Source organism: Lynx canadensis, chromosome C1 (assembly GCF_007474595.2).
Source record: "Lynx canadensis isolate LIC74 chromosome C1, mLynCan4.pri.v2, whole genome shotgun sequence".
Lineage (NCBI taxonomy): Eukaryota > Metazoa > Chordata > Mammalia > Carnivora > Felidae > Lynx > Lynx canadensis.
Genome location: NC_044310.1, coordinates 55,214,131 through 55,284,920, shown reverse-complemented (window position 1 = coordinate 55,284,920; position 70,790 = coordinate 55,214,131). Strand labels below are relative to the sequence as shown.

General features: G+C 37.8%; 1 protein-coding gene, 1 non-coding gene and 1 pseudogene across 2 annotated transcripts; 1 reads left to right on the top strand and 2 right to left on the bottom strand.

Annotated features, from left to right (window-relative positions):
* Positions 1-10,101: 10,101 nt before the first annotated feature.
* Positions 10,102-67,997, bottom strand: IL23R (interleukin 23 receptor). The gene is given in 16 exon segments (XM_032594321.1): positions 10,102-11,402; positions 11,405-11,545; positions 11,548-11,710; positions 11,712-11,756; positions 11,758-11,838; positions 11,840-11,898; positions 11,901-11,970; positions 15,526-15,616; positions 16,542-16,647; positions 19,309-19,398; positions 32,771-32,927; positions 38,952-39,097; positions 44,149-44,309; positions 57,790-57,913; positions 64,957-65,253; positions 67,838-67,997. Coding segments are annotated over 16 exon segments (1,893 nt in total). The 5' UTR covers positions 67,908-67,997; the 3' UTR covers positions 10,102-11,310.
* On the top strand, positions 35,286-35,635 carry LOC115521351 (annotated as a pseudogene).
* On the bottom strand, positions 47,796-47,898 carry LOC115522600. The gene has a single exon (XR_003971492.1). It is a non-coding gene; the product is annotated as a U6 spliceosomal RNA (small nuclear RNA).
* Positions 67,998-70,790: the final 2,793 nt, after the last annotated feature.

Here is a 70,790-nt window from a genome sequence, read left to right as displayed (position 1 = left end):
GCAGTGAGGATGGCTTGAGATTTAACTCCAGGAACAATTTACTGGAAATAACATTAATTATATCTTTGTGAGGTAGTTTCTATTCAATATCAGGTAAGTTAGCATACAGGATAAAACACCATCATTGCTAATCATTATTGAAAGAAAATGATATAGATTCTAGGAGCAAAATACAAAGCTTTTTTTCTCTTTCTTTTTAATTCTAGAGGATCATAATAGGATTCTCAATCATAAATGATGGGAATACAACTCTAAAAAGCTTAAGCAAAAAAGACTATGATAAACGTTTCTCATATACTGTAGAAGTCATGAAGGTGATTGAACCTTACTAACAATTTAAACCAGGGAATCATGGGGCACCTGGGTGGCTCAGTTGGTTAGGTGTCTGACTCTTGATTTCAGCTCAGGTCCTAATCTCAAGGTTCGTGAGATCAAGCCCTTCTTTGGGCTCTGTGCTGACAGTGTGGAGCCCACTTGGGATTCTCTCTCTGCCTTTCTCTCTCCCTCTCTCGCAAAATAAATAAATAGACATTAAAAAAAAAACAGGGATTCAGATGCATTTAGGTTCTCATTCCATCTCTCCTCTTTGCCCTTTTCTGTTCATTGGTTTATTCTTCTTGTTCTATGTCTGTGGACCATGCTTCTTTTATTCTGGCCACATGGTGGAGAACATGACTGACAACAGCTTCTGAACTTTGCATCTAAAATTCTGTCACTGGAGAGTCTCTGTTTTTCCAAAACTCCTAGGGAGAACCTTTAATGGGTCCAGCTTAGGTCAGGTGTGCACCTCCATCCCAATTGTTATGACCAGAGACAAGTCCTGGAACAGACCTTTGGCCCACTTTGGATGAGGATACTTCACACCCATCAACTGCAGCCAGCTGAGCAGGATGACACTGAAGGAACACGTGGAGGGGTGATCCCAGAAAAGGGGAACTCGGGAGACAATATGATCACCATAGAGGCATACTCCATCCATTCTTTGAAAAAATAACTTGTGATTGCCTATTTCATCCATTATGATTAATTCAGATACAGATGGCAGGATCACCAATAATAATGATTTAAAAGCATTAGTCTCATCCAAAAGTAGAGATAAGTGCTCTAGGATAGTTCCTCAAGATCATCCGGGACATGGCCTTCTTCCATCTTTCTGCTCCACTATCCTCAGCACATGGCTTTCATCTCCAGGAAACCTTATGGTTCTAGATGGTTGCTAGAGCTCTAGCTATCAAGTCTGTTTTCCAGTCAGGAAGGAAAAAGAAGGAGGGTGAGGGGAAAAGATTTATCTATTTGTCTGCCTCTCCTTTTAAAAAACTTCCTGGAAACCCTTCTAACAGCTTCTATTTGTATTTTGTTGAACAGAACTGAGTCACATGGCCACACCTAGTGGCAAAGGAGACTAGAAAATGTGTCTTTTAGTGGGATGCATTGTTGCTTCACCAATAGAGAGGTTCTGTTAGTAAGAATGTGAGAATGGATAATGAATAGACTTTTAGAAGTCTTTGCCACGTGTACTATGACACAGAAACTGGTATATGGGAACAAGATGAATATGATATATAAACAGATAACTATAGCCAGTCCCTAAAGAGGCACAAGATGAGGGGAAGAATCCAGTGCCAGGTAGAGAGATTAGCCTGACAGAGAAAGGTGTACCTCTTTTGTTTTATGGCACTAAGGAGAGGATGGGTGAAAGCACTTTTGTAGATGCGATGTAGTGAGGTGCACGTCTATTGTCTCTGAGAAGAAGAGGTGGAGGGAGAATTGCTGCTATATGGTAACGGACAAAGGCAAAAAGTTTCTTTGCACACGGAGGAACAATTAGGTGGATAGTTTTCAACCCTGGAAGTGCATAAAATACCCCTGATGAACCTTTAAAAAAAAGTATCAGTGTGGCTGGCAGTGGTGATCAGGCTTTGGCAGTTTGGGTTTTTTTTTTAAGTTCTCCAGATGATTCTAATATTTAGGTAAGTGAGAACCACTGGTCCATTTCTAAACAGCTAATTTGGTGCAGGTTGTGAAAGGACCCTGGACTAGGAGTCAGGAGAGTATGAATTGCCCCTGCCCAAATCACCAAGCCAAACCACAGCTTCATTTAGAAGATGAAGGTTTTCTAGACTGAAGCAAAATTAGATGGCATTTGCAACAACAAATAATGAATAAGTACATTCTATGCATTATCTCTACTTGACTATTTCAGGTAGAATTTAGTGATATTTCCTTAAGCCAAAGTTCCTACCAACTAGGAGAATGCCCAGTCTTTCAGAATTTAGCTGTTTTTTTTTATTAGTAAGCTATTTAATTAATGTTTTGTAAGGTGAATACTCCTGTTTGTTCATTTTCTTCAATACATCACACAATGTATCTGGCCTAGATTATCAGCCAGAGAGCTATCTAATTAGTGTAGTGGCGAGAAATATTTCCTCCTGAAGAAATGAAAGATCTTGTTTGCACACTGAGGTGTTGTTAACTCTGCCCCATGCATCTCTTTGAAATAAAAGTTTTGGTCAAAAGTAAAAAAGGTGGTTGAAAAAACTGTCATGTTGAAATGATCTAAAGAATAAAAGAAAACTGCACAGTCGAAAAGAAAAATGCTTATGTTACCTTGTGTTATTGCCTTCTCATCAATGACACAGTGGCAGTTTAGAGAGAAGCAACAATGATGGTGATAATATAGTAGAATTATGGAAGAGCCTCAGAAAACACATAGAGGTCTGAGAGTTCTTGGATGCCTTCACATCGTTTTGATTTCCTTCTCATGTGAAGCAGATGAAATTAATAGATTGGGCTTTTGTTTATTATTCATTCTTTCTTCTAACAAACATTTGTTGAGCACCTACTATGTGGCAGGCACTGTTCTAAACATTACAGATTTATGGGGAAAGGGGAGCTTCGGTGGATCAGTTCGTTGAGTGTTCCACTCTTGATTTCAGCTCAAGTCATGATCCCAGAGTCATGGGATTGAGCCCCACATCAGGCTCCATGGTAAGCATGGAGGCTGCTTAAGATTTTCTATCTTTCTGTCTGTCTCTCTCTCTCTACCCACCCACCCCCCCCCGCCCTTCTCCCCTGCTCAAACTCACGCTCTCTCTCTAAAACAAACAAACAAACAAACAAACAACACACCACAAGATTTATGGGGAAAGAAAACAGATGAAATTCTTGCCCTCCTGGATCTTACATTGTAGGAAGTGACAGTGAAGAGATTAATGTATGAAATATGTGGCATACTTGATTTTAGATGGTGGTGAGTGCTATAATGAAGGAAAAGTAGATGAGGAGAGTACGAATTATGAGGGAGGAGAGAGGGGTTGCCATTTTAGATGGAGTGACCAGGGAAGGCTTAAAGGTAGTGTGTCAGTAAGCAATGCAGTAGCCTTGGGGAAAAGCATTCCAGGAAGAAGGAATAGCAACAGCAAAGGCCCTGAAGTACTTACTAGATGGTCAGTGGGACAGAGATAAACCAGATAGGGCCTCATAGGTCACCATAGTGACTTAGACTCCTGTTGTTTGTGGGATGGGAAGCTGTTGGCAGGTTTTGAACAGACGAGTGTTGTTTTAGCAGGAACATCTAGTTACATAAAGTTGTGCTTTCGAAGATGGGCCTTAGGAGACTTTTATAATAACCCAGGCAAGGGATAATGGTGGTTTGAACTAGGGTGATCAAGTTGAGTTGGTAAGAAGTGATTTAATTTCTGGATACATTTTGAAGGTAGGGTGAATAGGATTTCCTGATTAAGTGCACATGAAGTGTGAGAACAAAAACAAAGTCAAGAATAACACCTAGACTTGTGAGCATTGGAAAAATGGCAATGCTATTTACTGAGATGGGGATGTCTGTGAGAACAGAAGACTTGGGAGGTCATCTCTTATGGGAATTACAGGCCATGAGGATGTGCAAATGGATGTATCAGGTAGACATTTGAATGAGTCTGGAGTTTCATGTTTTCATGGAGTTTCATGGAGTCCGTGTTTTCATGACCTGTAGATAGTAATTAAAGCTGCAAGAATTGATGAGATAACGAAAGGAGAAACTAAGGCCTGAGCTGTCCAACATTTATGTGACAGAGACATTAGGGGATACCAGGAGAGGAGGCTGACAGTGAATGGTCAGAGAAAGAGGTCGTGGGCTTGTGGTGTTCTTGGAGGAAAGGAAGTGTTGCAGGAAGCAGAGAGGGTCAACTCATCAAGTCTTTTTTAGCAAGGTACACCAAGGTCAGTATCTCTGTCCTAGAAAATAGGAGGGGCGACAACACCTAAAACTCCAGTGATTGCCCAAGGTCACACAGTTGGCACGTGATAGACTTGAAATTCAAAAACCCTGATTGTTTGACCTTAACCTGAGTTCTTTTTTTTTTTTTTAGTTTTTTTTTTTTTAACGTTTATTTATTTTTGAGATAGAGAGAGACAGAGCATGAATGGGGGAGGGTCAGAGAGAAGGAGACACAGAATCCGAAACAGGCTCCAGGCTCTGAGCTGTCAGCACAGAGCCCGACGCGGGGCTCGAACTCACGGACAGCGAGATCATGACCTGAGCCGAAGTCGGCCGCCCAACCGACTGAGCCACCCAGGCGCCCCAACCCGAGTTCTTAAAGGGAAGATAAGAGAGTTCAGTCCACCTATTTGCAACAGCAGTTATATTTGTTGTTCTCTGTGCTTTTTTTGCAATTTTTTTTTGCTAAATGAGGATTTCCACTACTTAGTAAAACAAAACAAAACAAAACAAAACAAAAACCAGCATGGAAAAAAAAAAACCCGCAAGAGTTTAAAGAGGGCTTTAAAAAATGAACATTTCATTGAAGTGATGAAGATAGGTTGAATCTATTATATATTGTGTTTCCAAAGCACTTCTTGGTTTGTCTTTTTTTTTTTTTTTTTTTGGATTACAATTGCTTCTGTGCATTGCTGTGGGCTTTAGCAAGCTCCCTCCTGTCCCTCACAGGGTTTTGCATAGGCTGCCTCTATTCAATCAAATGCAATCTCCAAAGTAGCACATTGAATGGAATGTGCAATGAATAATAAAATAGGAAAAATGAACCTGCAAATACATGGCAGCTGGCAGCTTCTTAAAATCCTAATCTCCTCATTTAATGAAATACAAGTGATTTTCAGTTTCGCAACCAAGACAAAATAAACCTTCTTCATTGAATACCAAAGTAAAATGAGTGCCGAACTTCATTTAAGAAGACGTTTAGGATAAATATCACATCATTCAGTATCCAGTGAATATCGAATTTTGCATGTTTACTAGGAAGTCCTGAACATTGAAACAAAAGCAGAAGCAGGATAGGAATTCAGGGTCGGTGCTGCTCGCTAGGTGGACAAGACTGGTCCTGCACTACCTAGCAATGCACACTTTGCAGCTTCTCTAGTGCTGTTTCCTTACCACCTTGTTACTCCACACACCTACCGACATTCCCCGCTCTTTCTCCTCTAGTGTATCTCAAATTCCCATTCTTGCTGCGTCCATTTAGGTGTCTGTATATCTATCCCTCCCCACAAATTCTCATGTGTGTGTAAAGATCTACACAAAAAGATTTATTGCATGAATGGGTTTAATGGTAAAACAAAACAAAACAAAAAACTGGAAACAATATAAATCTCCATTAGCAGAATAGGAAAATATATTAAAACACACTTATTCTATGGAATACTATTCAACTGCTGAAAAGAATAAGATAAAGCTATATATAACACCCCATGAACATTTCCAACATATATTACTGAGTGAAAATAGCAAGTCACAGAGCAATACCATATGTTAACCATTTAGGTTAAAAAAAATGGGAAAGAAAAACATTAACTTATTGAGTTACTACTTTAGATGAAGGGGTTGGGTCATGGGAAGCAGGGGTGTGAAGAGATACTGTCACTTTTCATTCCATTTACATTGGTATTAGATTTTTTAACGTGTTTTTTCATGAGTTACTGTGTAGCTTAAACATTAACTTTAAAAATGTCACTGTTGTATTCTTTCTCTCTCACTTGTAATAATGTTCTCAAGCAGGATATGAACAGAAAGAAAACAGTCAGGTTCATTGACTTCCGTATCTCACACTTGGGCTCCAGTGTTTGACTATGATTTCCTTCCTGTCCTCTGACAGAGTCACTAATTTTAGGTATGCCTTTATGGTTAGAAACAGCATTTTATTTTGCTTGAATTTTTAACCAATGATCACAGGAAAGAACTATGTTTCTAATATTTGTGTAGTATAGTTTTTTTTTTCTTTTCATGAAGCTAGGCTAGAATCCTTTTATCACCCCAAACAAAAATAGACCACTTAAGAATAAGTTCTTAATTTGTTGCTAAATGCTACTTATGAGAATTTGATAATAAGTTGTTTTCCTGCACATAAGCATAAGGGAAATGTGTCTTTATAAAATTGATGGAAATTCTGGATATAATGTAGAGAATTTATCCTAAATTAAGTTGAAAAGTGAAATTAGCAAATGCCTAAGGAGTTTTAACATGAAACATTAATTGGGATTTAGTGGTGCTAATTTTAGCAGTGGGAAAGAGACATAATAGCATTCTACCAAACCTTTGTTGGAGTTTCTTGTAATATTGCCTTATCTGTAGCTTCTAAGAACGTGGTACACAATCAGAATCCAATTATTTTATATTGGTTTCATGCTTTTACCCAAGAGAAATTCATAAATTGTTTTTAATCACTTCTTTTATTTTAAATCAATAGTGTCTACCAAGTGGATAACATTACGCATTAAAACATCACCTCCTGTCGTTGGTATAATTACTTTGTAAAGAGGTAAACACAACACAATGTGACAATCTTGGGTTTATAAAATCTCATTATGTCACAACACAATATTTTATTCTTAGTGATCACAAAAAAAGCATACACTTGAACAAAACCCAAACATTTATGATGAAGTAATTGGAAAGAACCAAGTTAATATTACATATGGTACTGCCTCTATTAGAATCTCTGAGAGAGAGCTCCTTTTTACTGCAGCTGTTGAGGAAGTAGGGAGGTTTGAGGGAGTTCTGGTTCCCTTCACCAGGGTTGGCAGTCATGTGGCCGGAATTGGAGGATTTGGCACAACCCCAAGATACAAGCTTCTCAAGGAGGGCCAGGACCCGGTCACCAGGTCTGGAAGAGACAATGTCACCTCAGATTTTCATCCCACATGCATAGGCTGCTGCAGAGGAGATTCGGGGGCAGGGGGTGCAGGAATGATCTTCATCTTCTGTTTTAGCAGATTTGCTTTCACCTATTTTATATTTTGGGCTTCTGCAACAGATTTCATCTGGAGAAAGGGGATCAGTTGCTAAAGTGTATTTTTGAAAACCTCTGCTCTATGCCAAAGTCATGTGCTGCCTCTGTGTCAAAGGGAGGATGGCTTGAAATATAAGAAAAGAAAAAAAGGTGGGAAAACCCTCTGATGGAACCAGGAGGGCAAACAGCAACCCACACTATATGAGAACCACATGCTAAAACTCATAAGCCTTTTTATATCATCAATTTTATATCTAACTCTGGTAAAGACAAATTCCTAATTCAAAAAAAATGATAAAACACACATACACACATAAACCAAGAAAACACCCCCAAACTGTACTTCATCTGTAACCCCCCCTTTATTGTTTCTGTATAAGAAAAGGGAGGTAGGTAGGACACCTGGGTGGTTCAATCAGTTAAGTGTCCAGTTTCACCTCAAGTCATGCTCTTACAGCTCGTGGATTTGAGCCCCGAGTTGGGCTCTGTGCTGACAGCTCGGAGCCTGGAGCCTGCTTTAGATTCAGTGTCTCCCTCTCTCTCTCTGCCTCTCCCCTGGTCATTCTCTGTCTCTGTGTCTCTCTGTCTCTGTCTCTGTCTCTCTCTCTCTCAAATATAAATAAATATCAAAAGAAATAGAAAAGAAAAGGGAGGTAGGGTGTGAGGAGGATACGAGAACAGGGGAAATTGGATGTCCCTTAATCAGCTTTAGTATTGTCTGGAACTGGTGTTCCATCTTGCTTCAGCATCACTGAGGATTAATCTGCTTTATTTTGTATTTCTCTCCCCTTCTTCCCTTCCAATGGTATCTTGAGGGACTTTTTCTGCCTCTTTCTCTCTTCTTCCTCCTCCTTAACCCATACTAATAAGCATGGCATCTCCATTTAGGAAGCAACAACTTAACATTGTAGACTCAGAGAAAGAAAGTTGATAATAAGCCCAAGGGCTAGATGGAAAGATAAAAAGGTACACTTGCCCCCAAAAATCTACAGAAGATTCTGGCTAAGAAAGGGGAGGTGGTGGGGCTTTGGGTTAGGGGCAACTTGTACAAGAGACCAAAACTCCAGCCCTACTGTCATCCTCTTCCCCAAAAATGTAAGATCCTCAAAGGGCATATATTGTCTGCTTTTTTTCCCCCTAGAATATAAGTCCCAAGGATGCAGGGACTTGGCTTGTTTTGTTAACGTCTGTATTGGTCAAAGTGCCCTGCACGTTGTAGGGGCATTTGATACTTTAGTAAATGCTTGTTGAATAAAAGCACCATTGGAAGAAAAACCCTTGCTCACTTACCAAGGTTGCATTATGATAAAACCATTAAAATTTTCCTTGAGTTGGGGCAGTGGCAGGCACATTGCCTCCATCATAGGTATAGCCTCAGTTTTAGTCTATTGGGACCAACATGACTAAAGGCAAAGATGGAACTAGAAGTATCTTCTCTGTGCTGATAGTGATGTGGGGTGTGGAAAAGACACCCTGGAAAGAGAAAACAGCCTCCTTCACACTCCAGGGACAAGAAGTTCTAAAGGAGACACTCACTGAAATGGAAGCATACACAGATCAAATAATGCTGCAATCCTTTCAGCTTGACAAAAGCTTTTTTGATGTGTGACCAATTACGATTATACTGAAATACACTATGAAAATACTCATCACATGTTAACAGATGTCTTTATCATATTGATAAACATCAGGGATTTGTCTCCGTCTTTTGTTATCTCTATCCCAAATACTACCTGCCTTTTTTCTTCATTATACTCTCCCTTCAAAGAAGAATAAAGGAAAGGCATATGGTCAGTTACAAGTCAAGAAATTTAATATTAGCATTTCATTAGTGGTTTAAAACATGCTCCTTTCAGAATATGTAAAGTACAAACAAATATATACATATTTTAGGATAAACAGAAATAAATTCATAGCAAGGGATAGGTTTTTTACAGTGTGAATAGTAATGTTCCATTTTGGAGCAAAATGGCTTTAATAAATGATACTAAATAAAATAAGAAAGATTGTCAATGCAAAAAAAGAAGTGAATTGTGACAAATTGCTTATATACTGGATATTAAATAGTTTTCATAGATAGAATGGCCATATGATTTATCATCCAAATGGGATGCTTCTAAGAGTGAAAGGGTACACTGGTCATAATTAGCACTGGGGCAACAGAACATGAATCAGAATAAACCAGGTATGTGGTCATCTTCCTCATGGGGTCGCATAACCACAATAAAACTGCTTTTAGGTTGTTTGTTTTTTTATTTTGAAAAGAAAAAAAGCTAAAAGAAAATGAATAGGTTGTCCATGTGCTAAACACACAGTAGGTCCTTTTTTGATTAACTGTTCAAATTTGTTGTAATAAACTAATCTGAATAATAAAATATTACTGTTGAAACTGATTAGAAAAGAGAAATTCAGTGGGTAATCTACCCTATTTTCAAAGTATTCTGCTCATTAGAAAATTTTTTCCCTGGAACATAAAAATTAATCAGAATAGAGAAGTCTGCTGAGTACCATCTCTCAGCTGAAAACACACATCTCATATTTTAAGATCACCTATCTTTCAGTATTGACCTGGTTGTCAGATAAAGGTCATCTCTAGTCCCATACCTTATTGAGTGTAGCCATCAGAAAGCACTGTATTGAGAGGATTCTGAGGTCCCTTAGGGCTTAGCAGAAAGGTGTGTGGTGCTCAGTTAGGATGTCTGCAGGAGATACGGATATGGGACGATGGCATGTTTGGCAAATATTGCCATCCCAGATTTGGTCAAATATCTGTTTTAACAATATTTTTCTGACATATATCTAATTATGTGGGGAACAAAGGCAAAAGAAAATAGTTAAATTTTCTTATAACACAGCCCATTGACAAGTCCTTGAGATAGGCAGAGTGACCTTCCTCTAGGAACTCAACAGCCTAGATGTTAATATTTTGCTAAGGGCAAAAGGCAATCTTAGCTTAACGTTATCCTGACTTCCAGGATCCTATGAGTTTACTTCAAACATACAGAAATTCCTTTAGAAACTTCCTTTATCTCCCCCCCCCCCCCAGATATACATTAGCAGTCATCCTCCAGGCATATGGCCCACTAATATACATCTGAAGGGTCTCATGACCGAGATTTTACTAGACAGTAATAAATGACATTTTCCCAACAAGAGCTAGCTCCCTCAAGGTCTGGAAACCTTGCTTCCAAAATTCCTTAGAGACTTACCCTATCCCTAACCCCCTCCCAACTTGAAGGTATACAATCAGTCACCCGTCACAACTGCAGTGCAGCTCTTTCTGCCCACGGGTCCTGTCCCTGTGCTTTAATAAAACCACCTTTTTGCACCAAAGATGTCTCAGAATTCTTTCTTGACCGTTTGCTCTGAATCCCCAAATTTCAACATCATCTAATGCATAGTTGATCAGAAAAGAAATAATTACACCTTGCTGATAGTACATCTGCTACTTCAGTTGTATCAGAGTGTAATTAATATACCAACTACACCACAGGACAATAATGCATCACTCTTAACTTGAATGAAGACAGCAGTTTCATGATGTCCTCACTTCATTGTTTTATAACCTGATTAGTCCAAAATCAAAATAAGGAAAGATCAAATCCCTACTACCTGAATGGAAAGTAGTAGAAACAATACAACAAACATGCTAATTAATTTCTTCTCTGTTTCTATTCTTGTTTCTGTCTTGTTGGGGACTATGTTTTATATCTACTCAAGAAAATTTTAAGCCATAAAATGAAAAATTAAACTTTCTTCTCCCTTGCAAACAAACATTAACATCTCAATGTTTAAGAAGTATTTTCACATTTATTCACTGCCACATATCTTCTATTATTTAACCTTCTGTAATGGAGAGATCCGTTCTGTGCCGTGCAATGAGGAAAATAAAAAGGATTTAGTTGATACTTGTTGAGGTGTACCTATATTGGTGCTTCTTTGTGAGTATGAAGGGTATGTTCCATCTTTGGGATCTTAATTCTCATTTTTGAAAAATAGGGCAGAATTAAATTTATGTTGAGGAGATCCAACTTTAGATTGCAAGACAGCTTTCCCATATTAGCTTTGACTATGCAGCTCTACTTTTCCAGAGTGAAATGGTATTGAAGTGGTTTTCCAAAATATTTTGTGGAAAATAAGAATTGATGGATGGCAACTCTCATTCATGATCCCCAAACAGGAGATGAATTCATCAGGCAACAGAGTCTGTTCTGGAATAGTTTCATTGGGTGAAACATTTTCCAAAGCATGGTAGTTTCTCCCTCTACTAGAGTTTTGCATGTCCAGAGGACTGCATTCTCCTGATTCAGAATGAGGCTTAAGTCTTCAAGAAATAGTGTGGTTGCTTAGCGAATTCATACTTGAGACAGGAAAGCAAAATTAGGATATTTTTTAAACATGGCATTTTTCCCCAGGTCTACAGAATCAGCTGGTGGTTTGAGAGTTGAGGAAGCTGTTTCATCATTTTTTGCTGAGATGGTTTGCCCCAGTGAGAAAAGTTGAAATCTGGGGTTTTATACCCAGGGCTGAGGCCAGGAATATATACAACTGTAGTGTTGGTGAGTAGTGACTTTTGCAGGCCGTCTCTGGTCTCCAGGATTCTGTATCTTTTCCATCTTATAGTCTGTTGGTTTGTGTTCTTCTGGGAGAAAGATTCTATCTCTGTAACCACTGGATCAACATATAGGACCTGTTCGCTGGAATTATTATCTGTAAATTCACTTTTTTCCTAGGAAGAAAGATTTTTTTGTTTAATTTTACAAAAGACATTTAAAGGGGCTAACTGGGTAATTAAATAAGAACTGGAATTCTCCTTTCCCTTGGCTTTGCTTTTCCCTTCCCCCTTCTGATATTGTTTCTCTCCCATACAATTTCTCCTTTGTTATCCTCCTCAATTCCAGATCTTTATTAAATTCTCCCATGAGGAGACTGAAGGAAAGGAATATAGAGATAATTGCTGTTTTAAGCACATGTCTTGGATTAAAATTTTTAAAGAGATATGTGTCTTGCATATTATTTCAGTGCCTTTTAAAGTTTGGAAGTTTAATGTGTTTGGAATATTTCTTAATATCATGGAGCCTTACTACAAGAAAATACTCATGCTTAAATAAAAGAAAGGAAGGTAGAAGAATCCTGTTTTGTTTCTGATTTTTGAATAAAGTAGTAATAAATATTTGTGCTGGGGTTATAAAGGGGTATAATTGTATAAAGCTATACAATTCAGACATGAACAGGTGGATTAGTGAAGAAGGTTTTTATTGATATAAAAGCCTGATGACTCTTCTGGGTAAGAAAATGACTTGAGGCCTTGCAGCTGATGGCTGACTTCCCAGGCAAATAACTCCCATACAAAAAATATAGCCAGTTATAAAATTATAAAAATTATAGCCAGTTGCTATGGACTGAAATGTTTGTGTCCCTCCAAAATTCATATGTTGAAGCCCTAATCTCCAGTGTGATGATATTAAGAGGTGAGACCTTTGGCAGGTAATTAGGTCATGAGGGTGGAACTCTCGTGAATATAATTAGTGCCCTTATAAGAAGATACATGAGACTGTGATCTCTCCTTTTGCCATGAGAGGATACAGCAAGATGCTGGCCATCTGTAAGGGAGCTCTCACCAGGAACTCAACCTACTAGTATCCTAATCTTGGACTTAACCAGCCTCCAGGACTGCAAGAAATAAATGTCTGTTGTTTAAGCCACCCAGTCTATGTTATTCTGTTATAGTAGTCCTGAGGCTGACCAAAATACCACCTTTTAGTCTTTCGGGCAGAAAACAAAACTTCATCTGAGGTTTGCTTCTATACCAGGAGCCCAGAATGGGCAGGAAGTTGGCATAAAGGAAGACCTTGAACAAAGCAGCATGAAGTGTCATTCAAATTTTCTTCAGGCTCAACCTCCTTAGGGAGCTTACCAGGTTTGGGTTGGAAAGGGCAAATATGTAGTCAAAAGTCAGATGAAGTCAAAGAAACTAGACATGCTATAAGAAATGAAGAATACAAGGTAGCTGTGTTCCAAAGAAGGAGGCATTTTCTGCACTTCAGGCTAGCAACTGAGTGAAATGGGTGGGAGTCAGACCACAGTGAAGGACACAGAGGAGCAACAGTGTGGAAGACCATTCCAGAGTGAGGACGATAAAGGAAGAAGAGGATCTGACCACAACAAGGTCAAGGACAGTTCTCTGAGTCACAGAAAATCCCTAATTCCCTAGGGTAATAATTAGTGGGGGAACAAGATAGAACTACCAGGTGGAAAGAATATTAAGATTATAGTATTTATTGTCTGTAGTTTGGTGGATATATGCTTGTCCTTCAGTGACTTGTACTATGTACTTCATTATATGTGTGGGTTTAGTTGTTCTAAATCACCCCTTCACTATTAGTAGGTAACACTATAGCCTTCAAACTCAGCCACATGCAAACCCTTTCTCTCCTTCAAGTATACAGACACAGGAATCTCTCCTTCAGCCCAAAGTGAACCTTTTCACCTCATCCCTTTAGAACATCCCCTCCCCTCTTCTTTATAGTCTTGTTGGATCAATATTCCCTCTTTCTCTGTAGTAGTCCCTCTTAAGCCTAACTAATTTAGTATAAACACACTTCTGACTCATGTCCCTCTGAAGCTACTGTTGTTCATTCATTGTACGAGATGTGAGAGCTGACCATATGTCAGCATAGCCCCTTTCTCTACTTCCCTTTAGAAGAATGTCTTCATCTCAGCCTCCACTTCCTCACTTACTAATCACTTCTCAACTCACCAGTGACCTCCCTCTTGTCAAATTCCATGGACTCATTTCACTTTTTGTTATATATCCTCTAAAAAGTAGTCAGACCCATGGTTCCTTGCTCTTGACACTTTGCTCACACCACATGATGCTCATTCTCTGACCTCCTCCTCTGCCTCTCTCCTAGACCTGTCTATTCCAGTGGAAAGCTCTTAGTGACTCCTCATTGTCTTTAGCAGTAGTTTTCAGTCCCTAACAGTGTTCTCAACCTCAGATGCATAGTGGAATCACTGTGGAAGCTTTTGACAATACTGATGCCTGGGTCTCCCCATGCCCTCCCTCCCCAGGAGATCTTGGAATGTGGCCCAGATATCAGGATTCCAATATGCCACCAAGGCTGAGAACTACTATCTTAAGGACATCTCTGGGGTTGGGTAAGGAGTTGATTAATGGGCTCATCAGAGCTCCAAACAAAGCCACTTTTATTTGTTTTATAAATTCTTGTTTTCCTCACATCTTTTGAACAAAAGGTTTCTAAGCTAAAATTAAATTTTTTAAACAAGTTTGAGCATCCTTGTCAACAGAATGAAGTCTGAGTTCTATGATCTGATCCTATTCACCATTCCTGCAGTACACCACCCACTCCTCACATCAAGCCTTTCAATAAAGCAACACTTCATTGAAACATGTGTTTCTCACCTCTGTGCTTTTGCTCATGCTGCCCTCTCTATTTTGAATGTTTTCTGTTTCTCCTAAGTGACTCCTTCTCATCTTTCATATGCTTCCTCTAACCCCCGCGATTTTTTTTTTTTTTTTTTTTTTTTTTTTTTTTTTTTTTCGTTTCATTTCTGTCATTGTACTTATATCACTGCAAGGCCGTGCTTAGATGATGTGTTTGTCCCATTTACTGGGTTTGGAGCCCCTTAATGATGAAACCGGGATGCCAAAAAATAGAAGGAGCACATATAGCAGAACCTTTCCCCTTCTCCAGAATCAGCAGCTCCTCCATAATTAGCATAGTCCCCTATTACCTCAGGGTCTTCCCAGCACACCCTTCTATTCTTTTTGAGATGGAAACTTGGCCTCGCCCCTGGGAGACCATCATATTTATTTTCCTCTCACATTTATTTTCTCAAATCCATTGAGCTTCAGCAGTAAAGCAGATCTCACCTGCTTCTCCAGGCTTATGTAAAACAGAAGCCCCTTTGTGTCTTTAAGCCTCATTTTGTTGAGTTTTTCTGCACTCCTCCTGTCGCTGAAGTCAGCCATCAGCTTTTGGCCATCACGTGACTGACACTTGGCCCACAAGCTTCCTCTTTACTTTTCTCTTTTGAATAGCATTGTTTCTTTCTTCCTTCTCTCTTTCCTTCCCTTAACTTTATTCCCTTATCTCTCTTAAGTATAATTTGAAATATGTATAATTCTGTTTTGACATGTGTTTATACAATTATGCTAAAATGTACACACATTTATTTGAACAGAAATTCTACTCTAATTGTTGGATTACTCTTTTGGTCTTAGCCGCCACTTAGTTTTTATTTGATGGTGTTTGGTTACCTTTAGCATTTTTACGATACTACTGTTTTCTATATTAGGAATATCTTCATGAAGCCACTTTGGTATTAGCAATAAGATTCTTCTTTTAATTCTAGGAAACAGATATCACACATTAGAAGAAGCATTTTACTTTAGGATTGATTCAGGCAATCACATAGGAGATGAGGAAATCAACTGGAATGGGAGGGGAATGCATAATAAAGATTAAACTTCCTGATGCAGATTTCCATCTCTTACTTTAGAAAGTTAAGTGGGAAGTTGCTTCAATGTCTTTTCAGATTTTCCTCCTCTCTCTATTGCTCTGCTTTTCTCTAATGAGGCAGAACATTTTGAAACACTCACACTAGATTCAAGGTAAGTGGGAGAGCCACCCTGAAGTAAAACTGTACGCACGTTAAATATGGCAAAGCAGGGGTGCCTAGGTGGCTCAGCCAGTTGAGTGTCTGACTCTTGGTTAAGTCTCAGGTCATGGTCTCACGGTGTCTGGGATTGAACCCTGTGTTGGGCTCTGCACTGGCAGGGCAGGGCCTGCTGGGGACTCTCTCTCTCTCCCTCTCTCTCTCCTCCCCACTCATGCTTTCCCCCTCTCTCTCTCCCTCTTTCTCTTTCTCTCAAAATAAACATTTGAAAAAAAAAAAAGGAAGAAAGAAAAAAAGAATCCAGGCACTGTAGATAAACTTGAGGGCACTGTGAGCAGGCTGTGTAGTGAAGGAGAAAACATGACTTGTGATATCAGCCAGTTCTGGGCTCCTGGGTTAGTGCTCAGTGACCTTGGGCTGACCACGTAACCTCTGGAAATGATCTGTAAAATAGACCTTCGGGTTTCCAGCAGGGTCATTGTGAGGATTAAATCAATGACATGTGTAAAGAGTTTGGCATGGGTCGGTAATCATTAAACACTGCTCATTTTATTTTTGTCTTTCTCTGATTAAAAATGTTGATGGGTTTTCCTAGTAAATAACTTAATTGACTAGGTTTGGTATAAATTAGAAAACAGAAATTCTACGAAAACATACCCAGTTCGGAGAGATCTGTTAAATATCCCAATCAAAGAAAGAATCGACAACATGACAGCAAAGAAGATCATTCCCAATAAAAATCCAATGTCTTGTTGCCTGTTGTCTGAAAGGAAAGAAAAATAATTTTAGCTAAGCATTAGTGTCCATGGGATGTCTGAATCATTGTTCCCTCTGTGCCAAGCAAAAGTCATTGATCTCAAAGGAAAAAAAGGAAGGGGAGAACAAAATTAACCTTTCCCTTAGGCTGTGTGTACAGTGACAGCCCTTCCAAACTGCACAATATCTTTTATTTGAGAAAATTGGGCTGCATGTATCTGGTACCAATGGATTTCTAGAAGTGCATCTCTGGCAATTGTGGTCACCATTAGACATTTTTCTGAGCTTGTGCATGCATATTTTATATAAAAGGGTTTAATGATGAATCTCATTTGTTTTGTCTGACACAAGTAAGAATTCCCAGTTGCTGGTAACAGAGTCTAAAGGTAGCCACAATCACAGCTGAGGTTTTTTGGGTTTTCTTTTTAAAATTTTGAGCAAGAAAGAAGTTAATGTGCAACTTGTCACCATTCTTCAAAATTTATTGTTCATGAGTTTTTTTCTGCTGAGAAACAGAAACAACCTAAAACAATATATAAGAAATGCAAATTGATATATATCTTGCACTCATATTTTATTTTAAAAGCAATGCTTTCCTTACATTTTGAAGCTTAATTAATCACCCAAAATCCTTAAATAATTAATATGATATATTCAACACATGTTACCTACTAGGCTCATCACATTTTCTCCCTAGTACATGAAAAAAAAAATCCTATTTTCAATTTTCAAATACAGACTATAATTGAGACTTGTCTGCCACAGTGGAGTTTGTTCTGAGTGATGATGGGTTTTTGGCCTCCTTTCCACTCTCCTTCCCCACTTCCTCACTCCATTTGGCAAATATTTATCAGATACTTACCATGTGGCAGACACTTCACTGGCCCTGCCCTCGTTATTTTCCAGCTGCACCTGCCATACGCTTAGGGGTCTCCAGGCTATCTGGCCCCTGTCCTTAAACCAACTGGTGTTCAGGGGTTGGGCCAGTGTAGTTTAGCTTGCTCCAGAGCTAGGGGGATATGGTATTAATGTTTTCCTAGGACTAGAATTCTATTGCTGAAGATTTCACACAACTAATGGGAGGTAGTGGGTGCCACATACCCTTGGGGGTTAGTGCCTGGGAAAGACTAGAGAATCCCCTAATAACATGGGGCCAGGCAGCCAGGCATAGGGGTCTAAGGATAGAGCAGAGTGATCAAGAGACAACTGGAGATACCTGGGTTCAAATTGGACTCTGTCCTTACCAGCCCTGTAACCTCAGGGCATAATTATGAGCCTGCTGAAACTCAAATTTCTTCTTCTGGAAAACAGAGACTATAACACCTATCTTAATAGGGCCGCCATGAGCTCCTGACCTCCCCAGTTCCCACAGAACTATCAAGGGGCAGGCCTGGGGAGGCATCTGTAATTAAGGATATGTACTGAGCCAAAACACTTGGCTCATTAATTTGCATGTTTAAATTCAGAGTGGCCTCACCTTGCTTCATGTTTCTTTATAAGACTTAACTGCCACCTGACTCTTTTCTTGTTGTTGTTTTCCTCTTTGTTTTTCTCCTCAACTGTCTAAAATGGAAGCTCCATGAAGACAGGGGCTTTGTTCATTTTTTTTTCACTGCTGATTTCCCATCCAGTACAGTGCCTGGCACACAGTAGTTACTTAATGAATATTTGTGAAACAAATGAATGGAAGTCCAAAGACTGTCAATGTAACCTGCAAAAATTCTGGTACTATACCTGCCAGATTTCTTTTTTTTTTTAATTTTTAAAAAATATTTATTCATTTGTTGAGAGACAGAGTGAGCAGGGGAGGGGCAGAGAGGGAGGGAGACACAGAGTCCAAAACAGGCTCCAGGCTCTGAGCTGTCAGCACAGAGTCCGACACGGGGCTCAAACCCACCAACCGTGAGATCATGACCTGAGCCAAAGTCAGAGGCTTAACTGACTGAGCCACCCAGGTGCCCTTATTCCTGCCAGATTTCTATGCAGGGAGATAAGTGGTCTACCAGTGGTCAGTGGTGAAATAGTTATGCCTAAAGTTTTTTAATTTGAAATTTCTATTTAGAGTTATATTTGTCCATTACACATACCTGATGGCATAATTTTTTAATGCCTAAAACATTTAGGTAAGCTCATCAATGGAAAATATTGAATCACACTAACAAAACAGGAGCTAGTTTGTACAAAAGAAAGAGTACAGGCTTCAGGATTTGAAAAACAGGATTTGAATTTTGATCTGTCACTTATAGTGAACCTGGACAAGTTCCTCAGCCTCTCTGAGCTCCAGTTTTCCCATCTATAAAATAGATACATAACACTTACCTTACCTGGTTGTTTTGAAAACTGAACAAATGTATACAACTAACTACCACATGGTAGGCACTCAAATTACGTTGTTGTTGTTGGTTTTTTTTAGGAGTTTTGGGGTCTTGAGCCCCAGCACCTATTGAAATGAAAATGTATCCAACCCATAGCAGAAGCTGGCAAAGTCCACCTAAACCGTTGCTTAAATTCAGTTTTACCTGGATCTTTATTGATAATTTCCATACAGAAAGCTCATGGCATATCTTATTCTCAAGAAATTTATGCCTGGCACATGATTTTTCAGTTGAAGGGTTCAAATGAATGATTGGTAAAGACTACTCAACAAACCTAAGTAGTATTTTCTTACCAGCAGTAACGTGTCCTTTAAAGATGGAAGCAATTAGAAGCCCAGAATTCTGAGTATCATGTTGGAATGATTTCAGTGTGACCTGGGGGACTTAAACAAAAAGAAAACAGAGTGAACTTCTTACATTTGCATTCAGGTTATTCAGTTTCTGAATTACCCATTTTCACTTGTTTGGAGATGATTAAAGTAAACTTTAATAGGCTTGTAAGTGGGATAAAAACAAAGGCTTTTCAGTATGTGTGTCTTTTTCCCTCCTTTTAATTTAATTGGTCAAATCCTAAACACTGAAAGGACAATGAAAACTAACTTGAGTTTATAAAACCTCAAGGTATATCCTCTAATTTCATGAGGCTTCTAGGCAAAAAATACCAGGAGCTTTATTTAATTCACTGACAAAAACAAAAAACAAAAAACACAATAACTGGTCTCTCCTTGATTCCTTCCAAAGATGATGCAATAAATTTTAAGTTTCCTTAAGAGCCTCCAAGATGTGTCACTTTTGCCTTTGCACAATCTTTGAGATGCTGTTGGTGAACACTATCTTGGCTCCATATAAGAAGCTCATTTTTGATTAGCAGACACTTTGAGGTTATAACACAGGGGTGGAATGCTATTAATGACTTCCCTCTGCTCCTTTCCCACTGGCAAAGATCCTGGCCAGCCCTGTCTAGTCATAAAGACTGTCAGGTCACGGCTAATGAGAGCTTCTGACCAGGGTGTGGTGAACAGCCTTGGCAGCTAACCTGCTTTCAGTCTGGACTCAAAGGAGTCCTGGAGCTTTCTTACCCGGCTCCTTTCTCCTGACAATTAAAAGCTGCCAGAGGTGACTTCAAGGACACTATTCTGCTAACTGACAGAAGACATTCCTGAAAATGGTTCTAAGCCCTGGATTCCCAAGGGTGCCTCAAGCCCTATGTATTCAATTATTCTGATTTCAGTGTTCAAATTCTTCCTTTTGAGGAATTACTTGTGGGGCCTGGGAGAAATCACAACTTGAGGCAGGCTTAACTGCCACCGTGATATCACAGGCTTGTATAACAAGCTATGTGGCCCAGACAACTCTCTTTGAGAAAAAATATCATGGAGTTTCAATAAAAAGGTTCCTATGGTCTTTGGAAATTTTTGAAAAAGGTCAATCTGGGTGCAGGTACAGGCTCAGTAGTTTTCTAAGAACAATGGGTAGTGAATTCTAGAAGGTGAAAACATCAGAAGAGCCAAAAGTACTTTTCTGTGTTTTTATTCTGTCTTCTCTATAGCAAGAGGAAAATGTTGCAACAGTGAATTGTAACAAATCAGAAATTCTTTCTGGTTTCTCAGTGCTTCACTAAGTCTCTTTTGTTCCCAAGTATGTGGTTCCATCAGACTCCGAGGGAGAAAGGTTATGCCCCAGTGGTCACCAGCCAGGTTTATTTATCGAAACTAGTATTTTGTAGGCTATGTTCATTCCCGGGAGCCCAAGCAGGACTCTGCATCCTACATTATTTTGAAATTTTAAGACTAAAAATATTACTTTAAAATGTAACACAATTTTCAATTTGGCAAGATCACTGGTTTGTAGCATATGTTGCTAGATTATTTTTGTTTCACTTACTTATTTTAAAAGTAGCATTTTATTTAAAAGTAATATGTGGTGCTGTTGCTTTTAATGCAGGTTAATTTAATTCTGCTGTATAAACTACAGGTAGTTATTTAGCATGAAACTTCAGTTATTAATTTGTATCACATAAAAAATAAGGTTTATATCTAACTAGGGCTTTATTAGCCCTAATAGAATAAACACAATCATCCTTTAGGGCTTTTGTTATCAGAGTTGCGAATCAACCAGATGCATTCATTTAAATTAGATTAAAGTCATTTAAAATGACATTTAAAATAATTATCAGAGGGTAATTTCACAAGGAATCAAATATCTGAAGTGAGACGATTTATAAATAAGATTCTCAGAGAAGAAATCAAGCCAATGACAAAATGTTTAAGCACAGGACTGAAATGAATGAAGCCATCCATACTAGACTATATTCTTCATGGTATACTGACACAAGTGGCTGGGTCATTTCTTTTTAAAATTGTACTTAATATTAATCAGTATGAGAGCAGTAACCTTAATAGAGAAAAAAAAAATTAAGAGGAAGAATAAAGAGAGAGAAAAATAACCATCCCTAATCCTATCCCCTTGATCCTTTTGCCAGTAGTATTTCAGTATTTCAAATAATTTCCAGGCATTTACACAGAAAAGGGTTCACAAACACAGAATGATGTACACACACACAGAACCTTTATAACTGAAAAACGTTGTTTCTATCAGCTCTAATCATCAGCGTATTACCAAATGTGCTAGAAAAATCTCATGATATTTTCATTATTAATTTAATATCTGTGGTGCTAGGTCCATATGAGACAATTCTGTCTCTGCTTGTTTTTCTCAACCACACATACCTGGGTATACTCAGAAACTCACTTTATCTCTAATTTGGTAAGAGTTTTTATATAGCTTATACACACTGGTATTGGACTTTAGAATTAGTCTTGCTGAAGACAGTGTGTTTAAATGAAAATTAGAGGGAGTTTTAGAGTAGTTTTAAAGCAAAAAAAATTATTTTCCTATTCTTGGAAAAGAACTTGAAGCACATAACTACATTCTGTGGCCCATCAGATTGCTAGACTATTTGCATCAATCTCAAAGAGTTCTTGGTTTTAGTAATAATGTATTTTATCTGGTTTCTGAGGGATGATACGAAATCTGGCTCCCTCAGTCTTTTCCCTCTATGTCTGCCTAGTGTGTTTTATTATTCTTTTTAAGGGACACTCATTGAGTACTGATTATGCTCAGGTAATGTACTAGACTTACATGTTTTCTGTCGTTAATCCTTACAACACCAAATCAGTTAGAAAATACTGTTGTCCTCGTTTTATGGATGAGGACACAGAGGCGTAGTAAAAAGGATAGATGACTTGCGCAAAGTCACCTAGTTAGAGGTTCAAAGAGTGAAAATTTCCCATCCATGTCCTGACATGTGGTCTGTGCTGGTCACTGGCTCCGTTAATTAAGAACCTCACTTCTGCAGCAGGATGGCTCTGGTGGGGCAGGTGAGTTGGTCCTGCAAACAGCTGCTCCTATGCTGAGACCTAGCCACTGCTCCTCCAGGGGGCTGGCCACAGTGTATGAGAACTGCCTGGCCTTGTAGGACTCCATCCCATACCACAATGGGCTGTGGTTGGGCTGACCCACTTAGCACTGACCCTAGAATCTTCCATCCTACAGTAACTTCCCTCTGAAAGCCAGCTATTTTCTTTGATTATACAAGCAAGGCATGCTATTGTAGGGTGCTTGAAAAGTATAAAAGAGTATGGAGAAGAAAGTGCAATTTTATACTTGTTCACAAACTAGAAGCAATCACTTTTTTAATGTATTTGTTAACAGTCTTTTGGTATATCTGTACCCTAGTGGAGATCATTCTCTTTATGATCTAATATCGTGTCTTGTTTTTTTCTTTTCTTTCAATATTGTGTCATGAACATTTCCTCATTTTATTAAAAACTGTTTAAAAACTGTCATAGGCAATTTAATATTTCATCATGTTTGGTACGGTATTCAATCGTCCCCCTATTGAGAAACTGTATAGCTTGGTGGTTTCAAACACCGTCTTTGGATTCAGACAAACTCAATTCAAATCCTGGCTCCAGGAGTTGCATGGCTCTGGTAAGTTGCTGAACCTCTCTCTGACCAGTTCTTCATTTGTAAAACTGGATAATAACATAGTACTTCACCCCTGAGGGTCTAATGGATAGTTCATATCAAGTACTTGTACTATGCTTTACACTAATTAAAACCTTAATAAGCATTAGCTATTGCTATTATTGGGTTTTGAGATTGTTTCAAAACTCTTACTATTATAATAGTTTTTGATAAATATCATTTACATAAATCTTTTTTCTATATCTCTGCTTATTTACTAAGTCTAGATTTCTATTAGTGGAATTACTAATAGATTAATAGTATCGATGAATAGTATGGACATTTATAAGTCTTCTTTATTTACTTTTGCCTTTGCCATCATGGTGTCAAAACCACACTACCCAACGCCTACATCTTAAAGGTTTTGACCAGAGCTGACACAGGGACGTTTATAGACTTTTTTTTTTCAGTAGGCTCTAGATACAAGAGGAGACCTATTAAAAGAGACCAAGGGTATGTTTTTCAAATGGTTTTTCTTACATAAACATCTCCTTTTGTGGTTCTCCTCTTTCTAATCTCCTTCTTCTAACAATCTTAGATTGTTCCATGGTTTTATGTGCTGTCTTCCCAGGCCAGTTTAGTTCTAGGGTTGGAATTCAACATTATTGGGCTAAAGGTAAAGATTTGACACTATTCCCAGTCAGTCGTCAAAGCAGAAGATGATGGCCAGACCTATTGAATAGGCACCAGAAGCCCAGGGCAGGGAAAGTGATATGTCAGAACAAACTCATTACCACATCTGGAAAAACAAGTCAAATGATGAATCATTTTATGAGTTACAATGTCATCCTTGTGTAGTAAGAATAGGAAGGTGTGCCTAGACGTATCCACAGGATTATCTTCATGCTTATATTCTAAACTCTAAGTACTTGGTATGTAGAGGGAGGAGAAAGTGAGAAATATATGTATGGTGATCATATGGTTAAGAAAAAGATGAAGAAGAGGAAAAAGTGAAAGCAGCAGCCACTCAGGGAATTTTCCTAAGTCACATAGAATACACAGAGCCGTGGATCTGATGTCAAAGTGTAACAAAACCTTATATGCAGGAATGGGCAGCTTCTGAGTCTTACTCAGTAGTTTAAGATTTTTCAAAAGTACCACTTTGCTCCCAAGCATAGCATGTGCCTATTCCTGAGTCTAAATAGTCTAGTAGACATTACCACTTTTATTTGCTCAGCACCAGGACATATTTCCTTGTGGGCATCCTAGAACAGGTAAGAAGCAGGAAAGGCTTCCCACTGTGGAAGCCTCAATGGAACAAAGATTCCCACTCCCCATTGCCAGCAAGTAGCTATAAGCAGATGACCTAAACCTACCTGAACAGATGCTTTCCTCTCTCCACTGGCACACTACTCAGTTCCAGGAAATTATTTATAGCAGCAGCTGTATGCAAGGTCTGGTAACAGTAGCACCACAGGGAGTCCAGGCAGGGTAAAAGACAGGCAGTGTTGGTGACCACAGTGCCAGCTATGGGGTCCTCACCAGAGTCTTCCGGACTACAATTTTGGCTGTGGTTCTGGCTTCTGCTCTCCTTTGTATCCTACTTGTGACTGTTTGCCTACTGATTTCTAGCTATCTTTCTAGTATTTCTGCTTGAGAGAATTTATTTGATTGCTTTTGCTGGCACCAAATCACAATGACTAGTAAAAATTGCAATAATAGGTGGTGGGGTAGCTAGGTGAGGAAATGTGGTAGGACAAATAGTGACCTCCCTACCCCCAAAAGTGTACATGTCCCAATCCCTGGAAACTTTGAATAGATTAATTTATATAGCAAAAGGGATTTGAGATGGGGAAATTATCCTAGATTATAGCGATGGGTACAATGAAATCACAGGAGTCCTTGCAAGAAGGCAGTAGGGTCTGAAAAAGAGAAAGAGAAAGAGATTGGAAGATGCTATGCTTCTGGCTTTGAAGATGAAAGGTGGGGCCACAAGCCAACAAACGTAGGTGGCCTCTAAGTCTGGAAAAGGCAATGAAACGAATTCTCTCCTAGAGCCTCCAGAAAGAACATAGCCTTGCTGATATCTTGACATTAGCCCCAGTGATACTGATTTTGGATTTTTCACCTCCAGAATTAAAAAATAATAAATGTGTATTGTTTTAAGCCACATAGTATTTGGCTAAAGTTTGTAATAACTTGTTTAAAGAGCAATAGGAAACTAATACTGAAGGTTATTACTTCCTCATAGAAAAGCATAATCTGTATTCTTTATTAGTGGATATTGTGAACCTCAGAGATTATAAAGCTCTTATACATTTTTTTTTTATTCTACAGAACTCTGGTTCTTTATTAGGGATAGGACATGAAGAAGATTAAATAAATCCATATTAAGAGTCTAAACTGATTAGTATTTCAGGGAACACTGTCTGTTTAAACCCGTTTAGTAACCATGAATGTACACATTTATAATCCATCTCAGTATGAATGAATCAGAAACCCCTAAATACAAATAATGGAATTTTTGAAAAGTACAATTCTGTGTAGTAGCTTCTAATCTGTGTTTTTTTTTTTTTTTTAACATTTTTATTTATTTTTGGGACAGAGAGAGACAGAGCATGAACGGGGGAGGGGCAGAGAGAGAGGGAGACACAGAATCGGAAACAGGCTCCAGGCTCTGAGCCATCAGCCCAGAGCCCGACGCGGGGCTCGAACTCACAGACCGCGAGATCGTGACCTGGCTGAAGTCGGACGCTTAACCGACTGCGCCACCCAGGCGCCCCTCTAATCTGTGTTCTATTTAATATCACTTATATTTAGTTCCATTGATGTAACATTTGTTTTCTTTTTTTCTCTTGTAGTCCCTAAAAATTCTGAAAAGTTAACGAGAATTTTTAAGGAGTCATTGGTAATGGAACAACCAATGCTGTTTTGTGAGAACAAAACACAATGTGATTTAATATCTTGCTCATACTTGCCTTCCTCTGGAGAATTGTCAAAAAAAAAAGAATATGATTTCTCTGGGAAACCTTCCTACTTCAGGTAGCAATTCAAGCAAGTTAATTAATTGTTATGAAATGTGACTGCCCTTCCCTCAGGCCTCTGACTTGTCATTAAAGGGATTATAGAGCCTATGCCTTTCCTTCATTGCAAAGAGATTGGTTTGCAGCAGAGTGGAACAACACTCTGGCTTAGCAGTCATCTTTTCACCTTTTTGTATATCAGTAGTATGGAATTTAGGGAACTGACTTTCACATTTTTAGTGTTGGTTTTCTACACTCACAAATTATCTTTTCTCCTTTGGGGCTCTTTCTGTACTGCTTAAAAACCCCAGGAATTTTTACAGTGACTTTGCAGGTTGGTGGTCTAGAAGCTTCAACTTCAGCAGCCCTCAGTGGTTCTCAGAGCCTCAGCTGAAGCCTCATATCCAGAGGCAGGGCAGGGGCTAGGCAGAGGCACAAGGATTCTACATCCTGTGCTTCTGGGGATCCTAGGCTGCCAAGGTGGGGCTAGGGTGCTAAGCAACTCATGAAGCGAAGCGGTGGTCAGGAAGAAGAAGCAGGGATGTCCAGATAGTACTGTAGATAATGTCCTGAAATTCTCATGTACCCACCCTTTTCTGACCCCCTCAAACCCCTATTACTAAGGCAATGGCTTGGGCAATTTGGTCTCCCTCTTCCTGTCCACATTTCCTGCCCACACCCTATGCCATTTTTCATGACACTTCTCTCTCTTAAAGGGTGTGTCTAACCTCTAGAGCAGTGGTTCTTACACTTTACTGCAGAAGTTTCACTTGGCTAGAGGCTCAGCAATTTGCATTATAAACTAGTACCCAAGCATTTCTAATGCAGATGGTCCACAGACTCCACTCAAGAAGCACTGTTTTCCAGACACTTTACTGGACCAGGCAGGACCAGCTGGAAAAACACATTATGAACTGCCCTGTAGTGGTCCTGTCTTTAACAGAGACACCTTTTCACCTATACTTTGTCTTCATCTCAGACTGCCCCATCCTATTCTTTATTCTCTTGGTTCCTGGAGTCCTATAGTTACATTTTCATTACCATAACTCAAACCTGCTTCCACATGTTGTATTCAGGCCAATATACAATTAGCTGATAGCATCAGTGGGTCCCTCCTTTCTCATGTATTTGCATTTTCATAACAAACATTACATTAAAAGTGAACTTTTGCTGGCATCCTTTTATTATTAGCTAATGTGTAGAGGAGGGTTTGGTTAGGTGGCTGAGGGGAGGCTGACACAAGGCCCTCTTAGGTGTCTTAGGAAGGAAACTGGTAGAGTTACAGTGCTAGAAACTTACAGTATGTGTTCTGCCCTGGCTTTACTGTTCCCAGCTTCATAACATTTAACAAAACTGCTTAATCTCCCTGGGCCTCATTTCCTTCTTCTGTACGATTGGAATAATAATTTTATAGGGCTTTAGTGATAAGTAAAGGACAATTCATATGTAAAATGCATACCACATACCCAACACATCCAATAAATGTTAGCTATTATTTATTTATATTATTTATATTTATATATTTTGTATATAATTTATGTATTATGTATAACATATTTTATAGTATATAATATAAATTATACTATATTATATATAATTTATATATTATATATTAGTATTTCATATTATTTGTATACATTATGTATACCAGGTAGAAAAATAAGAGTTTCTAATCTAGAGAAACTTCTCCTGTGTGTTTGGTAAAGTCTAATATTATATTCTGAGGTTGATTTTTTTTTTTTTTAGTATAAGACTTTTTTTCTATTAAAGTCCAAATACTCTAAGGAAGGAAAAGAGAATAAATCTAATAAATAATTTAACTCTTACATTAAATGGGTTTGTTTGGGGTTTTTTGGACTAGGTTTTTAAAGACCAAGAAAAGTGATACAGGAGGATGCTGGGGTCTGAAGGATAAGCCATATCCACTGCATGATCTGCAGTACTATCTAGGCATAATTTTGAAAACACATTGCTTTGAGATAAATCAATTCAGTGATATACACATGAGGAATTTAGAGAGTAAAACAGCAAATTTCTGCATGGAGGGATCATTATTGGCTGGGCTGTCTTTCTTCATAAATAAGTAAACCTTTAATTACTGGGAAAAATTGGCTGGCCAAAAAGCCTCATTATCAAACAAGTTGGTTAACTAAAGTATTATAGAAACTGTATCTTTTAACATTTTCGATTGTGAAGCAATTCAAACTTCAGTTGTGAGGTTTGATTCTTACAAGCAGATAAGATATTTATAGTGCTATGTAATTTATATTTTTATCATTGTTTTTACTGACTGTCTTTTCTAAAATTCAGAGATCTTTGTCTCCTTTCTTTACTGAGATTCTGCTAGTACATAGCAAGTGCCTGGTGCACGGTAGAGGCTAATTGAATATTTCATGAATCACTAAATGAATGTCCTTTCTTAGATATCTTTTTAAAAAACAATTAATATTAAAGATTTATTAAAAAGCAATTTGGCAACTTGCATCATGCATCTTAAAATGTGCTTAAGCTTAGAGCCAATAAAATCTAAATACATAAGGAGAGTTTATATAAAAAGCTATTCTAAGAAGTTTATTGACAATGGAAAAAATAAATAACCTAGAGATTGTTGCAATAGGGAAATGATTAAATGTATTATAGTGCATCCATACATTGTGTGGCCATTAAATAGTTTCTTTTAACTCAACAAGGTAAACTAAGAAAATCACGATATGAAACAATATACCACAACACCAATTATTAAGAAAAATGACATAGAAGGACAGATATCATATGATTTCACTTATATAGAATATAAAAAAGAAAACAAATAAACAAACAAACAAAGCCTCTTAAATACAAAGAACTGGTGGTTGCCAGAGGGGAGGTGGGTGGATGAAAGAGATAAAGGAATTAAGAGGTACAAACTTCCAGTTATAAAATAAATAAGTCATGGAGATGAAAAGTATAGCATAGGGAATATAGTATATAATATTGTAATAACATTGTGTGATGACAGATGGTGACTATACTTATTGTGGTGAACACTGAATCCTGTACAGAATTATTGAATCAGTGCTGCACTCCTAAAACTAATATATCATTGTATGTTAATTATACTTCAGTAATAAAACATATGTGCATAAGAAAAAACTGGTGTTAAATTCATTAAAATATAAACAGCAGTTATTCCCAGGTTGTATATTGCAATAAATTTGCATTGCTTTTGCAAACAAAAAAAAAAAAAAAAAGAAATTTTCCAAAACATTTAATATTAGCACTTTCCTAACTCATATTCACTGTTTGTCATTTAATGTCTTGGAAGAAATTTGTACCAGAAGAAAAATTTATGGTTCCTCTGCTAACATATTAAATTGGATAGATGCAAGTTTTCAAGGATATTTAATTCTAAAAAGTAGTTTTGCCTTTTAAGTGCTCCCCCCCCCCCCACTGCCCACTTAGGAAACCAAGACTTTACATCTATACTTATTGTAGGGTTGCTGTGGTTTCTGTTTTCTTCCATCTGATGTTTAAGACCTTTGCCTTTGAAGGAGAACATTTGTGGTTCTATACTTGTAGAATACTTTAGTAAGCTGCTCCTCCACTTTGATATAACTGGTTAAAGGAAGAAATTGATGAACTTCTGTTCTAGTTTAGGTGCTATCAGCCACTAGCAATGTGCTATTTAGCAAGTCATGCCTCAGTTTTCTCATTTGTAAAATGGTGCCAGTAGACTACTAAATATGGCTGGTGTAAAGATCAAACAAGCTTATACATAGTAGTACTTTGCAAATGGTAAGTAAATGTTAGTTATCAGTTTGAATAATCTTGCTAGACATTTCTAAATTTCATTAAAAAAATTGAGCTATCAACTAAATTCTGACTATTATAAGATGCCACCTAAAGTACTAAGAACTTTTAACAATATAAACGTAAGAAAGAAAATATTAAATTAATAACCAACTTTTTAAAAAGAACGGATACTCAAATTATCCCCTTGCATTGCAAATTATTCCCTTGGTAATGCATTTCTAAGATTTGGGCATTAGGGGGTGCCAAAAGAACTGTTTAGTCTGCCATTTCTCTCCCTCTGCTTATTTGGCAGCAATCAACATTTATAATGTCTGCCAAAGTGCTTTGAAAACATAAAACTCAGTTCCAACTCCTCTATTATAATAAAGATGGTATTAACAATCCTGTGATTATAATTAAGTGCTCTGAAAAGAAAAAATTCAGTCTGGGTATAAGCTACCTACAATAGGGAGACATCTTGAGGTTAATGGTGGTCATTATGGAGTATTAAGATAATTGTAATAGATTCACTTTGCTTACTATTGAAGCCTATTTGGCCAAGATTTTATTGAATGACATGTAATGGATAGAAAATTAAACTAATAATATTAAGAGCAGGAATATATCTAAAGATAAACAATAGGTCAGCTAGATCATGCTGAGAATTAAATAATCCCATGTTTAAGTATTTTAACTTTATGATTGCTTTGCATACAGTAGGTAATCAATATTTATTGATATGATTTGATTTGTGTCTCTCTTAAAATATATTTCATCAGAGTGGCCTAAAGAGTTTAATGTAACTCTTTTTTTTTTTTTTTTTAAGTGTAGTTACCTTTTTTTTTCTCTAAATGTTTATTTATTTTGGAGACAGAGCAAGAGACAGAGTGCAAGCCGGGGAGGGGCACACAGAGGGTGACAGAATCTAAAGCAGGCTCCAGGCTCCGAGCTGTCAGCAAAGAGCAAGACCTGGGGCTGGAACCCACGAACCGTGAGATCACGACCTGAGCCCAAGTTGGACGCGTAACCGACTGAGCCACTCAGGTGCCCCAAGTGCAGTTGCCTTTTTAATTGGAAGTTTGTATCTCTTAATTTCCTTTACATATTTCACCGGCCCCTCTGGCAACCACCGATTTGCTTTTTGTATTTATGAGTATGTCTCTTTTTTTGTTGTTGATTTATTTGGTTCCACATATAGGTAAAATCATATGGTATTTCTTTTTCTCTGACTTACTTAATACTCCCTAAGTACATTCATGTTGTAGTGAGTGGTAAGATTTTGTGCTTTTTTATAGCTAATATTCTATTTTTCCTGAATAGGCAGATCCAAAAAAATATAGTGAAAGCTGATGTCCAAGAGCTTTCTGCCAAAGTTTTCTTTTAGGACTTTAATGGTTTCCTGTCTTACATTTAGGTCTTTAATCCATTTTTTCTTTTCAAATTTTTATTTAAATTCTAGTTAGTTAAAATATAGTGTAATATTTGTTTCAAGAGTAGAATTTAGTGACTCATCACTTACATATAATACCTAATGCTCCTTATAACAATTGTCCTCCTTAATATCGATCACCCATTTAGCCTATCCCCCACCCACCTCCCTCTGTCCACCCTTGGTTTGTCCTCTATTGTTAAGAGTCTCTTATAGTTTTTTTCCTTGTCTCTCTATTTTTTCCCCTTCCCGTACGTTCATCTGTTTTGTTTCTTAAATTCCACATATGACTGAAATCATATAGTATTTGTCTTTCTCTGACTTATTTCACTTAGCATAATACACTCTAGCTCCATTCATTTTGTTGCAAATGGCAAGATTTCATTCTTTTTGATGGCTGAGTAATATCTCACTGTGTGTATATGTATGTGGTGTGTGTATACACCAGATCTTTTTTTTTAATTTACTTGTTTATTTTTTAATTTACATCCAAGTTAGTTAGCATATAGTGCTATAACAATTTCAGAAGTAGATTCCAGTGATTCATCCCCTACGTATAATACCCAGTGCTCATCCCAACAAGTGTCCTCCCTAATGCCCTTACGCATTTAGCCCATCCCCCCTCCACAACCCCTCCAGCAACCCTCAGTTTGTTTTCTGTATTTAAGAGTCTCCTATGTTTTGTCTCCCTCCTTGTTTTTATATTATTTTTGCTTCCCTTCCCTTATGTTTATCTGTTTTGTATCTTAAATTCCTCATATGGGTAAAGTCATATGATATTTGTCTTTCTCTGATTGGCTGATTTTGCTTAGCATAATACCCTCTAGACCCATCCATGTTGTTGCACATGGAAGACTTCATTCTTTCTGATCACTGAGTAATACTCCATTGTATATATATAACACATCTTCTTTATCCATTTATCCCTCAATGGACATTTGGGCTCTTTCCATACTTGGGCTATCGTTGATAGTGCTGCTATAAACATGGGGGTGCATGTGTCCCTTCGAAACAGCACACCTGTATCCTTGGATAAATACCTAGTAGTGCAATTGCTGGGCCATAGGGTAGTTCTATTTTTAACTTTTTGAGGAACTTCCATACCGTTTTCCAAAGTGGTTGCACCAGTTTGCATTCCCACCAACAGCGTAAGAAGTTTGTTTTTGTTGTTGTTGTTGTTTGAGTTTAACATAATTATTAATAATGTGTTTCAAAAAATGATCTTAGATCATTATATGCCTCAGGATGTCCCAGGCTGCTTATAAGAAATGCTGACTCTTGAGCACTCCCCCACCCCACACAGAGCCTCTGGGAGCAGGGACAGTGAACATGCATACTAGGTGGTTTTAATTGGCTTTTATGTCCAAGAATGTTTGAGAACCATTACCTAAATTACAGTCAGCTTTAACAAAATCAAAGCAAAATGACAATTTCAATGTCACCACCTGCCATACAATAGTTTTGTCAATTTGATACAAGTCAAGAAGAAAAAGTATAAATATATTTAAAAGAGACAGAGGTCAAAAGAAAAGCCTAAGAGATTAAATATATAAACACACTCACCTGTTTCAGTTGTTTTATGAAAAAAGGGGGAACTCCAGGACTGCCAGTACCTTTTACCTGTTTCTTGGCATCTCACTTGAAATATATACTTAGTGTTTGGTTCCAAGTAGAATTCTGACTGTTGCTCATATGTAAAATTGGTGTCAAATTCTTTAACCTAAAATGAATGAATAACAACAATGAAACAATACAGTGTGCTTTTATTTTTTTTTTAATTTTTTTTTTCAACGTTTATTTATTTTTGGGACAGAGAGAGACAGAGCATGAACGGGGGAGGGGCAGAGAGAGAGGGAGACACAGAATCGGAAACAGGCTCCAGGCTCTGAGCCATCAGCCCAGAGCCTGACGCGGGGCTCGAACCCACAGACCGTGAGATCGTGACCTGGCTGAAGTCGGACGCTTAACCGACTGCGCCACCCAGGCGCCCCTACAGTGTGCTTTTAAAACAAATAATTATTCCATTTAGGCAGACATGTATGGAACACCTATTATGTTCCAGGCACGCTTCTAGGCCCTGGGAAAACAAAGAAGAATAGGGCACTTTATATAAAACATGGCCATAAATAATCAAAGACATGAGGTCTAAACTTACAAATCATTTTCTGGGGCACTATGACCTGCTATAAAACATAATGAAAAATGACCCCCCTAACAACCTGGTTCAGCTGGGAGAGAGAAACCAAGGCATTTACATACCTTCAGTATGTTCTGATAAGTGGATTGACTGGAAAAAGTGAAGCATGATTGAAAGGTAACCATAAAATGTGTCTACAAATGCATTTAGGCAATAACTAGGAGGAGAGTTACCAAACACTCATGAAAGAGGAAGTTGAAAATGTCAAGGTTTAAAAAAGAAAGAAAGAAAGAAAGAGAGAAAGAAAGCGAGCAAGCTACCAACCTTCCTAAGAGATTCTTCTATGAAAACCCAATCTTAACATAAATCTTTAAAACCTTTAATGTACTGAAAATGTAAAATTCATGAAAATATCTGCTTGGGATCTGTCATGCTTCATATAAAGTATCACTCAGAGTTTCTATAAGCTGTGTCTCTACTCTTGGCCCTTGGAATTTACTGCTGTGTAAATATGATTGGCGGAACATTTGGGGGTCTCCTGGGATCCAGGTAAGATTTTACTTGTAGCAAAAGTTTGACTTTCGAATGCACTCTGCTTCTATTTGTTTCTCGTGGAAGGGAGTTGTTATTCTCTAGTATGTCTCTTGCCATTACGTTTATAGATAAGTCCCTGTAAAGTAGAGAAATACACTAAAGCACAGCCAGAATTCTAAAATGGAAGAATCTTACAGAACTGTTAAGAGACTTGTTTCTGCCATGAGGCAGAGGCAAGCCAGGTGACTGCTTCGAGTCTTGTGAGCACAAGATGATGCCTCAAGATATTTTCATAGGCTAAAACAAACACTGAGAGAGGTAGACCTAATTGAGTGCCTATGTAGAGGGTTTGATCTCAAGTGCAAGAAATAGGACTTTATTTCTTATAGCAGTTCATTTCTATTTAGGGCCTCAATTCTGACAGTGGGGGGCATGCAAACTTGACCTCTATCAATGTAAGGTACCTCTTAGGGTTACATTAAATTTCTGGGAGCATTATTGGGTGGAGGGAAGGAGAGTCTCCAACCTATTCAGTTCTCTAATCCCCACTCCCTCCAACTCCCTACCTGGGACAAGGCCGTGGGTGAAGGGGCCCTTTTTGGTGACCGACCACTGTCTAAACTCTTTTGGTTCCTCTTCCTAATTCGCTCCTCCCTCCAACTTCCTTGTTTTGCTGCCCAGTTAATCTTTACCTAGTGTTTGGTGGGAGAGGGAGTGGGGTGATGATTGAGAAACTTAGTTCTGACTAATCACATGTTCTTCTAAGTCTTCTGCCTTATAGCGGAATTTACACTTTTTTTTTTTTTAGAAATTGTTTGTTTGTTTAGTGCATATGCTGGCGCACATGAGTGCATGTGAGCAAGGGAGGGGCAGAGAGAGAGGAAGAGAGAATCCCAGGCAGGCTACACACTGTCAGTGCAGAGTTCGATACAGGGCTCGAACTCACAACTGTGAGATCATGACCGGAGCTGAAATCAAAAGAGTCCCACACTCAACCCACTGAGCCATCCAGGTGCCCCACATTTACACTTTTGAAATTCAAGGTCAAGGGTTTGACCCTTTGCTATCTGTCTACTGTTCTATTAGCCTTCCCTGGAAAAGAATGAATGCTTGGTTTTATGGGCTCCATGAGCTAAGAATGGTTTTTACATTTTTAAATGGTTATAAGAAAATCCAAAGAATATTTTGTTATGCATGGAAATTACATGAAATTCAAATTTCAGTGTCCAAAATTAAAGTTTTCTCATGCCTATTCATTTGTATATTGTCTATGGCTGCTTTCACACTACAAATGCAAAGCTGAGTAGTTGGGTCAGAGACCTTATGGCCTGCAAAGCCTGAAATGTTTACTGTCTGGCCCTTGAATAAAAGTTTGCCGCTTTCCATGCTGATAGTGCTCTTAAAAACATGGTGAATGTTTCTGACACCCACTGAATTTTTTGTAAGAAGCTTAGCAAGCACCAACCCCACAAAGTGGCACAGTACAAGAAGGGCAAGAATTCTCTGATGCTCAGGGGAAGCAGTGTTATGACAGGAAGTAAAGTGGCTATGCTCTGGTGGGCAGATAGAGCCGATTTTGGGGGAAAAGGCTAAAAACTACAAAGAAGGTTGTGCTGAGACTTGAATGTGTTGATCCCAACAGCAGATCTAAGACAATTCTGACTATCAAGAGATGCAAGCATTTTGAACGAGGAGGGGATAATAAGAGAAAGGGACAAGTAATCCCGTCCTGTGTTTCACATTTTGTCTTATTATGAAGACAGTAAAATCTTGAGGTTATGTTAAAAAAATAACAATACCCTAGTCTAGCTTAATTAGAGAAATGAGTCACTATTAATCCATTTACTTGAACTTATAGCAAAGACCTCCCTGCCTTACTGTCACTATTGTTGGGCACCTACTAAAGGCAAACAATATTAATAGCTAATGTTTCAAAATGTTATCTACATGAATTACACATTGTAAAAATCAATGGAGGTACAAGAAATTATTATGGAACATCCTGCCTTCCAGGGGCTTGTAGTTAAAGGACAGGGAAATAGAGGTGTAAACAGGTAAATAGATATACAACATGGTAATGCTCCTGAGATAGAGTACACAGAAGTGGGCAAGGATTGCTGACGAAGGTTGTGAGCTCAATTTATAACACAAGTTTGAGGTGCCAAAGAGATAGTCCATGAAGATAACCAATAAATAGATAAATATTCTCCACATGGTGTTAGCCTTGTAGGATCACCTGAAGGATTGGCTAGTTCCCTTTGATACTTCATAGTCTAAATAACTTAGCTAAAAGGGGATGAAAAGCAACCTCAGTTCTCTAATTTTGATTTTTCAGGGGGTCTTCTTTTGCTCTACCAAACTTGTTGCATGGTTTTCCTGGAAGTTAAGATGAAAAGTAGCAACAGCCAGCATTTACTGAACTTGAACTCTATTCCAGGATCTAGGCTAGCTTCTTACACTGATCATCCCCACAACCATATGAGGTAGGGGCTTGTCTTATTCCTACTTTAGGTATGGGAATAATGAGGCACAGAGAAGATAAGGAACTTGCCCAAGGTTGCATAACTAGAGAGTGGCAGAACCAGGCTTTGAATTCTAGAGCCTGTGCTCTTAGTCACATGGCTTTCCTGCATAGATGCCTGTCACTTTGAAATAAAGAACCTCCTGGGGCACCTGGGTGGCTCAGTTGGTTGAGTGTCCGACTTCAGCTCAGGTCATGATCTCACAGTCCATGAGTTTGAGCCCTTGCTCAAACTGACTGTGCTCAAACTGTGCTGACAGCTCAGACCCTGGAGCCTGCTTTGGATTATGTGTCTCCCTCTCTCTCTGCCCCTCCCCTGCTCATGCTCTGTCTCTCTCTGTCTCAAAAATAAATAAAAACATTAAAAAAATTTTTTTAAAGAAATAAAGAACCTCCTTCAAGTAATATCTCCTGGAGGCAGAGGTGAGGTGGAAGATCAAATCTGTAGTCCTTTGTATCTCCTCCTCTTCTTGCCTCTGACTTCCTATCTCCCTACAAAGAGGCAAAGACACACTTTATGCATGATCCAGATAAATTGATGATGTAGCAAAAGTTGAGAATAAAAGCCTTATTCTAGCTCTTTCTGACTGGACTTGGGTCATCTGGATAGAAATGGTAATTCATCTTTTTCTGTATGAGTGGTTATATTCAGAGGGAGCATGATAGAAGGGATAGGATACAGGCTTTGGATAGAAAGCTGTTCTTTCATTTTTCACATATTTTTTGGGTGCCCAAAGTGATATAGAGTCTGAAAGAGTCCTAGCAGTGTAAGTTTGAAAAACCTGGCTTGACGTCTTTCGAGTTCTACATCCTTATTTCTATAACGGAGCAGATATTTACCTAACCCAAAGGATGGTTATGAAGGTTATATGAGATAACAAATATTCTTTCAGCTCCTTCATTTCCACCTGCTTCTGAGTTACCAAGTCTCACAATGGTAGAGTAGCACCAGCAGGGGGAGCAGAGAACAAGAATTTCAACCAGGAAACACTTGGTTTCTGAAAATCTATTCAGAGATATTGATGGTAGAATTTCTTTCTATTTTCTAAACCTTCTTCTAGCCTATAATCTCTCCTAATTATGCCAAATAAAGGAGTTTTGTATTATCAGTATCATCCTATGACCAGGACACTAAACAAAGGGCACCAGGTGTCCTATTGGAATAAAATCCTATTGACTCAAAATCTAAGACTAATCTAAGGATTTCATTTGGGTTTTCAAATTTACCTAAATTCCACATTTGCAAAAGGATTGACTGTGGAGTTGTGTTTTGTTTGTATCCTGCTTGTCCCAGGCTTTAAGCATAGGGTTGCTATGTACACAAATGTCACAGTTATTTAGTCAACAAGTCCAGCAGGATCTTCACTTGGTAATTGACCAAACGATGCACAGATTCACATGTTAGTGTGATCTAAACAATTGTAAAGTTCAGATCACATTTCTGACTTAAATGAACAGGGGTAAATAAACAAGTTGGTGTCATGAATTTATTTTAGAGAACAGTCTTTAAAGTATGTCATAAAATCAGTATAGTTTTACCCTCATCTTCTTGACACTCTTTAAACACATTGCTCTACAGCAAAGCTGATGTTCAGGATAATGAAACAATAGGAGGCTTTGGAGTCATGCTAATCACCAAATACATATCATTTACTCCCTGACAGCAGATAAATTCATGCATGATACATAACTCTTAATTATGCAAAGCCAGAGACTCTATGCCTTAATTATTTTGACTAAATGAAGTTTGTTGTACTTGAAAATATGAAATGGCATTTCTTTTCAAATACACCAAAATTGGAACTTTTCCCTCAGTCATATTAGTGTTCTCCCATTGTTCAAATTACTGAGTTTTTATTATAATGTTCACAGGTGCTGTCATGTCATGTGATTTCATTAACGAACCTTGTACCTATGCCTCTCCTAAGTCAGTTGGTAACTTACCATTGGTATTTAAGGATGGTTAGTTTGTTTAGATATTCACTTTTTACTTAGGCTCACATAAGACTGAGGCCTATTGTAGTAACAAATCTTCCATTTAGAGTTGCATTTTTTCATTTAAAAGGAGACACCCATAAATCTGAAGTTTCTTTTTCAACAGTTGTTACCCTAGATGCTTATTAAATTTCAGCATGGGAACCTTACATTTTATATTCATCATCACTGATGTAAATTTTACTCTAGGAGGCACTGAATTACAAGGAGCCAAACAGATGCATCTCTCTTAGTTGGACATTTGTCTATTTAGCAACTTATAAAAGGTAAGAGGACATTTTCAGGAAACATGTCTCCATTCTGAAAGCATATGGTAACAAATATTAAAACTAGAGTGGTTTGAGGGTGCCAGTGGGTAGAACACATGACTCTTAATCTTGGGGCCATGAGTTCAAGCCCATATTAGGCATAGGGATTACTTTTAAAAAACCCAACAAACTATAGTGGTTTGAATATCAAACAGATAAAAACATGTAAAGTAGATCATCATAAGTCCATTGTGGGTTAGCTTTTCTTTCATTTACTTACATGCTAAAGCACAGTGAAAGTTAGCTTACCTTCCAAGTTTGGTTTGTTTTAGACTTGTATCTCATTTCACAGGAAACCTTTTCTATTGTTGTTTGACTATTCCAGTGAATCACGGTCTTGGGTACTGTCGTATTTATGTCCTCAGCCCTGGAAATGATGGATGCAGAAGGTATCACTAGAAAAAATAATAATAAATAAAAACCCAGCAGTTTAAAACTTGCCTAGGGAGAAACCATAATCTTTATATCCATATATAGACATGTTAAAACTCAAAGTACTAAAAAAACAATGTCATGATCTAATTAATAAGTAATGATATTTTTCTTTTTAACCTATTATGTAAGAGAAAACTGCTGCTGTTAAATGAAATTCTATTTAACCTATTTCCCATTTCTTTTAAATGGCACTTTTGTAGTCCACCTTTCCTCCACCCCCTATTCCCTTATAATCCTAAACTAATGAAATTCCAAAGCCTGGCCTTATTAACAAAAAGAGTAAAAAAGAGATAAAGAAGGTATCTCTTTCTTCCTGCATCTATTTAGGGGAAAATGAAGTTTGCATTCTAAATTTAGATCAGGGGAATCTGATTTGATAAGACATTAAATTGATACCTTTCACAATAATATTTTTATTATCTTAATTAAATCTATTGCTAATTTATTTTGTTCTCTATTAAAATAAATCCATACTTGAAACTATGATTTGAACAAAGCAAGTCTCACAAGACTCTAAGACTTTACCAATTATTGTCATGTTCTGTGATAATAACTTCCAAAAGGAAACTGACATTCTGATGGATTATCTTACTAGTTGTTTTGTTGTACTAAGAGTAGTGGTGTAACTGGAAACTCTGTATTTCTAAACTGTATTAATTCTTATATGCTTGCTGTGTCTGAACAGAATAAAATCATTGGTACTTCTCATTTCTCCTATATGCACAACAGAACAATGAAAACCTATGACTTTGTTAGACGAATTATTTAACAAAGAACTGAATAGCCTTGTATGTGTGTTTTTAAGGACCATTATTGTAGCTTAGTGCTCTCTATGATTAGTTTCCTTTTCATTTATCCTAGGCATATAAATTATTCTTTGGGAATATCACTGTTTTATTATTAATGACTTATTATCTAAAATTATATACCCAGATGTATGATTTATAGAGAAATATAAAAATTAAATATTTGATGTTTAGTAGGACAGTCTTATAATCCTTGGGCTAAAGCTAGCATAGGAAAGAAGTAGTAGCAAAAGGAGTCTAATTAAAGATTTTATCATCTGAATTTCACAGTTGATTTCCTTTTGCTAGTGTAAACTTCTTGTAATAAGTATCAGTATTCACAGGTTCTGTAGTCAGGGAAATGATTCCCAGGGCTCTGAGACCACTTGGGACCATTTAAAGCACTCTCAGGCTAAATTACCCGCCCACTCTTATCTCCCATCTCTGAGTCTGGCCTGTCATTAGTTTAGTAGCACAAGCATTCGGAGACCCTTCTGCAGAAAGAAATACTCTGGGGAGGAAGAAAAAGTCTTTAGTCCTATGAGAAATGTACATAGAACAGCAAGTCAGATTTAAGATAGTCTTAGTGATGCGGGGGCATAAGGCAAGCTGAGGGCAAAGCACAAGCTAACAACAACCCTCCCCCTCCCCCCAAGGTGGGATATGTATGATATTCCTCAGGCACTCTTGGCTGCCTAAGAACAAAGGAAAGGACAGCAAACAAGTGGTTAAATTGGTAGTCTCCATCAGTTTACAAATATCTTAGTAAATTACAAAAAGGCAATCTTATCACTAGCCTAATCTCCAGGAACTCCCTACCATTTTAATGATAATGCTTTGGTAGAGGGAAAAATAACCCTAGCTTGACAGTAGCTAGGCCTCCAGTCATCTGAGTCCTTAGCACATGGAAATCCCTTTTAGAAACTTCCTCATGACTTTATCTCGCCCAACTCCACAGTATATAAGCAGTCACTCTTTACAACCCCAGTGCAGCTCTTTGTGTCCACAGGTCTCATCCCCGTGCTTTAATAAAGATCAACTTTTTGCAGCAAAGACGTCTTCAAGAATTTTTTCTTGGCCATCAGCTCCGAATCTCCACACTCCAAAACCCCATCATTAGCACAGGGCAGGTCAGTGTGATAGAGGGCTAAACCTTTAGGTTTGAATGATCTCATATTTTTTCAAATAAACCTGTTATATAATAAGTACTTGAATATGTACTTTGGTACACCACTCAAAGTTGAATGTATGCTCTCATTGCTTAGGTTTCAAACATTCCCATCAGATCTTACATTTTTAAAAACTGTCGGGGCGCCTGGGTGGCGCAGTCGGTTAAGCGTCCGACTTTAGCCAGGTCACGATCTCGCGGTCCGTGAGTTCGAGCCCCGCGTCCGGCTCTGGGCTGATGGCTCAGAGCCTGGAGCCTGTTTCCGATTCTGTGTCTCCCTCTCTCTCTGCCCCTCCCCCGTTCATGCTCTGTCTCTCTCTGTCCCAAAAATAAATGTTGAAAAAAAAAAATTTAAAAAAAACAAAAAACAAAAAACAAAAAACTGTCAAATCCATCTACATGCCATGTGTTTAGTTTCAACTTATATTGAAATAACCAGATTTGTAGTTGTTTAGTATCTTTCCAACAACATATATTTACCTATACAAGAATTAATTTTCAGAATGGTTATTTTATTTTCAAAAAGGTAAAAAATTTACCTATGTGAGAATTAATGTTAAAATGGCAGCCAGGGAGTGCCTGGGTGGCTCAGTTGGTTAAGTGTCCAACTCTTGATTTCGGGGATCAAGCCCTGTGTCGGTCTCTGTGCTCACAGTGCAGAACCTGCTTGGGATTCTCTCTCCACCCCCCCTCTGCCCCTCCCCTGCTCATACACATTCTCTAAAAATAAATAAATAAATTTTAAAAAATGGCAGCCAGAAAGCACTGCACTTTCTGTACTGGCATTTATTTCTCTACAGGAGAAGCTGAAGTATCCCTCTCACATGTCACTTTGGCACAGTGTTACTGCACTATTAACTCTGCCTTTCAGCACAGCCTCCCTAACTTAATTAAAGCCCAACCCCATAGGTGTTATGTGAAAATTGTTCTCAGGAGAGCCCTCTGTCCTCAGTTTCATAGAAAGTTTCATTTATCTAACTTGCAGTGCCTCATTCTTAAAGTGTCACAAGTGAGTATAGCTCATCCATTAATTATCTGGTGGCTTTCTTGGGTGGAGCCTCCTACACATTCAACCTGTATTTTCTACCTGATTTTTAAGAGTCAGTTTTGAGATTTCTTTTTTAAAGGGGGCAGAATAACAATCCCAAACAAGAGACTCCCTGGTTCACGGTGTGGGAATTCGATTTGGAGGTGGCTGCCAGATGCGATTTTCCCTTTATGGGAGGTGAGGCAGTGATTAACTACTGCAAGTCAGCGAGATGATATCTGGCTCTCCTCCTTACTAGTTATGTGAACTTGAGCAAATTGTTTTATCTCTTTCTTCATCTGTAAAATGGGCACAGTAGTACCATGTATGATTGTTTCCAGAATTAAGTGTGATTTGCATGTTAATTGTCTGGAACATTGTAGGCATTTAATAAATGGATGTGAAGATAGTAAGATCATCAGCTCACAGTGATAATAATAACTGTAATGCTACTGATAATAATTTAGTTCTAAAAAATGATATTGCCAAAATGATACAATACATGATAGCCTTTAAACATCATTAATCCACTGAGGGGAACCTGTTTTAAGAAAAGAGCATATTACAAAAAAAAGGAGGGGCATATTATGGCAGCCTATCTTAAACTATAAATTTACAAAAACGTGTACATCGTGGTCAAGAGAACTATAACTCCACGAATATATAATACAGTGGAATACATCACCATCATCAGCAGTGTTTGTTTTCAAATCCAATATTCAGAGCATTAAGGACAGACTTTCAGACCAATCCTGTTAGTTGGGATAGTTAAGTTTAGTTGAGACAGGAGTTGAGAAGTTGATATATTAGCTCCAGTAAAAGACCCCCGTGATCCCCAAAGAATATCCATGTTGTACCCCAAGAGAAGATGTCACATCCCCCAGATCATTAATCAGCAGGAAAGTTGTCTGACACATAACAATGTGCATTTAAATGAAGACTGAAGATAGAAGTTGAGGATATTGGAATTAGAGCTCCCTAGCTCCATAGTCTCAAATTTTGATGCCGCCTAGCGTTGGTTCCCTCAAATAGAAACCATAATCTCTTCTACAAAATAGGGTTGTTTTGAGGGTTAAATAAGGTAATTTATGTAAAAGTAGTTAGCACTGAAAAAAAGTGCTCCATAGATGTTAGCTTACTGAAAGCATCCTTAATAAAAACAGAAATAACTGGCATTAGGATGTCCAAATAGAGGGTGATTCACTTGGTGCTCTTTGGCTAAATTTTGACTTCAGGACTGGGATGTAGCTGTAAAAAGCTCAGGGTCAATTACTTTTTGGACTTTATCTTAAGGAAAATGCAAAAAGCTACTTTGAAAATATTTATCCAAAAGGTTGTTCATGGCAGTAAAGTTTATAATGGTGAAAATTTGAAAATAACCTAAATCTCCAACAATAAGGGACTAAAGACATACATTAAAAATAATATCATAGATTAAATCAAGAGAATGTTAATTTTATATTATAAGTTTTAAAAAGCAAGGCCTAAAATATCTGAAGCAAAAAATGCTAAAATTTGTAAAATCTGGCTGGTAAATATAGAGATGTTTACATAATTCACCATTTTTTATGTTTTTTTTTAAACTTAAAAAACCTATAACTTCCAAATAGTGTATACAGCAGAATTCTTTAGTATGTTGTACTCACAACATAAGACTCATCACGGTTTATTATAATCCTTGTTTCTTTCCATCTTCTTTGGTAGATTGTAAGATACATAAGGCAGTGGATACCTTGCTTATCTTATTCTCCCTAGCTCTTAAAACAATGCTTGAATATAAGAAGTTTTCAATAAATATGTGTAAAACCACATGCACCAATGTAGAAATAAGACGGGAAGGATATACAACAAAATGGTAGCAGTACTTATCTTTGTGTTGTGTTGGGTTGGTTCATTATGAGTAATTCTTGTTTTCCATATCATGATCTGCAGGAACTTCAGGGGAACACCTTTCACATCTCGACTTCATTTGACTAGGTCAACACAAATTAGCTGTTTATTCATAAAGACATACTACTTCTCATTCTTTACCTATATCATCCAGATTAATTTGCAGTTGTTTTGACTTCTCTGTGCCCAATGCATTTGCAGCTTGGACCCAAACCAAATATTTCTTGCCACCTTGCAATGAATCAGTGGAGATGTTAATATAACTTGACGAAAGATATTGTTGCTCTTCTTCTGTCTCTAAACTTAAAAAAAAAAAGATTATGATAACTGGTTATGTTGGTTTGAATTAGTTACTCCTCAATTTTTTGATGCTACTTTTTTAGCCTGCTTTCAGAATACATTTACTTAAAAATCAATTAAAATTGATTTCATTTTGAAAAATTTTTAAAAATAGATTCAAGGCTACCCAGGGCCACACTGTGACTCTCATGGATATTAAGCCCTTTTGCCTTCATGGACCCATTCTTCCATCAAGAAAAAAAAAAAGCATATATATGTGTGGATATGTGTATCTTTATAGAGATACATATATATGTTCATGTAGATTATGGTTTATAACTGTCAATATAAAAGCAAATATATTAATGTTACATATTAAAACATTTTCTTTGACCTAAGGTTTATTTTTTTTCTTCTGATATTAAATGAAATTAAACATTTTCATGGACTCCTGAAAGTATCATGAGCCCTGGGCACTGTGCCTACTGTGCCTTCTGCACAAGTCAACTCTGGACAGAGCTTGAAATAAATGAACACCCTCTAGGAGGGAGCATTGCATAGGAGATCAGTAATGGGGCTTTGAGTCAGACATTTCTACCAGATCTAGAGTAAGGGGTAAGAATGGCATGAAGGGTCAAGATAGGATTAAGATCTGGATGGGGTAGGGAAAGACCAGACTTCCAAGCAGAAAAAACCCCACCATGTTCCAAAACAAATAAATGAAATGGTGTGTCATTTTCCAGAAAGTTCAGCAAGTTCATACGCTGGAGCATGAATTTGCAAGCAGTAACTTGAAGTAGAGCAGACCAGATCAGAAAGACTTCCTGTGGATTTTGAAAACAGAACTGACTGGATCTGGTGGCCCATCACTTAACTATAAAGGAGGTCATTTGCTGCTAAAAGGGATGGAGAAGATAGAGGGTAGAACTGAATTTGGAGAGATAGAGGTTTTTTTGTTTTTTTTTTTTTTTTCAATTTTTATATGAGAGAAAGAGAGCAAGTGCAAGCAGGGGAGAGGGCAGAGGAGGGGAGAGAGAGAATCTTAAGCAGGCTCTATGCTCAGCATGGAGCCCAATGTGGGACTTAACCCCACAACCCTGGAATCATGACCTGAGCCCAAAATCAAGAGTTGGATGCTTAACCAAACTGAGCCACTCAGGTGCCCCAAGAGATAGGGCTACTGAATCATCACTTCAAATTATGTTTATCTAAGTTTTTATAATTGGATGTGTGACAATCTCTAATCAGCCAATTTAATAAAAAGTTAAATTTCACTAAGGTGAAATTTCAAATATTATTTGTTAAGGCTAAAATTCTAAATTTTATTAATCTTCACTGGCTTCTGTCAGCACGTTGGAGCCTCTTTTTTATATCTGTTAAAACTTTCCAGGGCTCCTAGCTGGTGCAGGTGGTAGAGCATGCCACTCTTAATCTGGGGGTCATGAGTTGGAGCTCCGTGTTGGGCAGACAGATTACTTAATCAGTTAAAAATTTCTACTCCACTATATTTTTAGGGGGTAAGTGGTGGCGGGAATACTGAGAAATGTTTATTCCTTTCTTTTCTTGTTTCTGTGAGGAGAGACTGTCCTTAAACCTCCCTGGTTCTATCTCATCCCTCCCTTGCTCACTCATCCCTCTTGAAGGTGAGCATGATTCTACTCATGAAGAACTGGCCACATGCATCTCAGTCCCTTCCTCTCTCTTGTTTTCCCTTGGGAGTCAGAAGACCACAGAAATGACCTTTATTGGTCTTCTCTGATAAGCTGTAAGATTTAGAGGAGTTGGTCTCCAAGTGGGGATGTGCAGCTGTCTAATACCGGCTGTGATTGAGGGCAAGAGCAGTAAGTCTGGGAAGACCAATGTTAGAAAGTTTACTATTGCTACATACCAAAACCATGCTCTCCATTAACAAGCTTCATTTGTAATAAATATTGTAAAATATTTTAAACATTTAAAGTTATTTAAATATTTAAATATATATTTTAAAATATTTAAACACAACTATTATTATATTTCTATTTTCACCTGCTGGCTTTTTGGTTTCTCTCGGTTTAGAACTCATGAGGAAATCTGCAGAGATAAACATTGAGCCACCTCAGACACTTACACACCATTATCTATAGCTGGATCTATTCATAACATGAAAGTGTTTTCAGTAGACTTCACTAAGTTTACATTTATTGAACCCTGAACTACCAACTCCTTTTATGTCCTTTTCTTAAGCTTCTCAGTCATATTTTCTACATCTCTGGCAGCTACATCCAAGTTACCATTTCCACTTGTTCTTTAAGCCTTTTCTTGTGTCTTATGCCTTCAGTTTTCCCATGAAACTTTTCTTCTTTTTTTTTCTTTTTTCTTTTTTAGAGAAAGAGAGTGCAAGTGGGAGAGGGGTAGAGAGAGAGGGAGAAAGAATCCCAAGCAGGCTCCATGCCCAGCGCAGAGCCCATCCTGGGGCTCAATCTTACTACCATTAGATCATAACCTAAGCCAAAATCAAGAGTTGGAGGCTCAACTGACTGATCCACCCAGGCACCCTGAAACTACTCTTCTAAAATGGCATCCTTTCCAAGGTGAAGTCCTGGATCCTCTTTGTAGCCTCTGTCCCTCTTGATTACTTGTAATTCTTAACTTCCCTTGGCTACCTGGACTCTGTCTTCTGGGTGAGAGAGCCTACCTACATCTTTTTCTTACACCTGCTTAGTGACATCTTTTCTCCTCCAACCCTCCACTTGGATTGCTCTCCACACTCCTCTAACCCCACCACAGGGAGGGTCAACTCTTGACCCTCTTGGTGCTTGCCTTTTCCCTCAGCTCACTCACCTTGGTTTCTATTACTATTTCATGTGTACAGCTACTGAATATCTGCAGTCTCACTGGGAGATGCATTTGGATATCTGCCTAAGACAGAACTATAGCATATGTATAACTGAATTATCTTTCCATGCACATCAGCACTTTTTGCTGGTATCTTCATTGTTGTCAACAGCAGGTTGCCTTTCTGATGTCCTCAGTTTGCCATTTTTAACAACTTTTTCTCTGTTACCCTTCAACCAAAGAAGGTGAAGCATTTATTTAACTATTCCTTTCTTATTTAAAATGTTTATTTATTTTTGAGGGAGAAAGAGTGCACAAGCAGGAGAGGGGCGGTGGGGTGGGGGTGGGGGGGCTGACAGAGGATCCAAAGCAGACTCCTCGCTGACAGCAGAGAGCCCGATGTGGGGATCGAACTTACAAACTGAGAGATCATGACTTGAGGTGAAATCGGATGCTTAACCTACTGAGCCACCCAAGTGACCCAATTTTCTTATTTTATCTTTTGTTCCTGTTTTGATAGCTGTGGCCATGGTTTAGGCTTTATCTCTATTATCTGTTTGGTATTACTTGTAGATTCCTACATTAATTTTATTGCATTGTGGAACCTAACTTAATATAGATCTACTACTTTGGAGGGAAATAACCTTGGAATTTGAACACAGGTGAAAAGACAAGTATCCTATATTCTTAGATTTAACAAATAGAAATGCTTCACAAATTTGTCATCCTTGATTAGGGGTCATGTTCATCTTCTGTGCACTATTCCAGTTATAGTATTTGTGTTGCTGAGGCAAGCACTGCTTGGTTTCTTTAATACCATCAACTTTTTTCTGTCCTGGGAGGCTGACTTGATAGGATTTGTGGGGAAGGAAGAGTTTAAAACTCACAATCATTTCATCCCTACAGGCTGCACTTAATGTCCTATTACCATTGTGTGTCTATTCAACATCTCCCGAATTTCTCCCAGCCAAGATTATAACTTGCCAGCCACTATGATCTGTTAGAATCCAGAGTGGCATGCTTGCTGCGACACAGAACTCCAGGGAGGAAAAGAGGAACCAGCCTCACACTACCAAGCAATAAATACATTTATGAATCAAAATAATACAAAAATTATAGAATATCTATATTTTAAACCTATCACTACCAGAGCAGGATAATCTCAGCAGGCAGTCAAAGAATCTCTCTAAGGCTGACAGGGAAACGTGGGTAGGGGTGACCGGTCTCCATAGCATGCAGGTGGCACCAACTACCCTAGTTCAGCCCAGGTTTTTAACCCTCAGTGCATGTTTTCCGGTGCTGCCTCTTTCCTCTCAGCAGCAGGGAAATCACTATGAATGCCACGAGAGGACAAGGACATGTCATAGTGATGAAAAGCAGAGGGCTTGGGTTTTAAAAAAAAAAATCTATAGGTTCAAATCCTGGCTCTGCCCCTTGATAAAATGTGGGAATCGAGCCAGTTACTTAACCTCTATGTACTTCAGTTTACTCATCTGTGCAATAGGAAGAATAACATCGTTATCATGAGTAAAATCAGATAAGTGAGTTGGTGAGATAAGGAAGCATGGAGCAGGTGGTTTCATGCATAATAAAGGGTTTATGAAACAGATAATTATTAATCAAAAGGTATTTGTGACATGACTTACACATTCTAAAGAATACAAATGAAACCTTAAAAGTTGTTATATTAACAAGTGAAATTTCTTTTATATTACTTGTAGCTGAAATCAAATCATTCCATTAAATTCAGAGGTGTTTACATAGTTCCCTTATATTTCTTCTGAAATAAGGCAGAATATAAATAAATTACAGAGAATTGCTTTTAAGGTATGCCAACCTCATGCTCAGTAAGAATTCAAATGTAAAAATAAGAAAATGGCAACTAAGGGTAAGTAGCAAGTAGGGCATCTTTGAATATTTTCCAGTCAGAGAAAACCACATGCATGTCCTTAATTGGTTTGCGGCTAATTCTTTTACCACAAAAATTGAGACCACAGTCAAAATGCAAATACATTCTTAAACCAACATGAACCATAGTTATTAGGTAATTTAATTCTGCTTAAAGTCTACCTTCCTATTAGCACCTAGACCATGAACACTGTTTTAGATGAGGAATCTAGTAATAATGAGTGACTGACTATACTTTGGGACTATTTTTACATAAAACTTATATTACAAAGTTTCTTTTTAATTTCTTATTTCTATTTCTGTTTTTGGTGTGTTTTTATTACATAACAGATTCTTTGTTGAAGGGAGTCAGCATGATTTATGTTTCTCTGAAGTTTACTATGCACCTAGCCCTAGTTGTATTTCATAGATTTTCAATAAAAAACATTGCGAATTTATGGTGATAACGGTTAATAGCGTTTTCCATTTAGTTAACCACTCATTCAACAAATATTTAATTAATATCCACTATGTTCCAAGTATTACCTTGGACATTGGGACTACAACAATGAACAAAACAGATAAAGTCCTGACCTTCATGGAGCACACATTCTGGGGGAAATAAATGAATATATAATATGTCCTATGGTGATAAATGTTCAGAAGAAAAATAAAGCAAAAAAAGGGTTAGGAAGTGCTAGATGCAGGAGTGGGGATTTTTTATTTTAAAAGAAGATGCGGAAGGCCTGAGAAGGTGATTTTCCTCCTCTCTGGAGGAAGAACTTTCTAGGGAAATACAAAGGCCGTAAGGCAGGATCATACTTGTCCAGTTCAAAAACAGCAAGGAGGTCAGTGAGGCTTGGTGTACGTAAAGGAGATAGAAAGGGATTAAAGATGAGATCCGAGAGTTCTGGAGGAGGGAGAGATATAGAAGGTACTGTAAGGTCACAAAGAGCCTCTGGAGGACTCTGGCTTTGAAATGGGAGGTTTTGAGCAGAGGAGTGACATGATCTGAGGTGCATGTGAAAAGGCTACTTGTGAATGACTCTAGGAGGGCAAAGGTGGAGGCTAGGGCACCAGTTAGGAAGTTCTTGTACTAAGTCAGATGAGGGATGATATGGCTTGGCCTGGGGTTGCAAACTGGGTAGTGAGAAGAAGTCAAATCCTATAGGTTTGGCTGATTAATTTTGTTAAGAGCATGGTAGGGAGTAATCTAGGACAACTCCAGTGATTTGGGCCCAAATAAAATGAAGAGGGAGTTGCCATTTACTGAGAAGGGGAATGCAAGTACGGAGAAAGGAAAGTGGGAGTGTTTGGGTTTTGAAAATATTAGCTTTGAGATACCTTTTGGATGTCTAAGAGGAAGTGCTGAATAAGATATTAGATATATGGTAACTGCAGACAGGGGAGATATCTGGACTCAAACTAGATAAATTAGGGAGTTTTACACTATAAATTTGTGTTATATCTTTTAGGTAATGAGTGTAGATACAAATAATAGGAGATGCTAGGAATAAAACTCTGGGGGCTTGTTACTTCACTGGAAATGAAGACACATCAGCAAGAGACTGAGAGAAAGCATCCAGGAAGGTAGGAGGAAAATCAAAAGGGAGTAGTATCCTCCAAGCTAAAAGAAGGAGGCGAAAAGCTATTAAATGCTCCTCATAAGGAAGATAAGGACTGAGAATAAACCATTTGATTTGGCAATGGGGAAGTCACTGGTGACACTGTTAAGACCTGTCTCAGTGGAAAGTGAAAACTTGACTAAACTAGCTTAAAGAAAGTATGAGAGAGAAAGAGACAGAAAGTGCATACAACTCTTGGGGTGCCTGGGTGGCTCAGTTGGTTAAGCGGTCAACTCTTGGTTTTTGCTCAGGTCATGATCTTGTCATTCCATAGGTTCAAGCCTCGCATCAGGCTCTGTGCTGACAGTGGGGAACCTGCTTTGGATTCCCTCTCTGCCCCTCCTGCACTTTCTGTCTCAAAATAATAAATAAATAAACTTAAAAAAGAGTACAGACAACTCTTGAGAAGTTTGGCCATAAAGAGGAGCAGAAAAATAGAGTAGTGGAGGGGAAAGACCAAGGGAAAGTTATATTTTTCAAGAGGGCAGATGCTGCAAGCCGATGGAATGATCCAGTAAAGATAGAAAAGGTAAGATGCAGAAGAAAGAGAGGAACATTGTGGGAGCAGGAGGCAGGAGGGGTAAGATCTAGCCCAAGAGGTGGAGAGTTGGCCTCAGGGAAACAGTAGTTCATGCACAGTAGTAAAAAGGAAGACCAAGTATATGGATAGGGAGGTCAATGTGTCAGTAGATGGGGGAACTTATCATATTTCTCATTGCTTCTATTTTCTCAATGAAGTAGAAAGCAGGTCATCGACAGAGCACAAGGAGAGAGAAAACATTCTGGAGGCCAGAAATGAGACAAAAAGTAATGAAATAATTATCTGGCTTAGTGGAGCAGTGACTGGGCCAGTGAAATGTGGTAGGATACTGGGTAGCTGTCAGGGCCCAGTTGAGATTAGTGGTCATGAATATATAGTCATATCAGTCAGTAAGTTTGCATTTGTCCCCAACCACAATTAGCTTTGCTAGTACAGATACAGAATTGGTGAGGAAATGGATTTAAAAATATGACTGCTTATTGAGTCCTAAAAGAATGACAGAAATGTAATATCACAGCCTTAAAAATATTTGGAATCGTACTTAAGACCTCTTTCTGGTTATTAAGAATATGCATATGGGGCGCCTGGGTGGCGCAGTCGGTTGGGCGTCCAACTTCAGCCAGATCACGATCTCGCGGTCCGTGAGTTCGAGCCCCGCGTCGGGCTCTGGGCTGATGGCTCAGAGCCTGGAGCCTGTTTCCCATTCTGTGTCTCCCTCTCTCTCTGCCCCTCCCCCATTCATGCTCTGTCTCTCTCTGTCCCAAAAATAAATAAACGTTGAAAAAAAAAATTAAAAAAAAAAAAAAGAATATGCGTATGGAGAAGAAGAGGTGGCAAAAACAGGCAGGCCTTATGAATTGACAGAATAAGCAATTGATCTTAGGGGGTCTACAATGATATCAAAAAATAATTGCCCTACTGGTCTTTCATAGTGCCTGAAAATTCCATCATTTGTGTTATTCTAGTGAGATCATGAGCTTGTCATGCACAGAGATGGTGCCTATCTACAAAAACTCTCTAGAGTTTAACATAGTAACAAGAAGAAGCAAAATGCTAAATAAATATTTGCTAGATTGACTTGAGTGGAATAAAATGAGGGGCCATGATGAATTCTTTTTCATTCAACAAGTATTTATTGAGTAGAAGACATTGCAAGGACACTGCAAGAGTTTCCAAGATAAAGAAAGAACATATTTACATGAAGCTGTTGAGGGTAATAGACAATAGTAGGTAGACGTTTATTACCAGAGTTTCTTCTTTTTTGGTTTTTCCTACCACCGCTTATTGATAAACAGCAAACCACAGCAGAGGAGGGTATATGAATGGAAGCCCGATGGCCCCTAGGCTGCCATACAGGGAATGTCACCTTTCTGCCACTAGTGGAACAAGTCCATGGGCTGAGGTGAAATGCCTCTTCTGTAAATGTAGTTTTACTGGAATACAGAACCACATGAGTTGGAAGTGAAACCTTGCAAATACTGATCTCTACCTACCCGCCAAAATGGAAAATACCCTAAAAACCCAGGATCTAGTATAACCTTTTTAAACTACCTCAACCACAAACTGATTATAAGTCAACTTTTTCCTGGGGGTGAGGGGGAAGGCAGTTTTTTTTTTTTTTTTTTTTTTTTTTTATTTTTTTTTATTTTTTTTGGGACAGAGAGAGACAGAGCATGAACGGGGGAGGGGCAGAGAGAGAGGGAGACACAGAATCGGAAACAGGCTCCAGGCTCCGAGCCATCAGCCCAGAGCCTGACGCGGGGCTCGAACTCACGGACCGCGAGATCGTGACCTGGCTGAAGTCGGATGCTTAACCGACTGCGCCACCCAGGCGCCCCGGGAAGGCAGTTTTGATAGAAAAATTAACTTTCTCTTCTGTATTTTTTTTTTTCAACTCATTGGTGTGTTTTTAATTGTGTTTTCCTGTTTGTGCTTATAGGAGCTCATTCTTTGATTTTGCTAGAGGAGAACATTCATTTTTATGCTAATCCTTCACATTTTTATGTTCTTTTTAAACTATGAAACAATTCTATTAATCTAGACTCAGCCAATTCAGAATTTGGGTTAGGTTTGTCTGCGTTTGGCTGTAATTTATTGTTGGTTTCAGAAAAGGCGAAAAAAGTTTTTCTAAAATGTAAGACTTTGTATTAGTATCATTTAACTTGACTGTGATGGGAGAATGCAGGAAATGTCGATGTCTACGTATCAGAATAACCACTCAGTGACTATCAACTGAGCAGTTACAATGCGCCAGGCCCCATTCTAGACTCAAGTGATGTAGCAGTGAACAAAATAAGCAAAAATTCTTGCCCATTTTGAGATTACATTTCTAGTTTGAATGAATGAGTGAGTTTCCTACTGACACATGCACAACAGCTAAAAAATTAGTCTTTCAGAGCACATTTAACAGCTTTTTTCTAGATATTCATCTGTCTAAAATGACTGTTACCTGAAAATGAGTAAAATTATTGTTTATAATATCTTGTAAATGATCATTTTTTAAGTTTTTTTTATTTGAGAGAGAGAGAGAAAGCCCATGAGTGTGTGCAAGTGCAAGTAGGGTAGAGGCAGAGAGGGAGAAAGAGAGAATCCCAAGCAGGCTCCACATTGTCAGCCCAGAGCCCGGCTCAGTCTCACAAACCATGAAATCAGGACCTGAGCTGGAATCAAGTCAGACACTTAACTGACTGAGACACCCAGGCACCCCAATGATCTTTTTGTTTAAGTTTATTTATTTACTTTGAGAGAAAGAGAGAGTAAGCAGGGGAGGGGCAGAGAGAGAATCTCAAGCAGACTCCATGCTGACAGCATGGAGCCTAATGTGGGGCTCAAACTCACAAACCGTGAGATCATGACCTGAGACAGATGCTTAACTGACTGAGCCAACCAGTGCCCAGCCCCTACCCCACCAATGACCATTTCTTAATGGACTTATGTTAATTAGTCTCCTCACCCAAATAAGTCAGGTTTTAATTTTAAAACAAATCAAGACTAGTATGTCAGCCTTGAGTGTCACCTTAATACTCTGCCTTTTTGTTGTTTCTAAGTGCTTCCTTTTTGCAAGTCTTTTTTTATAGTTTGTGTTCTTATAAATTTTGTAACACCCAGTACAGTATTGCTTATCCTCATTTCACAGGAAAGTAAGGCTCAGCCAAGCTAAATAACTTTTCTAAGATCACACAGCTAGCAATTATGGCAGACATTGTTAGATGACAGTACTAAATTCTATCAACAATGTCCTTCTCCTAGGTTCCCATCCAGATAGAGTAGACATGTAACTCAGTCGTGGCCAATGAGATCCAAGTGGAAGTCTATAGGTGGAGATGTTCTTTTTCCTTCACCTTCTTTTTCCTGCCTGGGATTTGGATGTGAAGCCTAGGGGTGCAGCTTCTGAGAGTAAAGCCTACACATTAAAACTTATAGAGGAAAAAGTTGGAAAAAGCCTTTGGGATATCATTGAAGTAATCATGCCAGCTCTGTCATACCTACCACTATGGCTTGATATAAATAAAGCCCCATATGTTTAAGTCACTGCAGTTAGATTTTCTGATATTTGCATCATAAAAGACACCTAACTGATAAATCTTAGAACTGGAAATCAAAAGTAAAACTCGAAAGCCCCTGTTCTTTCCAGTGGATAGCTCTAAAAGCATGATCTTTAATAAATCTATTTTTAGTATTTTCATGGCGACTTGAGTATTGAGAACAATCTCAATACTCATAATTACTAGGTATTTCTCACTTTGTAAGGTAGATGTGTTTCTCAGAAAAAGCCATGTGTAAATAATTTAAATATATATCACTGAATGCATTAATAGATTTTAAAAGAAATCTATCTATAATAATCAAAATATTTGGAGAACATTTTTATGAGACTAACTAGGAAATTAGGTGGTGGTTGGCAAGTTTTTGTTCAACAAATATATCTTCTCAAATTGTGGTATGCCTGTTCAAATATAGTGCAATTTTATTCTCAAGAACCTGAGAGGGCAAGTAAGTGGGACTTAAATGAATTAAGCCATATCCACTAGGTTGGCAATAAGCAATACAAAAATACTAAGTGTTGACAAGAATGTGGAGAAATTGGAACCCTCATACACTCCCAGAGTGAATGTAAAATAGTGCAGTTGTTTTAGAAAATAGTATGCAGTTCCTCAAAAGGTTAAACAGAGTTAACATATGACCTCTCAATTCTATTCCTAAGTGTATGCTCAAGAGAAATGAAAACTTAGGTCTACACACAATCTTGTACATGAATATCATGGAAGCATTACTCATAATAACCAAAAAGCAGGAATAACCCAAATGTCCATCAACCAATGAATGGATAAAGTCAATGTGATATATTCATATATGGAACATTATTTGGTCATAAAAAGGAATGAAGTGCTTATACATGCTACACCACGGATGAATGTTGAAAGGCTTATGATAAGTGGAAGAGCCAGTCATGGAAAGACCACGTATTGTATGACTCCTTTTATATGAAGTGTCCAAAGTAGGCAAATCCCCAGAGGATCCCTCGGGATGGGAAAGTTGAGGGAAATAGAGTGACTGCTAATGGATACGCGGTTTCCTTTTGGCATAAGAAAGTGTTCTGAAATTGTGGTGATGGTCGCATAACTCTGTGAATATACTAAAATCATAGAATGCTTATGCTTTAAATAAGGTGACTCAGTGTTTCCATCATCCTTTTGATACATTGCCTCTGTCTAACCCCTGCTCAGAATGACAGGTGTGAGTGAGCGTCTTGCCTGTGGCATGGAGCCCATTACTCCAGACTTAGCAATGTATTCGTAAAATCTGCCTGGTTTTTACATAGAATTTCTTGAATGAAGAAGTGCTGCTTTTTATGTTTTACTTAATTAAAATTATTCTGAGTATGTTACACGTGGAGAGAGAGAAGATTGGAAGATTATTCTGTTCTATTGTGATGAGACCTGGTTATCATCTCTCAAATATGCCCTGTGATCTGGTTCCGACACCACTTCAGCAGTGGTAGTCAGGCCAGCCCAAGTTCAAATCCCACCTCTCCCTCTCTGGAGCTGTGTGGCTCTGGACGCATTGCCTAACCCCACTGAGGCTCAGTTACTTTGTCTACAAAAACTGGAAAAATAATCATATTTACCTCACAAGGTTGTGTAAGATACTAAATGAAGTAGCACATATAAAGTTTTGACCCAGTATTTAGCAAATAGTAAAGGTCCCATAAATGCTTTTTATTTTATTTTTTAAAAAAATTTTTAATGTTTGTTTTTGAGAGAGAGAGAGAGAGAAAGAGAGAGAGAGAGCACAAGCAGGGGAGGGGCAGAGAGAGAGGGAGACACAGAATCTGAAGAAGGCTCTAGGCTCTGAGTTGTCAGCACAGAGCCTGATGTGGGGCTCAAACTTGTGAACTATGAGATCATGACCTGAGCTGAAGTTGGACGCTTAACTGACTGAGCCACCCAGGCGCTCCCCCAATAAATGCTTTTTAAAAAATAAGTAGTTTTTTTGAGAGTTACAAACAGACAAAAAAAAGTTTACTTCAAATACACCACTGAAGGCATTCTTTAAAAAAAAGAATAAAATGGGAAACATGATGGGTGACTAACTTAACCCTGTTTGCCCATAACTTTTTAAAAATTAATTTCATTTTCATCTTTAACAATCGCAGAGGATTCAAAAACAGACTAGCATACATGGATATAGTTTAAATGTAACAAAGAAAGATTTCAGCTGTGTACATTGGGGAGGGGAAAGGGATTTTTTCATATCAACCTTTTCCTATTTTGCAATTTCTGAATAAGCATTCAAATTTAATTTAGTACGAAGTAGTACAACTTTTATGATCAACAATTTATCTTTAAGCATAAAAACTTAAGAGGTTTGGCTGCATAGTCACCTTGGCTCCCGAAATCTGGCTATTGGTAAGCATGTAACAGCTATTGTTAAGCATGTAACAGCTATTGTTAAGCATGTAACAAGAGCATTTCCTCAAAGCCCTCCTGGACTGCAGATAGAAAATTAGCACTTTCACTCAGTTATTACTTCAGTTTTAAAATTCAAAGTCCTGTGTCCTGGAGACTCCCTTAGTCTCGGGCAAACCAGAAAAGAGGGTTGGCCTGTACAGGCACCAAATTTAAGATTTGGGGATCATTATTAATAACTAGTAGCGTCCATGAATTTAGTGCTAATGGTGGACCTGGCTCTGTGCTGCACGCTTTAAAAGCCAAATTCCACTTAAATAATTAGAATAAACCTGTGCATTAGGCTCTGTTTTTTAGATCCATTTTAAAGATAAAGAAAGGCAATTTGGAGAGGTTGAGCAAGTTGCCTAAACCCTAGAATGAGGATAGAGCTGGGGTTGAAGCAAAGATCCTTTTAAAACTATTCTGTGCTATATCAGCATCAGGTCCCTGACCCCAGTTACGTACCAATGAATTAAAGGGCAGAAAGATTATAGAACGCATTGTCCCACAGAGTGAAAATATTAATGGCCCAAAAAGGGTTCAGGTAGCTTCACTGATGATAATTAGGGAATTGGGGATAATCAGCATACATTTAATGCTTAAGGCTCATTTTTTGGATCCCTGCTGGAGGCAGAACATTGGAATGGAATGGAATTGCTCATGTTAAACTGTTGAAGGAACCTACCTCTTCACATACACCACATACATTGTGTCTATGTAGGTGGGCTTCCCAGAATTCCAGGTACAAGTCATGTTGCCTGAATATTCATAAATGACACAGGTTACCTTGTCAGGAACATCTGGTGGATCTGCAACAAAATGTATCACTTAGGAGCCACCATACAAGCGTAAAGTTCTTTATAAAGTAGCTAGCTGATAAACTTCCCATTTTATTTAGGAAACCAGCCCAACTGGCATTCAATACTTCCCTCATTCCATCCCTACCACCTCACCTAACATCCTACTTTGCCATCAAACATTGCTACTCTCCTTTGTATACTATATTCTCCACTCTTCTGGGGATACTAATATGATCAAGTTTCTCCTATCAAAAAAAATAATAATAATAACTCCTCAAATTCTCTCTCCTCAGCTACCACTATCTCCTTTTTTTAACATCTAAACTAAGGGTCCTATATTATACTGGTCTTTTACTTCATCTCCCATTTGCTCTCGAACCCCAGACAATCAAGATTCAGACCCACAATTCCAACAAAACCACTGTTGTGAAGGTCGTTAATGACTTTCTAATTAACAAATTCCGAAATATCTGTGCAATCACCATTGAACTTGACTTCTGCAGCATTTGCTGTTTTGGTCCCTTTCCCCTTGAAACCTTTGCCTTTGGCTCTTGTGAAAGGATCCCAAAAAAGTGTTTTTTCTTTCACCCCATCAGACTGTTTCCTCTTCTGGCACCTATTCCACTACTCACTTTAAAAGTTTAGTGTTTATACATACAATGGACTATTACTCAGCCTCAAAAAGGAAGGGAACTCTGATACATGCTACAACATGGATGGAAGTAGATGGTTGCCAGGGTGGGGGATGGGAAAATGAGAGTTGCTTAATGGGCACAGAGTTTCAGTTTTGCAATATGAAAATAGTTCTGGAAATGAATGGTAGTGATGGAAAATGATGGTGATTGCAGAACAGTGTGAATGTACTTCATGCCTCAGAACTATACACTTAAGAATAGTTAAAAAATATATTTCATATTATGTATATTTTACCACAATAAAAAATGACTAAATGTTTTTTGGGGGGCTCCTGGGTGGCTCAGTCTGTTGAGTGTCTGTCTATTGATTTCGGTTGAGGTCATGATCCCAGGGTTGTGGAATCAAGTACTATGTCAGGCTCTGTGCTGAGTGCTGAATCTGGAGGCTGCTTAAGTTTCTGTCTCTCTCCTGGAATGCCTGGGTGGCTCAGTGGGTTAAGCATCTGACTTTGGCTCAGGTCATGATCTTGCGGTTCATGTATTTAAGACCCATATCAGGCTCTGTGCTGACAGTTCAGAGCCTGGAGCCTGCTTCCAAATCTGTGTCTCCCTCTCTCTCTGCCCCTCCCCCACTCACACTGTATCTCTCTCTATCAAAAATAAATAAACACTTAAAAAAAAAGATTCTGTCTCCCTCTGCCCATCTCACCCACTCATGTGCTCTTTCTCTAAAATAATTAAAATTTTTTTGGTATTCACAGAATTCTATTTCAACATTCTCTTTCTCCCTCCCTGCATCCCCTTTAGCTCTTTTTCTAAGTGACCATAATATCGAGAACATTGTTTAGTTTTTATCTGTTAGCTTCTTTACCTTTTGAGAACTGAAATCTTGCTCACTCCCAACCTCATCCCCACTCCACTCCTGCCTCAAGGGCTGTTACTCACTAGGCTTTACCTACAAGTGTATCCTTGACCTAGGCTGACTAAAGAGTATTTCCCTTTGGAATGAACACATGATTTAAGATGAACCAATCAACATTCTCCAAGGGGCTTTTTGGAGAGCCATTGTAAGAAGTATTTTCTTACCCCTAGAAATTGCTGTCTCTGAGTAACATGTGAGCTATGAGCTGCTGGTGGCCATCTTGGATTTAAGAATGAAGACAACATAGGGGTGTCTGGGAGGCTCAGTCAGTTAAGTGACAGGCTCTTGATCTCACAGTTTGTGAATTCAAACCCGTGCATCAGGCTCTGCACTGACAGCACAGGGCCTGCTTAGGATTCTCTCTCTCTCCCTCTCTCTCTCTCTCCTTCCCTCCCTCCCTCCCTCTCAAAAATAAATAAAAATTAGGAGAAAAACAATCTTAAAAAAAAAAAAGAATTAAGACAACACGGGGGAAAAAACCCATGAAGAGATAGGAAAAGATGAGAATTCCAATGACATTATTGGAGCCCTAATGGTCTCTGAAGTCTATGAAACCCCAACAACTATAGAATGACATCTGCAATTTTCAGTTACATCATCCAACAATAAATGACCAAGGTCAAGATCAAAAAAAGAAGTATGGAAATATGGAGTGTTTATCATGTAGTCACTTTTCAGGTGTGGCTCTCTCGGCTTGTCCCTACACTCACAATACTGCTTGCAAAACTTGACTACTCAGCAAATGACAAGAAAAATGGAAGAATGGGGGCTCAGGAAGAATAAAAATATGGACATCTATGCACCTGAGGTTATAGCCAAATATTTATCTTACGTACAAATATATACTTACACTTCACCTGCACATCATCTACTAAGAATATTACTTGTAAAATCAAAAAATAAATATATGAAAAAGTTTTCCTCATTACAAATTGAAACAATAATAGATATCATTTAGACCTATAAAATTGGCAAGGATTTTGAAAAAATGGTAATCCACAGTGTTGGAATGGACTTCAGGGAAATCCTCTAACACTCCTGTTGGTGGGAGTACAAACTGGTACAACCTTTATGGAGAGCACTTTACATATTACTATCTTTAAAATCAAGAGCAATATCTTGCAACCCAGCAATTTTACATCTAGGAATGCATCCTTAATGAAATGTTCAAAGATACACAAAAATATTTGGCCAAGAGTGTGTCCCTCTTAAAGTATTGTCTATAATAATGAATAAGTTGGAGACAACCTAATACCCCAAAATAGGGTTAAATAAACTATAATAAACTCCTAAAATACATCCAAAAACAAAGTTGTAGAAGATAGTTTAAATATCTGGCCTCCGGAAAGCACTAGGAATATGTTTAATTAAGTAAATTCTGGCCATATGATAAAGTGAAAAATGCAGGCTGTGAAACACTGTAGTGAGAGAGACAGAAAGACATAGACAGAGAGAGAAGGGTTGGGAGAGGGAGACAGAGGAGGAGAGAGAGGGGGAGAGATGACAGAGAGACTGAAGCTTGAAAGATCTATTTCAAATTATTAAAGAAGGATTGCTAGTAGTGAAATTATGGAATTATAGAGATGATGGGTATTTCCTTTGTGCTGGTCTAAATTTTTAAAAACTTTCTACATTGTATGCAATTTGATTTTACAATTAAAAAACTATTTCAAGCAGTAAGAACATACTAAAGTTCTTTAGAACATTTTGGTGAGTTGTAGCATTGAATTACAATAGGGACAAACTGGACTCCAAGTAGGGGAAAAGAAATTTTTTTATTTGAGTCATAAAGGGGGTAAATTTAAGTCATTTTGGACATGGATTGAGTTGTGGTCCTGCACTGATTACAGTGATTTGTGCTGAAGTTATTTTTTCCCCCTGAGACATGAGCCAGAGAGTATCATTGATTTGGCCATCATAAAAAACAACGGTCAGTCTTTTGGGTTGTTATTCCACAGCATTCTATATGAAGTGAGTGCTCAGGTTTGTAAATGTCTAGTGGTTAATTAACTTTGCAAAATATCAAATAGTTTATATACACATATGCAAATAAACAGAATATTTGTTCATATGAAGCTATGTAAAGATGGGAGTATGATTATGGTTATGAGAATAAGATGGGGTTATTATTAATCTCATTGCCCCTTTATCCAATGTCAAGGGTAAAAACCCCCTCATTTAAGTATGAGGCTTATGTTTTTGCTTTTTCCTAGCAATCCCATCCCTCCCCTATTATTGGAGCACTTATTAATCACAGGCCGGATTTCTCGTGAATTCAGAGTCTAGCCAACGATCATTTTCTACTGAGAGTTTCTTAAAGGCAGAGTCCCTTTTCTTTTAATTTCTACCATTTAACATATTTTTGGCGCAGAGCAACCACTCAGTAAAGCTATCTCATAATTTGACTGGCTTGATTAATAAAATGATAATGAGAAGAATTTACAGTGAACAGAGGCACAATGCTTCTGGCAAAGATCACTCTGTAATTCCTTACCCAAGGAGAGCACAGGTCAGCCTAATTGTGCCTGTAATAATGGTACTAGATAGCAACGCTAAAGACAAATATTCAGGGACTTTTGTTGGATAAGAACTCTGCTTTCATCCCAATAAATAGAGATCAAAGATGGTTAAAATTTGGGGCGCTCTTGACTTTGGCTCAGGTCATGACCTTATGGTTTGTGAGATCAAACCCCGAGTCAGGCTCCACTCTGACAGGGCTCTGTGCTGACAGCATGGAGGCTTGCTTGGGATTCTCTCTATCCCTCTCTCTCTCTCTTCCTATCTACCCCTTCCCTGTTTGTTCTCTCTCTCAATATATAAATAATCTAAAAAAAAAAAAAAGATGGTTAAAATTGAAGGAAGTCAAAGACATTTAAACTTTTAAATAAATGATTAAGTGGAAACAGACTGTTCCATGTATGTTTTTTTAATGTGGTATTTTTTTTTCAACGTTTATTTATTTTTTGGGACAGAGAGAGACAGAGCATGAACGGGGGAGGGGCAAGAGAGAGGGAGACACAGAATCGGAAACATGCTCCAGGCTCTGAGCCATCAGCCCAGAGCCCGACGCGGGGCTCGAACTCACGGACCGCGAGATCATGACCTGGCTGAAGTCGGACGCTTAACCGACTGCGCCACCCAGGCGCCCCTTTAATGTGGTATTTTTAAATGAATAAAGACATCTTACAGTATTTTATCTCATGATTGCTGTGAATCTGATAAACTTCCCGTAATATGTGTGCATTTAATCATAGATGAATTCTAGAAAGTGTTTAAAATTATGGCTAAAAATAGAAATTGTGATAATGTTTATATTTCACAAATTACATATTAAAGTACAGAAGCTTTTAAATATATTTGGATTTCTTTTCAGGAAAAGCACTGACTCATTTATTTTCTCTCTCTTTTATGACTTGTTTCTAGTCTAAAAAAATACATGTAATCATTTTGTTCAAAACAGTGATGGTAAGTTAACATAGTAAAGCTCACAGGACAAATACTCTGTGATCAAAGTAACCCAGTGAAAGCAATGTAATTTCTAGAGTACCACAAAAACCCTCAGAAACCTTTTTTGACCTACTTAGATAGGAAGTTTTGTTTGCTAAGAATGCAGAGCTCAAGAACCCAGGGGTTCTTGGGTCTAAGAGAGTAAATTCTTACCTGGCAGTTAAATTTCACACTCATAACCAGAGGTCTGTGTAAGAAGTTACAACTCACAAAGTAAATAAATGGAAAGAGTGATGTTCTTTTTAAGCAGCCAGCAGCAGAGAATCTAAATTCTTCTATGATGTTGTCCTAGAAGGGGGCAAAGGCCATTCCCTGGCCCTAAACGTGGCCTGGTGGTTGTGTTTGGGGGCAGAGCTGTTGGGGGCAATATGTCACCCAAACTGGAACCCACAGAAGGAAGCCACACTTCTTTTGTCTCCTTTCTTCCTCTGGCTCAAATTAAAAGCTAACCTTTCCCCATCACTGTGAAAATTGCTTATTTGCCCTCCAAAGAAATTGTATCTTCTCTCAACACCCCACCAACACCCCCAAACGATAAATAGTAAAATATTTAAGCATTAAGTGTTGTTTATGTTTCCTGAGGATGTGGACAAGCTAAGGTGCCCTCATATATCAGATAAGATGTCTGCCTGTGGCTTCAATTCCCATAATTTAGGGCATGTTTAGTGTGTTATCAATTTAAGGTGTGAGTTTGCTAGCTTTATTGTTTGACCCCAAAACTTAGTATTTTCCTTCCTCAGTTCACCTCTACTACCTTCCATAGCTCTTCTTTCTTTTGAAAATCGTGCAAGATCAGGTGCCCAGAGTTAAGTAGGACAATGGCCTTATTCAGAACAAGGAAGCCTCTTGTATCCTAGCTGTCCACTCTAGGTGCAAGTCGTGAACACCAGGTGGTCTTGCTCTTGCAAGTTAAAATCTGGAGATGAGGAAAAATAAAAACTCAGATTTGATTCTCAAAAGTGTGGGGAAGGGAGCATGACAAAGACTCCACACTGCACAATGGTGTTGCACTTTAAAATGTATAACATGCTTTTAAGTAGTTTCTTAAAATTTGCTGCTTACTACAGCCAGAATAATTAGCCTTATTTTACAGACATGGAATCAAGGCTCAGACTGGTTAACTTGCCCAAAGTCACACAGCTGGTAAGTATAGCAGGCACACAAAGCTAGTTTTGCAACTGCTTTTGTTTTGTAAATCTTAGTCTCAGAATTTTTTTATGGAATCTGCTTCAAGGTTGATGCTATTATTTTGGAAAGCAAATAACAAAAAACATAAGTGTAAAGCAGATGAAAAGAGCAATACTTAAAAATCTGAGGATGCTGCCCCTCATGTATGCTGTGTTTGGACAGGCTGGTGTTGAAAATTTGTTTTTTGAATACATCAGCAACATTGAAAGTTGCTGTAGAGTGTAGAAGTGTAGAGTAGAAGTGTAGAAGTGTAGAGTTCACACTGAAGATTCACATGTCTGTCTTCCCTTAAAGAGTCAAAGATTCAGGGGCACCTGGGTGGTTCAGTCGGGTAAGGGTCCTATTTCAGCTCAGGTCATGATCTCGCCATTCGTGAGTTCGAGCCCCACATCAGGCTCTGTGCTGACAGTTCAGAGCCTGGAGCCTGCCTCAAATTCTGTGTCTCCCTCTCTCTCTGCCCCTTCCCTGATCATGGTCTGTCTTTCTCTCTCAAAAATAAATAGACATTAAAAAAAAAAAAAGATTTAGGAAAACCAGATCCTTATAAATGATGGAGCTGGGCAGTGGCTATTTGCCAGTAGACCTCTATGTGCTTTTCTCTCTGCACGGATCCCACCAGCCTCCTTAACTCCTTTATTTCACTAACCTGGCCCCCGGAAACATTTCAGTTTGCAATTCTTATATTAAACTAGTACAAGAAGTAAACTATATTAATTAGCCTCTATTTTTAGATAAGATTTTAGACTAGTTAATTGTTAGATTAGCTTTCATTTGAATTTTGAATGCACCCCAACACTTACATCCAGAAGAAATGTCTTTTCCACATATCAATGTCTCTTGAAAATATCCAGGACATTCAGCAGTGCAGTACATAGAGGCATGTGGCTCCAGAAAGTTGTTATACCAAAGCCGAGCTGTTGTTTTATTAATTCTTGTGATTCGAAATCTTTCTTTGATGCCATTTTTATAAAAATAAAGTTTCTTTGGTTGGCAGTTCTTAATTTCTGCTTGGCAATATATAGAGACATTCATACCCATCTTAAAAACTGTGGCTGGTTCTACCCACATGTGGCCAGAGCAGTTTATATTTGTAATTCCTGGAAACAAATAGATAAAATAAAAAATTCCATGTAAAACATTAAAGCAAGAGAGTCAGATGAATATGCTGTTGCATTTAAATTTTATTCTTTTCCTATTAATTAAATGATTTCCATTGGAAAAAAGTTTAGGACCAACTGTATCTTTCCATTGATTAGTTTATTATAATGTACTTTTAGCAGGCTTCTGTGGACGCTCAGTAACAGGATACAAAACTGGAGTCTGCCTTTAAGCTACTCTGTCTAAAGAGCAAATATAATTAGCTCTCCTTATTTAAAGTAGAGAACTGACACATTATGAGGCTATGCCATTTTTCAAAGGTAAGATTAGAAATAACACCTGGCATTGCAGAATCCAAACCCCATTCTCTAGGCACTCCATCAATCTGTCATTCTTCTGTAGATAATGGCTACTTTTATCACAAAATTTTGAGTTTAATGAGTAAAAGCATACTCTTATAATGACAAAAATCTATTGCTTGATAACCACTTAAAATTCATCATTAATTTAATATATAGGAATAATATAGGAAAATGTCCAGGATGTATTTTGGTAAAAAGTAACTTGCAAAACAACACACTTAATAATAGGTTTAGTACCAGAAGAAAATAGAGTGAATGAGGAGAAATACACTAAGATTTTAACAATGATAATCTGTGTGTCTTAGTCTACTTTTTTCATTTTTACTTGCATATTTCTGTGTTTTAAAAATTATATAGTGAATGTATTACTTTTATAACCCTAAGCAATAATTAAAAGTCATTTTCATAAACTCAAATGACAGTGCAATGCAGTATCAGTTAAATTAAACTCACATCAAAGAAAATTTATTATTGTCTTTTTGTGGAAATACTTGCATTAAAACATCCTAGAATCTTACCAATCTTATCAAGGTAATTATTTGATTTTAAAAGGTCCTTAGCTATGGACTACAATGCTTAAAGAATTAACTTGCATAATATAAATGTAATTGAATATTTCCATTTACATAACGAACATTTAGGTATAAATTGGAAGTATTTAAATGTTAAAAATAGTGATAAAAATAATTCCATCACTATTAATGGGAAATTGAAGCCAAAGATAAGAAAAGGAAGTTTTAAGGAAACATCTGACTACTTTAAATAAGGTCAACAATTCAGGTTTAGACAAACTACATCTCCAGCACCTTAAAAAAATATGTGAATACTATCATGAAATTGCTGTGAGTAGTGTTTGAGAATACACAGAAAATGTAAAAAATATCAGAAGACTTCAGATTTGGACAAATGTTGGTTTTCAAAAACAGAATAAAGAATAGCCCCAGAAACTTTGGACCACCGAGCTTTGCTACATTCAAGAATGAATTAGTAAGTCCATGATTTTTCAGTACCTGAAAAAAAAAATCTGTAATCAGTGAGAGTCAACATAGATTATGTAAGAATAAGTTATATGTTAATTTCTCTTTTTAATGGGGTTAGTAGATTGGTCAGAGGAATGTTAAACTTTATTATTATTATTTCAGCAGAGCTATTGAAAAGGGGAACATACCATGTTAATAGAAAATTTGGAAAAAATGTAGTCTGGATGATATTAAAACTATTCATAGATTGAACAAAATATATAAAATAATATCTAATGGACAGCTCTAGGGTCTCTAATGCCATGTCAGAGGAGCCTGACTTATTTCTCTACACTCTATTAATTACTTGAATGTATCAACAGAAGTCCTACTTATCGTTTGCATATTTCAATCTCCTAAATCTTGGATAGTGGTTGGCCTGATTCTGGCAGTGTCTGATATCCTACTGGAGGGGTTCTAGTTCTGATGACAAGGCTACCTCTATATCAATATATAGAGGTATATATCAATATATTGGTATAACTACCAATATAGTTGTGTTCCAGCCTACAGAAGACATTGTTGCTTTTGTCACTATTCTGAGTAATTTGCATGGTTTGCAAAGCTTCCTTCCAGGTCTAGAACCCTACCTTAGTGTTGCTTGTCTCCCACTAAATGAATTTCTACCCCCTGCCCAGGACACCAAGTCCCCAGTAAAAACTCTCAGATGTCAAGGCTATTATGCCTGAATTTCTGACAATCCCCTTCCTGGATTCTTCAAAGCTGCTTATGCTTGTATCTGTAATAATGCCAGATGTTTGTGTGAATTATAAGATAGGAATAATAATAGCCAATACCATTGCATGAAGTTGTGAGAAATAAAAGGCTTAGTTAGCCCAGTGCCTGACACATAGTGCCTGTCAACAAATAAATTGTGGAGTTGAATTAAATTCAAATGTTTGATGGATTATCGTATAACAATTGTTAACAGTTCAAAGATAGAACACGCCAACTCAGAATAATATGCTTATTCATAGAAATGTGCACATATGAGTTAGAGGTTTGTTTATTAGGGAAAGGAATTCTGCCATTAGGGGGGCGGTTGGACTCTTTTATTTCATTCCATATAATATTTATGTGCATATAGTTTTTCCCAATCTAATTTTTGGTTCTTCAGAGACCCTAGAATAGTGCCTTGAAAACAATAACCACTCAACATATTTTTAAATAAAAGAAAGCAATAGGTAGTAAAAATACTATACCTCCATGACACCAGTTGAAGAATATGTAAATAGCTATTACCACATCCCATTGAATTGTGACCTGATTCATGCCTGAAAGCAGGGAATAGCTCTTTGTTGCCCTCTAGAAAAAATATGAAAAAGTTTTAAATTATAATATTTTAATAAAATAACCATAATAAAGGCGTTACATTTTTCCCTAACAGTTATTATTGCCTTTGATGAGAACATTTCAATAGGAAGAAAAGAAAGGAGGAGGGAAGGAAAGAAGAAAAGAAGGGAAGGGAGAAAGGAAGGGAGGAGGGAAACAGGGCAAAGAAAAGTCAGTGGTATGTAAGGAGGTATGATACAGATGGAAAAGTACAGTAAAAGAGTGGTCTTTTATACCCTTCAAAAGTCACTATGATTTACCTTACTAGGACATTTTGACCCTTAATAAAATACACTTTCTTCTAATCTAGTCTCTCTCATCAGAAATCTCTGCTCTCACTCCTGGCCAGATTTCTATGCCTTAGAAGTTCCAGAAATATCAGTCTTTGATGAGTTAAACTTAGGAAAAGCCAAAAAGTTCAGAAGTTCCAGAAAAAGGCATTCAAAATGAAGAAAGATGAAGTGAGACAAAGGTATATGTGCTATCACCAATTAAATTTATATAAAATTCCTTTCCTCTGTATACAGCTCAAAAGACACACATTATATAAATTCCAAACAATATTGCCATTAGTTTATGACTAGTTGCATTATTTACTCAGTTACTTACATTTTTATTTAAATGTTACTTTACATTATTATTTAATAACCAACATTATTCAGTTATATTTATGTTTAATAAAACCTGAGCCTTTCATATAAGACAGCAAAACAAAATCATGACTCATCATATAGCATAAAATATCTGATAACATTCTTAAAACCTGGGGTCCCCATGACCCCCATGAATATAGGAACACCTTTCATAATTTGCTAGCAATATGAGGTCTTCTCTTTATAAATAATAAGCAAAACAAAATCTAAAATGTTCCTGGTTAGAAGTTAACTACTCACCCCAATAGAATATATACAACAATAATTGTTTAAAGTGATATAGTATCAGACAACATTTGAGTATAAACTTTCATTTGTAACCACTCTATAAAATATCACAAGAACTTACAAGAAAAAACAACCGGAGCCCCTGGGTGGCTCAATCAGTTAAGTATCTGACTCTTGCTTTCAGCTCAAGTCATGATCTAGGATTGAGCCCCACATCGGTTCTTTGCTGACAGCAAGGAGCCTGCTTGGGGATTCTCTTTCTCCCTCTCTTTCTGCTTCTCCCCCATTCGTGTTCTCGTGTGTGCTCTCTTTCTCTCAAAAATAAGTAAACATTAAAAAAGAAAGAAAGAGGGTCACCTAAGTGGCTCAGTTGATTAGCGTCCGACTTCAGCTCAGTTCATGATCTCTCAGTTCGTGGGTTGGAGCCCCACGTAGGGCTCTGGTGCTGATAGCTCAGAACCTGGAGTCTGCTTCAGATTCTATGTCTCCCTTTCTCTCTGCCCCTCTCCAGCTCGTTCTCTCTCTCTCTCTCTTTCTCTCTCTCTCTCTCTCTCTCTCAAAAATAAATAAACATTAAAAATTTTTTTAAAGGAAAGAAAGAGAAAAACAACCTGTGCCATGTATTTCCATAGAAAATATAGCTGTTTTTAAGCATTTGGATGATCATGGTTTGTTTACCTTTCAACTTGTTTGAAGCACATAATTCCACTTCAGAGCCAGGCTGCTACCTTGCTGCCTGCATCATGTCCTCTTTCCCCACTGTCTGTCAATAATCACTTGAGATTTTCAGCAATGAGGCAAATGGAAATGTCAGCAAAGCCCTGACCTACATTTCAGACTCTTGAACTCAAACTGTCCAATTCAAAATGACTGGCTCTAATGTCACTATTTGGGAAAACCCAGATTACTGAAAGTGAACTGCTTTGTCAGTACTTTTTTTTCTCAGCTTAATTTAAAATGATCTGTCTCATCCAAGAAGTAGAACCCCTATACAGGTTCTATCTGTCAGAATCTTTGACACCAAAAATACAATGCTTAGCTTTAATTTGCAATTAACATTGATATTTATTATAAACCAGTTTCTTAAGAAAGTTTAAATGCTACCATTGACCATTCATTTATTTAACAAACATTTTTGGGTATCTAATATGTGTCAGCCATTGTTCTGGGTATTAAGGATATGATGGTGATTAATTACTGAACAGCTCTTTTGTTGTATTGTTTAAAGTGATTAAATGGTAGATCAGTTGTTTTGAACTATCACAGGATTCTACAGGCAAATAAAAAATTACCAAATATTTGGTACATTTATAGAAGTCCTCACCAAGGGCTTTTCTTGGCGTGCTTTTTCCTCCCATGTCCTTGGTTGCTTCTACTTGAGTATCTTTTCACTCTGTGTATTCCTTTTTATTGTAAATGACAGTTAAGTTACTTGTTTCAATGAACTTCTTGAAGCCAGAAACTCCATCCTGCCTTTTAAATTTTTATATCTTTGGTACCTAGCATAATAGAATACTCTGGGGAAACATTCAAAACATTTCTATGCTCAGATTTATTTTAGACAGTGAAGATTAGAATGTTTGTGGGTGAAGGCTGGGCATCAATATTTTTACACCTCCCCGCCATGTGATTAGTGATTATAATGAGCAGTCAGGGTTGAGAATTATTGGAATATAAGAATGAGTATCTTTGAAGGCCACACAAAAGAAAGGACTGTCAACTGGATGTCAATGATTAGGAACAATTTGCCAAGCTGTGAAGGAAAGGGTGTGGGAAAACATTTCACATACGAGAACAGAATGTGCAAGTAATAGAGATGTTTTGGGACAAGCTAGTTGAAGGGAATAGGATTTGAGCTAGAAAATTAAGGCCAGTGGCAGAATGTGATTACTGGGTTTTGTATTCCTGCTAAGTGGTTTAACCTTTGTCTTGAAGTCAGTCA